This window comes from Rhinopithecus roxellana, chromosome 18, assembly GCF_007565055.1.
Source record: "Rhinopithecus roxellana isolate Shanxi Qingling chromosome 18, ASM756505v1, whole genome shotgun sequence".
Classification (NCBI taxonomy): domain Eukaryota; kingdom Metazoa; phylum Chordata; class Mammalia; order Primates; family Cercopithecidae; genus Rhinopithecus; species Rhinopithecus roxellana.
This window is the reverse complement of record NC_044566.1, coordinates 71,646,163-71,718,251: the sequence shown is the minus strand read 5'-3', so window position 1 is coordinate 71,718,251 and position 72,089 is coordinate 71,646,163. Positions and strand designations below refer to the sequence as shown.

At 42.1% G+C, this 72,089-nt stretch overlaps 1 protein-coding gene and 1 non-coding gene across 4 annotated transcripts; both read left to right on the top strand.

Moving 5' to 3' along the window:
- Positions 1–44,030: 44,030 nt before the first annotated feature.
- Positions 44,031–63,574, top strand: SLC46A3 (solute carrier family 46 member 3). 3 transcript variants are annotated; one of them, XM_010362296.2, is made up of 6 exons: positions 44,031–44,547; positions 45,344–45,556; positions 50,299–51,169; positions 53,011–53,094; positions 59,613–59,769; positions 62,440–63,574. In XM_010362296.2, the coding sequence occupies exons 2-6, from the start codon at positions 45,368–45,370 to the stop codon at positions 62,519–62,521; spliced, it is 1,383 nt and encodes a 460-aa protein (XP_010360598.1). In that variant the 5' UTR covers positions 44,031–44,547; positions 45,344–45,367; the 3' UTR covers positions 62,522–63,574. The 3 variants fall into 3 exon arrangements, with proteins under 3 accessions (XP_010360598.1, XP_030778143.1, XP_010360607.1); XM_030922283.1 differs by having other exon boundaries at positions 44,062–44,288; XM_010362305.2 differs by having other exon boundaries at positions 44,129–44,268.
- On the top strand, positions 59,906–60,011 carry LOC115894690. The gene has a single exon (XR_004054821.1). It is a non-coding gene; the product is annotated as a U6 spliceosomal RNA (small nuclear RNA).
- Positions 63,575–72,089: the final 8,515 nt, after the last annotated feature.

Sequence of the window (72,089 nt, the reverse complement as noted above, 5' to 3'; positions counted from 1 at the left end):
ATATGAGACTATGTGAAAAGAGTAAACCTATATTTGATTGGTGTACCTGAAAGTAACAGGGAGAATGGAACCAAGTTGGAAAACACTCTTCAGGATATTATCCAGAACTTCCCCAACCTAGCAAGACAGGCAAACATTCAACGTCAGGAAATACAGAGAACACCACCAAGATACTCCAAAGAAGAGCAATTCCAAGACACATAATCATCAGATTCATCAAGGTTGAAATGAAGGGGAAAATGTTAAGGGCAGCCAGAAAGAAAGGTCAGATTATGCACGAAGGGAAGAGCATCAGACCAACAGCAGATCTCTCTTCAGAAACCCTACAAGCCAGAAGAGAGTGGGAGCCAATATTCAACACTCTTTTTTTTTTTTTTTTGGAAATGGAGTCTCGCTGTGTTGCCCAGGCTGGAGTGCAGTGGTGCAGTCTTGGCTCACTGCAACCTCCATCTCCCGGGTTCAAGCGATTTTCCTGCCTCAGCCTCCCACATAGCTCGGACTACAGGTGCATGCCACCATGCCCAGCTAATTTTTGTATTTTTAGTAGAGATAGAGTTTCACCATTCTGGCCAGGATAGTCTCAATCTCTTGACCTTGGAATCCGCCCACCTCAACCTCACAAAGTGCTAGGATTACAGGTGTGAGCCACTGCACCCAGCCTCAACATTCTTAAAGAAAAGAATTTTCAACCCAGAATTTCGTATGCAGCCAAACTAAGCTTCATAAGCAAAGGAGAAATAAAATCCTTTACAGACAAGCAAATGCAGAGAGATATTGTCACTACCAGACCTGTCTTACAAGACCTCCTGAAGGAAGCACTAAATATGGAAAGGAAAATCTGGCACCAGCCACTGCAAAAATATACCAAATTGTAAAGACCATCAATGCCATGAAGAAACTGCATCAACTAACAGGCAAAATAACCAGCTAGTGTCATAATGACAAGATCAACTTCACACATAACAATATGAACATTAAATGCAAATGGGCTAAATGTCATCTATCCATCTGACAAAGGGCTAATATCCAGAATCTATAAGAAACTTAAATTTACAAGAAAAAAAGCAACCCCATCAAAAACAGGGTGAAGGATATGAACAGATGCTTCTCAAAAAAAAAAAAAAAAAAAAAGACATTTGTGCAGCCAACAAACATATGAAAAAAATGCTCGTCATCACTGATCATTAAAGAAATGCAAATCAAAACCACAATGAGATACCATCTCACGCCAGTTAGAATGATGATCATTAAAAAGTCAGGAAACAACAGATGTTGGAGAGGATGTGGAGAAATAGGAATGCTTTTACACTGTTGGTGGGAGTGTAAATTAGTTCAACCGTTGTGGAAGACAGTGTGGCCATTTCTCAAGGATCTAGAATCAGAAATACCATTTGACCCAGCAATACCATTACTGGGTATATACCCAAAGGATTATAAATCATTCTACTATAGACACATGCACATGTATGTTTATTGCAGCACTATTTACAATAGCAAAGACTTGGAACCAACCCAAATGCCCATCAATGATAGACTGGATAAAGAAAATTTGGCACATATACACCATGAAATACTATGCAGTCATAAAAAAGGATGAGTTCATGTCCTTTGCAGGGATATAGATGAAGCTGGAAACCATCATCCTCAGCAAACTAACACAGAAACAGAAAACCAAACACTGAATATTCTCACTCATAAGTGGGAGTTGAACAATGAGAACACATGGACACAGGGAGGGGAATATCACACACTAGGGCCTGTCAGGGTCTGGGGGCCAAGGGGAGGGAAAGCATTAGGACAAATACCTACTGCATGCCAGTCTTAAAACCTAGATGATGGGTTGATAGGTGCAGCAAACCACCATGGCACATGCATACCTATGTAACAAACCTGCACGTTCTGCACATGTATCCCAGAACTTGAAGTAAAATAAAATAAAAAGTTAGAAAAAATAAATTTTGTGTTTTCTGACCTAATTAATCTTTTAGGTATTAGGTCCCCTAAAGTACAAATATGACATATTTGGCTTATTTGGCATAAAATCATACAGGAAACATTGTCAAATATGAAATGGTGTTAGGCTTTCTTTGGGCTTTATTTGTATACACATGTTATTGGTATGTGTTCCAAAATTACGGGAAACTCCTATAATTCTGATATGACTTAGTGTATGTTATTAATAGTTATGATTGTTATGTAAAATTGTTGTATGCCACAGAAGTAACCAAAATTTCCTTGTCATTTATGGCTTTAATATTGGCTGTCGTAACTAAGATGTTGTGTCATCCATAATCGTTGTCTTGTTTTAATCCTCTTTAAAAGGTGGTTTAAAGACAGCTACAGGACTTTAACAGGTGTTCTTGAATGCAGGTTTCTGATAACTTTGGAGATTGTGACATTAGAATGGAGAAAAAACTTTGAGGACTCTCATGGACAGCTGGAATACTCATGAATGTCAAGCAGAACAGGAGTTAACTGTATGGACTGAACTAATGGAAAACTGAAGTAATCTTTTTGACTTTTTGCTTTAAACATTGCTAATCCTTCATATTGCTTTTCAGAGTCAATGAAACTTTTTTTTGAGCTACTGACAGCTTTTAACAATTGAGTGAACAAAATTTGGAGCATATTTGTTTCTCTCTACCTGATTTCTTCAGAATTTAAAAGCCATTTGTGAGTATTCTTAACTTATGGCAATATAGTTAATTATATAAATGCATTAAGAATCTGTTTTCTTTTGCAATAGGACACAATGGAGAAACTGGTTATTTTAGCAAGGCTTTGCCTGTAATGATATGCTTTCCTTTAAGGAATCATATTTGACTTATAGAGCCAATAAAAGCCCCTTGGGAAACCTGGCCTCATACCTATCTACACAGTCTCTGCACAGGCTTTCTGACCTGTGATAATTAAAGAATGTCACTTTCTGAAAGTCCCAGTTATCTTGGGACCTCAAGGGCAGAGGAATTTATGGTACAAACCCATGGCGGGCTTAGCTTTAAAAAAAAGTCTTTGGCTAGGCGCAGTGGCTCATACCTGTAATCCCAGCATTTTGGGAGGCTGAGGCGGGCAGATCACCTGAGGTAAGGAGCCTGAGACCAACCTGCCCAACACTGGGCAAACCACATCTCTACTGAAAATACAAAAAAGTAGCCAGGCATGGTGGTGGGTGCCTGTAATCCCAGCTACAGGGGGCTGAGGCAGGAGAATTGCTTGAACCCAGAAGCCAGAGGTTGCAGTGAGCCAAGATTGCACCTCTCAAAAAAAAAAGTCTTTACTTGTGATTTGCCTATGGAACAAAGTTTCATCAAGCCCATTTTTAAAGCCTATGTGAAAAATAATTATTTTTGCTGCACTTTATGCAAATAATCAGGCCAAGAATAATCAAGCAAACTGATCTTACCATGGTTTGTCTTTAGTAAAAGTGGAAGATTGAAAAGAGGAAAAATACATTTCAAAAACCATGGTACACTCTGTTATTAGGATATAGTCCAATTAGTTGTTTTTCAGTTTTTTCCTGCAATTTAGACTGACCCTGCTTATTCCTGTGAACCAATCAGTGATCTCTGACTGCAGCTCAGAATAAATCAGAGGGATTGGTAATGTAACAATTTGGATTAGTGTTCTAATTCTGGGCACATATTGGAATCAGCAAACCCATATCAGCTTGGTTCCAGCAGTTGCCCAATTCATGGAAAGCCTTCTTATTTAGTTTATTTGGGATAGTTTTACTTATTTTGTTTTACTCTTGTAAAATATATTGCTGCTGTACTCTATGTGTAGGAATGCATGATAAGCTTACTCAATGTTCTCTTAAATTGAACCCTTATTAATCTTCCAGATATCACCTTTTATCAGGACTCAAGAGTTATGAGTGGTCCTCGACATATCCATGCTTTCTGACTGAGCTCCTCTCTACCCTGAATACAAGAGACCCTAATAGTTAGGCAGGAATATCATCACCCCATTCAGCCTGAAGAAGTTACAGAAGATGGATCTTTGTCTCTCTACAACCCTTAGGATTAAGGGTTCCCTTGTAAAAGGGAAGGGGGAAATACATCAGAGTGATGCCATCTTGAAAAGGGTAAAATGAGGCTGAGACCTACTGGGCTGCATTCCCAGGAGGTTAGGCATTCTAAATCACAGGATGAGATAGGCTGGCACAAGTTAAAGCTCACAAAGGCCATGCTGATAAAAATATTGTGGTAAAGAAGCTGGCCAAAACCCATCAAAACCAAGATGGTGATGAAAGACCTCTGGTTGGCTGGGCACGGTGGCTCACACCTGTAATCCTAGCACTTTGGGAGGCTGAGACAGGTGGATAATGAGGTCAGGAGACTGAGACCATCCTGGCTAACACAGTGAAACCCCATCTCTACTGAAAAAAAAAAAAAAAAAAAAACTTAACCGGGCATGGTGGCAGGTGCCTGTAGTCCCAGCTACTCGGGAGGCTGAGGCAGGACAATGGCGTGAACCCAGGAGGCGGAGCTTGCAGTGAGCCGAGATTGCGCCACTGCACTCCAGCCTAGGTGACAGAGCGAGACTCCATCTCAGAAAAAAAAAAAAAAAAAAAAAAACCTCTGGTCATCCTCACTGCTCATTATACGCTAATTATAATGCATTAGCACACTAAAAGACACTCCCTCCAGTGCCATAACAGCTTACAACTGCCATGGCAACATCAGAAAGTTACCCAATATGGGAATAGGAACAGCTCCAGTCTCCAACTCCCAGCGCAAGCGACACAGAAGACCGGTGATTTCTGCATTTTCAACTGAGACTCCACCTCTGGGGACAGCGCACAGCTGAAGACCAACAGGGGAAGCAGCAGGGGCCTGTGCAGACGCGAATGACTCTGTCTGACAGCTTTGGGGAGAGCCGTGGATCTCCCAACGCGGAGGTTGAGATCTGAGAACGGACAGACTGCCTGCTCAGGTGGGTCCCTGACCCCTGAGTAGCCTAGCTGGGAGACATCCCCCACTAGGGGCAGTCTAACACCCCACACCTCACAGGGTGGAGTACACCCCTGAGAGGAAACTTCCAAAGGAAGAATCAGACAGGTACACTTGCTGTTCAGCAATATTCTATCTTCTGCAACCTCTGCTGCTGATACCCAGGCAAACAGGGTCGGGAGTGGACCTCAAGCAATCTCCAACAGACCTATAGCTGAGGGTCCTGACTGTCAGAAGGAAAACTATCAAACAGGAAGGACACCTACACCAAAACCCCATCAGTACGTCACCATCATCAAAGACCATAGACAGATAAAATCACAAAGATGGGGAAAAAGCAGGGCAGAAAAGCTGGAAATTCAAAAAATAAGAGCGCATCTCCCCCTGCAAAGGAGCGCAGCCCATCGCCAGCAACGGATCAAAGCTGGTCAGAGAATGACTTTGACGAGATGAGAGAAGAAGGCTTCAGTCCATCAAACTTCTCAGAGCTAAAGGAGGAATTACGTACCCAGCGCAAAGAAACTAAAAATCTTGAAAAAAGAGTGGAAGAATTAACAGCTAGACTAATTAATGCAGAGAAGGTCATAAATGAAATGACAGAGATGAAAACCATGACACCAGAAATACGTGACAAATACACAAGCTTCAGTAACTGACTCGATCAACTGGAAGAAAGAGTATCAGCGATTGAGGATCAAATGAATGAAATGAAGCGAGAAGAGAAACCAAAAGAAAAAAGAAGAAAAAGAAATGAACAAAGCGTGCAAGTAGTATGGGATTATGTAAAAAGACCAAATCTACGTCTGATTGGGGTGCCTGAAAGTGAGGGGGAAAATGGAACCAACTTGGAAAACACTCTTCAGGATATCATCCAGAAGAACTTCCCCAACCTAGTAGGGCAGGCCAACATTCAAGTTCAGGAAATACAGAGAACGCCACAAAGATACTCCTCCAGAAGAGCAGCTCCAAGACACATAATTGCCAGATTCACCAAAGTTGAAATGAAGGAAAAAATCTTAAGGGCAGCCAGAGAGAAAGGTCAGGTTACCCACAAAGGGAAGCCCATCAGACTAACAGCAGATCTCTCGGCAGAAACTCTACAAGCCAGAAGAGAGTGGGGGCCAATATTCAACGTTCTTAAAGAAAAGAATTTTAAACCCAGAATTTCATATCCAGCCAAACTAAGTTTCATAAGTGAAGGAGAAATAAAATCCTTTACAGATAAGCAAATGCTTAGAGATTTTGTCACCACCAGGCCTACCTTACAAGAGACCCTGAAGGAAGCCCTAAACATGGAAAGGAACAACCGGTACCAGCCATTGCAAAAACATGCCAAAATGTAAAGACCATCGAGGCTAGGAAGAAACTGCATCAACTAACGAGCAAAATAACCAGTTAATATCATAATGACAGGATCAAGTTCACACATAACAATATTAACCTTAAAGGTAAATGGACTAAATGCTCCAATTAAAAGACACAGACTGGCAAACTGGATAAAGAGTCAAGACCCATCAGTCTGCTGTATTCAGGAGACCCATCTCACATGCAGAGACATACATAGGCTCAAAATAAAGGGATGGAGGAAGATCTACCAAGCAAATGGAGAACAAAAAAAAGCAGGGGTTGCAATCCTAGTCTCTGATAAAACAGACTTTAAACCATCAAAGATCAAAAGAGACAAAGAAGGCCATTACATAATGGTAAAGGGATCAATTCAACAGGAAGAGCTAACTATCCTAAATATATATGCACCCAATACAGGAGCACCCAGATTCATAAAGCAAGTCCTCAGAGACTTACAAAGAGACTTAGACTCCCATACAATAATAATGGGAGACTTCAACACTCCACTGTCAACATTAGACAGATCAACGAGACAGAAAGTTAACAAGGATATCCAGGAATTGAACTCATCTCTGCACCAAGTGGACCTAATAGACATCTACAGAACTCTCCACCCCAAATCAACAGAATATACATTCTTCTCAGCACCACATCGTACTTATTCCAAAATTGACCACATAATTGGAAGTAAAGCACTCCTCAGCAAATGTACAAGAACAGAAATTATAACAAACTGTCTCTCAGACCACAGTGCAATCAAACTAGAACTCAGGACTAAGAAACTCAATCAAAACTGCTCAACTACATGGAGACTGAACAACCTGCTCCGGAATGACTACTGGGTACATAATGAAATGAAAGCAGAAATAAAGATGTTCTTTGAAACCAATGAGAACAAAGATACAACATACCAGAATCTCTGGGACACATTTAAAGCAGTGTGTAGAGGGAAATTTATAGCACTAAATGCCCACAAGAGAAAGCAGGAAAGATCTAAAATTGACACTCTAACATCACAATTAAAAGAACTAGAGAGGCAAGAGCAAACACATTCAAAAGCTAGCAGAAGGCAAGAAATAACTAAGATCAGAGCAGAACTGAAGGAGATAGAGACATAAAAAACCCTCCAAAAAATCAATGAATCCAGGAGTTGGTTTTTTGAAAAGATCAACAAAATTGACAGACCGCTAGCAAGACTAATAAAGAATAAAAGAGAGAGGAATCAAATAGACGCAATAAAAAATGATAAAGGGGATATCACCACCGACCCCACAGAAATACAAACAACCATCAGAGAATACTATAAACGCCTCTATGCAAATCAACTAGAACATCTAGAAGAAATGGATAATTTCCTGGACACTTACACTCTCCCAAGACTAAACCAGGAAGAAGTTGAATTCCTGAATAGACCAATAGCAGGCTCTGAAATTGAGGCAACAATTAATAGCCTACACACCAAAAAAAAGTCCAGGACCAGATGGATTCACAGCTGAATTCTACCAGAGGTACAAGGAGGAGCTGGTACCATTCCTTCTGAAACTATTCCAATCAATAGAAAAAGAGGGAATCCTCCCTAACTCATTTTATGAGGCCAACATCATCCTGATACCAAAGCCTGGCAGAGACACAACAAAAAAAGAGAATTTTAGACCAATATCCCTGATGAACATCGATGCAAAAATTCTCAATAAAATACTGGCAAACCGGATTCAGCAGCACATCAAAAAGCTTATCCACCATGATCAAGTGGGCTTCATCCCTGGGATGCAAGGCTGGTTCAACATTCGCAAATCAATAAACGTAATCCAGCATATAAACAGAACCAAAGACAAGAACCACATGATTATCTCAATAGATGCAGAAAAGGCTTTTGACAAAATTCAACAGCCCTTCATGCTAAAAACGCTCAATAAATTCGGTACTGATGGAACGTACCTCAAAATAATAAGAGCTATTTATGACAAACCCACAGCCAATATCATACTGAATGGGCAAAAACTGGAAAAATTCCCTTTGAAAACTGGCACAAGACAGGGATGCCCTCTCTCACCACTCCTATTCAACATAGTGTTGGAACTTCTGGCTAGGGCAATCAGGCAAGAGAAAGAAATCAAGGGTATCCAGTTAGGAAAAGAAGAAGTCAAATTGTCCCTGTTTGCAGATGACATGATTGTATATTTAGAAAACCCCATCGTCTCAGCCCAAAATCTCCTTAAGCTGATAAGCAACTTCAGCAAAGTCTCAGGATACAAAATTAATGTGCAAAAATCACAAGCATTCTTATACACCAGTAACAGACAAGCAGAGAGCCAAATCAGGAATGAACTTCCATTCACAATTGCTTCAAAGAGAATAAAATACCTAGTAATCCAACTTACAAGGGATGTCAAGGACCTCTTCAAGGAGAACTACAAACCACTGCTTAGTGAAATCAAAGAGGACACAAACAAATGGAAGAACATACCATGCTCATGGATAGGAAGAATCAATATCGTGAAAATGGCCATACTGCCCAAGGTTATTTATAGATTCAATGCCATCCCCATCAAGCTACCAATGAGTTTCTTCACAGAATTGGAAAAAACGGCTTTAAAGTTCATATGGAAACAAAAAAGAGCCCGCATTGCCAAGACAATCCTAAGTCAAAAGGACAAAGCTGGAGGCGTCATGCTACCTGACTTCAAACTATACTACAAGGCTACAGTAACCAAAACAGCATGGTACTGGTACCAAAACAGAGCTATAGACCAATGGAACAGAACAGAGTCCTCAGAAATAATACCACACATCTACAGCCATCTGATCTTTGACAAACCTGAGAGAAACAAGAAATGGGGAAAGGATTCCCTATTTAATAAATGGTACTGGGAAAATTGGCTAGCCATAAGTAGAAAGCTGAAACTGGATCCTTTCCTTACCCCTTATATGAAGATTAATTCAAGATGGATTAGAGACTTAAATGTTAGACCTAATACCATAAAAACCCTAGAAGAAAATCTAGGTAGTACCATTCAGGACATAGGCATGGGCAAGGACTTCATGTCTAAAACACCAAAAGCAACGGCAGCAAAAGCCAAAATTGACAAATGGGATCTCATTAAACTAAAGAGCTTCTGCACAGCAAAAGAAACTACCATCAGAGTGAACAGGCAACCTACAGAATGGGAGAAAATTTTTGCAACCTACTCATCTGACAAAGGGCTAATATCCAGAATCTACAAAGAACTCAAACAAATATACAAGAAAAAAACAAACAACCCCATCAGAAAGTGGGCAAAGGATATGAACAGACATTTCTCAAAAGAAGACATTCATACAGCCAACAGACACATGAAAAAATGCTCATCATCACTGGCCATCAGAGAAATCCAAATCAAAACCACAATGAGATACCATCTCACACCAGTTAGAATGGCAATCATTAAGAAGTCAGGAAACAACAGGTGTTGGAGAGGATGTGGAGAAATAGGAACACTTTTACACTGTTGGTGGGACTGTAAACTAGTTCAACCATTATGGAAAACAGTACGGCAATTCCTCAAGGATCTAGAACTAAATGTACCATATGACCCAGCCATCCCACTACTGGGTATATACCCAAAGGATTATAAATTATTCTACTACAAAGACACATGCACACGTATGTTTATTGTGGCACTATTCACAATAGCAAAGACTTGGAATCAACCCAAATGTCCATCTGTGACAGACTGGATTAAGAAAATGTGGCACATATACACCATGGAATACTATGCAGCCATAAAAAAGGATGAGTTTGCGTCCTTTGTAGGGACATGGATGCAGCTGGAAACCATCATTCTTAGCAAACTATCACAAGAAGAGAAAACCAAACACCGCATGTTCTCACTCATAGGTGGGAACTGAACAATGAGATCACTTGGACTCGGGAAGGGGAACATCACACACTGGGGCCTATCATGGGGAGGGGGGAGGAGGGAGGGATTGCAGTGGGGAGTTATACATCATATAAATGATGAATTGATGGGTGCTGACGAGTTGATGGGTGCAGCACACCAACATGGCATAAGTATACATATGTAACAAACCTGCACGTTATGCACATGTACCCTAGAACTTAAAGTATAATAAAATAAATTAATTAATTAATTAAAAAAAAGAACACCGAAAAAAAAAAAAAAGAAAAGGAAAAAAAAAGAAAGAAAGTTACCCAATATGGTCTAAAAGGTTGGTGGGAACCCTTAGCTCCAGAAATTGCCCACCCCTTTCTGAGAACACTCATGAATAATCCACTCCTTGTTTAGCATATAATCAAGAAATAACCATAAAAATAGCCAACCAGCAGCCCCCAAGGCTGCTCTGCCTGTGGTGTAGCCTTTCTTTTAGTCCTTTAATTTCTTAATATACTTGTTTTCACTTTAAAATAATAATAATAGAATAATAATAATAAATGTAATAATAATAATAATAATAAATGTAAGCTTCTTGAGGACAGCATCTTCAGCACCTTGGACAGGATCTGCTACAAAAACTATTCCCAAAACTATTTGTTAAATGAATTTACCACTCATCCTCTTAAAATCCTCTCTTCCTTGGTTTCCATGATATTACACTGTCCTGATTTCCATCTGCATCAGTTTCCTAGGGGCGCTGTAACAAATTGCCACAAACTAAGTGGCTTAGAACAACAGATATTTATTATCTTACAGTTCTGGAGGCCAAAAGTTTGAAATTGAGGTGTCCAACAGGACCATCTTCCCTCTGAAGGCTCTAGGGACAACCTGTTCTATGATTCTTCCCACGTCTGGTAGCTCCAGGCATTTTTTGACTTGTGGCTACATCACTTTACTCTGTCCCTATCTTCACATCGCCTTCTCCTCTGTGCATATCTAATCTCCCTCTTGCCTCTCTTTTATAAGGATATTTGTCATGGCATTTAGGGTCTATCCATAAATCCAGGATAGTTTCCTCATCTTCAGATCCTTACCTTAATCACATCTACAAACACCCATTTTCAAATAAGGTAACATGCTAGGAATTTGGACCTATCTTTGGAAGCTATTATCAACCTACCACATTCTTCTACCTCATTGACCTCTCATCAGCCTCCTTTATAGACTCCTTTCCCTGGACTTTAAATATTGGTGCTCCCCAGAGTTCTGTTTATCCTCATTTCTTTTCTCATTCTACACTCTATCCATGGTGAATTTCATTTTCTCCCAACATCTCAATTACCAACTCTAAATTAATGATTTTAAAATCAATATCTCTAGATCAGAAATTTTTTCTGAACACTAAACCCATATAACCAATGATTAGAAAACTATTCTTGGATGTCTCACAGAAACTCAAATGTCAAATGTTCACAATTGAGCCCTCTGTCTTCTCCCAGATCTGCCCTACTCCTGTGTGCCTGTGTTGGTTAAAGGCACCAGTTGCCAGCTGCTTAATCCTGAACCTTGACTCCTCCTCTCCCTCAAACCTCTCATTTACTTCGTCCTAAGTCCTGGTGATTCCACCTGCAAATTATCTCTCCAGGCTGTCCAGATGCAACACCTACCATCTTTACTGAGGCCAGCCTCCTACCACATCTCCCCACCTACAGTCTTTGACCATTCCAACTAGTTCTCAAACTACAGCCATTATTATTTTTCTAAAAGCACAGTCTAAACTTATTCCTCTTGCCTAAAACCTTTCAGTCACCCCCGAAGGCATATGGGATTTTCAAAAGATGGCTGCCACATCTCCCATCCACGCGCTCATCTACAATGTCATCTTGCTCTCCCGCTTCAAGAGATGGAGGCTAATTCACCTTCTCTTGGATCTGGACTGCCTCTGAGTGGCTTCCATATAACCAAGAGGATGCATCAGAACCCAAATGGTGCTCTGTGGCTTCCAAGGCTAGGGTGGAAGGAGCCTTGCAGCTTCAGCCTGGGCCTCTTGATATGACCAGTCTCCAGGCACTTGCTCTCAGAACCCAGCAGCACACTGTAAGGAGGCCAAGACAACCTCATGGAGAGGCTATATGGTGGTCTCCAGTCCACAGCCCAGTTGATCCCAATCTTCAGGCCATCCCAGTCCAGGCGCCAGACAGGTGAGTAAAGAAGTCTTCAATGACCCTGTCCCCAGCCACTTGAGCCATGTTCAGGCATTCAGTCTTTGAGCTAAGGCTCCACATACCATATAGCAGGGACAAGCCATCCCTGCTGTGCCTGTCAGAATTCCTGACTCACAGAATCTGCACATAACAAAATGGTCATTGTTTGGTGCCACTACATTTGGGGTAGTTTGTTACATGGCAGTAGACAACTGGGACATCCTCTGATGTCTTCAAGGTTTTGAAGACTTGTTAATCTTCATCCAGACTTGTTAATCTCTCCTTCATGACCCCATCCCTGCACTTGCCACTTCCCCCACTCGAGTCCATCCTCTGACTCTACTAACCACTGTCAGTTCACTAAACAAGGCTTTTTCCTTCACAGTCAGCCCTTTCAATGCTTATGGCCACCCTGATGGACTGATACATTCACTCTCAGCTTCCGTCTCCCTTCCACTTCCACAACAGTGGTTGAGATGGCAAAACACTCCTGCTCTCAGTCTTCTTTGAAGCTAAGGGAGCCATTTGTGATGCTGTCTAACCTATGGAAGTTAAGTCATGGTGGCCTGGAAGCTTCCAGGACAGGTTTTGCTTTTCTGATTAAAAGGATAGACATTGCTAATAACTTTTCCTCATTTTTTGTGCCTTGAACTCAGAAATGATAATCAGGCAGGAATAGTTATCTTGTGACTGTAAGGGACATGCCAAGAGAATCACAGGGGTGCCACCTGACATCAGTCTGCTGAACCAAGGCCAGCAGTTTCCTATGCCACCTCCTTAGGATGTGATGAAAATAGACTCCAACTGCTTCAAGTCACTTTTAATCAATGCAATACACTTTTACTTGAATCCAAAATCATTCCTAACTGACAGGATGTTATTCCTTTTGCCTGGACACTTGGTCCCTTCCCTTTTCATCCTGTTAGCTGTTTCTGATGCTTCATGTCCAACCTTAGATTTCAGCTCCTCCAGGAAGGCTAAAGTCTGGATCTGACCCTGACCTGAGTCTGGATCTGACCACCCTCCCAGGAACTTGCCCAAGGCATCTTGTATTTTCCTGACTATTGCATTTACCACACATTTTCTTTTCTCATATATCCCACATCACACTGTGTTATGGGATGAATTAGGTTCCCCCAACATTCATATGTTGAAGTCCTAACCCTCAGTACCTCAGAATGTGGCTGTATTTGGAGATAGGACCTCTGGAGAGGTGATTTAGGTTAAATGAAGCCATATGGGTTTGCCCTAACCCAATGTGACTGGTGTCCTTATAAGAAAAAGGGATTCAGGCTGTGCACAGTGGCTCATGCCTGTAATCCCAGCACTTCGGGAAGCCAAGGACGGTGGATCACTTGAGGTCAGGAGTTTGAGACCAGCCTAGCCAACATGGCAAAACCCCATCTCTACTAAAAATACAAAAATTAGCTGGACTTTGTGGTGGGCACCTGTAATCCCAGCTACTCAAGAGGCTGAGGCAGACTTGCTTGAACCTAGGGGTCAGAGGTTGCAGTGAGCTGATACCATGCCACTGCACTGCAGTATAGGCGACAGAGCAAGACTGCATCTCAAAAAAAAAAAAAGGAAAAAGAAAAAGGGATTCAGACTCAGACACACACACAGAGGGTGACCATGTGACGACACAGGAAAAAGGTGGCCCACTGCAAGTCACGGAGAGAACCTCAGGAGAAACTAACTTTGCCAACACATTGATCTTAGACTTCTAGCCTCTAGAAGTGTGAGAAAATAAATGTCCTTTGTGTAAGCCCCCCAGTCTGTGTTACTTTATCATGGCAGCCCTGGCCAACTAATACACAGCCAATATGGCCAAGCTGATGTGCCATCACTCCCTTGATTAGGTTATGTTACATAAGACCCTGTCTTAGCTGCCTGTATAGTGAGAAATTCTCCTGCTGGTCTCAGATGCAAACAGCCATGGTGTGGACTGTTTATGGAGAGGACATGTGGCTGGTAACTACAGGCACCTCTAGAATCTGTTGGTGGCTTCCAGCCAAAACCAAGTAAGAAGCTGAGACCCTCCATTCTGTAACCACAAGGAAGTGAGATCTGCCTACAATCATGAAAGCTTGGAAGAGATTTCTGAGCTCCAGATGAGAAAACAGCCTGGCTAATACCTTGATTGCAGCCTGTGGTACAGAGCCCCAGCTAAGCTGTGCCTGGACTCCTGAGCCATGAAAATGGTGAGATGATAAATGGGTGGGAGCATTAAGCTGCTAAGTTTGTGGTAATCTGCTACACAGTGTAGAAAACTAATGCATGCTTGATGATGAAGTTTCTGTTTCCTGGTGGGAGACCTCTCTCCCACCAGGAAAGGGAGGTGGGGCAGGTGATATCCATGACTCCAAGCTAGGAATTCTCACTGGAAATTCAGGAATTGCACTGAGTCTGAGAAGGAAAAAGGAAATGAGAAACATTATGCAACTCTCTACATCCTCAGACATATTTTTCTCTCAAGGTTTGATGGAGTAAACAACTAATATAGTGTAACTTGAGGAACACTGAAAAGCTTGGTCAAAAAATATCTGCCCCACCTTCCTGTCTTGACATCTAAGATATCTATCTGCAGGGGGAGTCTTTATGCAAAAAGAAGCATTTGGAGTCCATGTTTAAAGTGCGCATGCTTGAGCCCCACCCTACACCCTCAAAATCAAAGTAGACATTTTAATCGGGGTTATCTGGGTGCTTCTGATGCTTGCATCTGGGGGCTGTCCGTTGAAGAACACCACCTTAAGCACCTTCTGGGGGCATGTACATTGCAACTGGAATGATGTAGTCAAGAATTTGGAAACTTATAAATTATCTTGAATAGAAAGAGGCCCTCTCTCCCGTCTCCCCTCTCATCCCGGCCCAGGTCTCAGGGCCTGTCCTGGAGCTGCATCTGGACTTGTTCCCCATCAGGACTTGTTGCCAGGCTCTCAGGCTGCTGCCCAGCCTGTTGCAAACCTCTGCCCACCCTGGGCAGAGTGGGTATGCTGACCTCACTCTGGAGCTCGTCTCAGCCAATGCCTAGTCTTCTAACTGGATTCCTTGTACCTGTGAGTACCAGGCCCCTACACACACATGCGTGCACACACACACACGCGCGCGCATGTGCGCGCACACACACACACACACCCACCAGTAGAAGGTTTGAGCTCAAAGCTGCTATACTCCTGGTTCTAGAACCTTTGCCCCATGGAAGGCTGTGGGTGTCTAGGCCAGCATGGACAGAGGAGTGGGCACGGGGGCAAGCTCCTGACTTCTCAGTTTGCTTCTACAGCCCTTACCCTCCCCTCCCAGCTCCTCCTCAGAGACCTGTGGCATTATTTACAGCACTGAGGGCCTGGGAGACCCCAGGCAGCTATTGCTGCCCTCACAGGGATGTCCCAGGTTGCTAAGGATGTCAGAGTGAGTGAGTCACTAGCATGACCCATCCCTCTAACACCACCTCATGCCGCATCATCTTTCCTGTTGCATCTGCATTCCAGGTGTCAGCCTCTGTTCCCTCGGCAGCAGTTCCTAATGACAACCGTCTTCATTGCATCAAACACACCAGAAATACCATCGGCGCCCTCTAGCGAACCATAGCAGACAGGGCTGAGGACCATATCTGGCACTTGCTAATGATTTTGTTCCAGAAAACTTGGAACACTCCCTCCAAGTGCCAAGACTCAGGATTAATTAGAATTTAGGGTAGAGTTCAAAATGCTTACTGAAAGCTTTGTGCTTGGTTTGAGCTATTTTATGTAATAGCATGCATGGAGTCTTAGGAAAAAACAGCATTGGAAAGATGACCATTGTTTTTATCATCACTACAGAACACTTTATAGGATCTGCTACTGCAATGGCCATTCTACACTTTTGTTCTTTTTCTTTTCTTTTCTTTTCTTTCTTTCTTTTTTTTTTTTTTTTTTTTTTTTTTTTTTTTTTTTTTTTTTTTTTTTTGTTGAGGCGGAGTCTCGCTCTGTCGCCCAGGCTGGAGTGCGGCTCACCGCAAGCTCCGCCTCCCGGGTTCACGCCATTCTCCTGCCTCAGCCTCTCGAGAAGCTGGGACTACAGGCGCCCGCCACCTCGCCTGGCTAATTTTTTGAATTTTTAGTAGAGACGGGGTTTCACCGTGTTAGCCAGGATGGTCTCACTCTCCTGACCTCGTGATCCACCCGCCTCGGCCTCCCAAAGTGCTGGGATTACAGGCGTGAGCCACCGCATCCGGCACTTTTGTTCTATTTTACGGTTCACAATCCCATATTATGTATTCTCACAATTCTCCCGTGAGGAAGCTAATATTTGACAACAAAGAATTGAGCCAGTGGGTCCCCCAGGCCACACAGCTAGTTAGTAGAGAAGAGCTTAAAACCCAGACCTCTCTCCTAGTTCTGTGTGCTGCCATGCTTGTGCATCGATTTTTAGGCTCCCGGATGACCTTGAGATAGTTTCATTGGCACTACCTTCACTTTGTTGTTGTTGCAGGAAGGAACAACAATTTTGAGACAAATCATCACATTTCCCTTCAGAAACAGAATTATTATCATTCATCTTCCTCCAAAAGGTCATACAATTTGTGACAAAGCTGCCCTGTGTACGTTGTTGCTGTTTTGGTTTGCACTGGTCTCTTTTCCCGCTTCTGAGCCTCCTCAAAGGCTTCCATCCGAGATGCTCTGGAATGGAGTGAGTCACTGAGACACAGATGTAGGGCCACCTGTGAGCAGCTTGAGTCAATTATTCTAAAACTTATGAAACTGACTCATCAGTGGGGGTTTTCCGTATGTCTTGTCTTCAAGTATCTAAAAATATCAGTGCTTGCCCAGTTCAGGCACTCATGGCTCATACAGATTGCCTGATACCTGGCTATGTTCATCCAGATTGAGAGCTGCTTATGGGCAGGGCCCATGTCTTAGTCAACCTTTGATTCCAAGGCCTAGTACAGTGCCTGGTACACAGTAGGCACTCAATAAATGTGTGATTAATCTGGTTGGGTTGGATTGCAAACCCCTGTGCCCTGCCAATCCAAGAAGAAGCAGGGAAACCAGATGACGTCTGATGTACTGCCAAGTCAACCAAGCATCCCTGGCTGGTGCCCCAGCTTCTGCTGCTCCTCTTCATGGACCCCAGTCAGTGCCTTTGCCTGTCGACCCCCACAACTGCACTGCCCTCTTACTCCCCCTGACCAGACTGCGAGGAAATGGGAGGCCAAAGTGGAGATAGAGAGGCCTCCACCAAACTAAAATGGTTCACCTGACCTGTTTGTGTTCCCTTCTGGTATCCAGAATTTAATATTCTTACACTGGTTGTCTGTCATTTATAAATGTTCATGTGCACATAACTACTTTACAGAAAAAAATCTACTTAACTAAAATATTTCTCATCCTGGTCTATATTCAAACATGAATTTTTATAGCATTAGAATCAATGATTTTACTATAAATGATTCTGTGTGCTTATTTTGTGTGTGTGTGTGTGTGTGCTTATTTTTAAAATATCATCTGTAGACTTCCATATTCATGGTTACCTAATGTTTTATTATACTGATGTACTATTGTCTGCATGACATTTGCTATTCATTGCTTACTTGGATTGCTTCATTTTTTCACTATTGTGAATTGTGCTGTGATAAACACATGTGTTTGAATTTCCTTTTGGTCTTTTAGTATTCCTTAGAATCTGTTTCTTAGACTATATGCCTAGTAATAAGATAACCAGGGCAAAAGAATGAATGAACACACACACACACTCACACACATACATGAGCCATGTGGCATTACAGAAAGATGAGAACAAATTGCTAGTTTCTATTTGACAACACTTTTTAGGCAAGGGTTTTTTTAATCTTACTTTTATTTATTTATGGGTTTTTTGTTTGTTTTTGTTTTTGTTTTTGTTTTTTTTTTAAGATGGAGTTTCACTCTTGTTGCCCAGGCTGGAGTGCAATGGCATGACCTTGACTCACTGCAACCTCCACCTCCCGGTTCAAATGATTCTCCTGTCTCAGCCTCCTGAGTAGCTGGGATTACAGGCATGCACCACCATGCCTGGCTAATTTTATATTTTTAGTAGAGATGGGGTTTCATCATGTTGGCCAGGGTGGTCTTGAACTCCTGACCTCAGATGATCCACCCACCTCAGCCTTCCAAAGTGCTGAGATTACAGGCATGAGCCACTGCTCCTGGCCTTAAATCTTACTTTTAAAAAGTTAAAGTCTTGGAATTCAGGATTGAAATTGAGTTTTTTTAGAGTCAATTTGTACCAATACCCTAAGCAGTGCAAAAATGCCTTCTTCAACATTACAATACCTTGTTTTCACAATCAGTTATAATCTGTTGTTCAGGTTAAAGTACATGAAGAAAATCCAGCCTCACACAGATAGGTGATTGTGAAAGAATAAGTCTGTAATAGTCTTTTCAGATAAATCTGGGTATTCTTTTTTGATACTACTTTTTTTATACTACACTATATATTAAAGCAAGCAAGGTAGAAGCTAAAAAAGAAGAAAAAGAAACTATATGAGTGAACTTTTTACACCCTGTTACATTAAAATTCATTGGTCTATCTTGTACTTTGAATGACTCTTTCGCCCATGCGTGATTTTATAACATCACTCATTGGTCAGTTGGAAAATTTAGTTCAATAGTATAGACAGACCTTATAAATGTAGACACATTGCATTATACAATATCAAATAATTACATTGGCCCAGGACTAGATGTCTTCACTGGAGAATTCTACAAAATATTTCAGAAAGAAATAACACCAATTCTTCTTAAACTTTTCTTTTAAAAAATGAAGAGGAAGGAACATTTCCAAAATCATTTTTTCAGGACCCCACTACTCTGATAACAAAATCAGACAAAGATACTATAAGAAAATAAAACTGGCCAGGCATAGTGGCTCACACCTGTTATCCCAGCACTTTGGGAGGCTAAGGTGGGTGGATCACCTGAGGTCAGGAGTTTGTGACTAGCCTGGCCAATGTGATGAAACCCCATCTTTCCTAAAAATACAAAATTAGCAGGGCGTGGTGTTGCATGCCTGTAATCCCAGCTACTTGGGAGGCTGAGGCAGGAGAATTGCTTGAACCCAGGAGGTGGAGGTTGCAGTGAGCTGAGATCATGCCATTGCACTCCAGCCTGGGCTAAAGAGCAAACTCAAAAAAAAAAAAAAAAAAAAAAAAAATTAAAAGAAAGAAAGAAAAGAAAAAAAAAATTACAGACCAATATCCCTGATGAATATTGATGCAAAAATTCTCAACAAAAAACTATCAAACCAAATTCAACAACGTATTAAAAAAAAAAGATTGTGCATCATAACCAAGTGAGATTTATTTGTGGAATGTAAGGATGGTTCAATATATGATAATCAATCAGTATAACACAACATATTAAAAGAATGAAGAAAAAAAAACATGCTCATCTCAATTTATACAGAAAAAAGCATTTTACAAAATTAAATACCCTTCATGATAAAACACCCAACAAACTAGAAAGAGAAGGAAATTATCTCAACATAATAAAGCCCATATGTAAACAGCCCACAACTAACACCATAGAAATTGTGAAAAACTGCCTCTAAGATCAGGAACAAGGCAATGATTTCCACTCTCATCACTTCTATTCAACATAGTACTGGAATTCCTAGCCAGTGCAATTTGGCAAGAAAAATAAATAAAATGTATCCAAGTGGGAAAGAAGGAAGTAAAAATCTCTCTGTTTGCAGATGATATAATTTAATATGTATAAAATCCTAAAGATTCCACCAAAAACTATTAGAAGTAATTTTAAAATACAGCAAAGTTGCAGGATACAAAAATCAATTGTGTTTCTATATACTAAACAATAATTAATTCAAAAAGGAAAGTGAGAAAACAATCCCATTTACAATAGCATCAAAAAGAAAAAAATACAAATAAACTTAAAAATACAAAGGATTTGTACACTGAAAACTACAAAAGATTGCTGAAAGAAAGAAGACACAAATAAATGGAAAGATATCCTGTGTCCATGGATTGGAAAAATTAATATTATTAAAATGCTCACACTACCCAAACTGATCCACAGATTTAATACAATCCCTATCAAAATCCCAATGGCCTCTTTTGCAAAAATGGGAAAACAAAAAAAGTCCTCAAATGCATATGGAATATCAAAGCATCCTGAATAGCCAAAACAATCTTGAAGAAAAACAAAGCTGGAGGCCTCACACTTCCTGATTTCAAAACAGAATACAAAGCTACAGTAATCAAAAGAGTGTGGTTTTGGCATAAAGACAGACATATAGACCAAAGGAACAGAAAAATGCAGAAATAAGCCTTCACATATCTGCTCAAATGATCTTTGACAAGGGTGCTGAAATCACGCAATGGAGAAGAGATTGTCTTTTCAACAAATGGTCCTGGAAAAACTGGATATCCATATGTAAAAGAATGAAGTTGGACCCTTACTTTAAAACATAAACAAAAATTAACCTAAAATGTATTAGAGACCTAAATATAACACCTGAAACTATAAAACTTCTACAACAAAAAATAGAGGAAAAGTTTTATGACATTAGATTTTATAAGGATCTTAGACATGATGCCAAAGCACAGGTAACAAAAGCAAAAATAGACAAATGGGACTACATCAAACTTAAATATTTCTGCACAGCAAGGGAAATAATTGACAGCATGAAAAGGCAACTTACAGAATGGAAAAAAAAATATTTTCAAACCATGTATCTGACGGACTAATATCCAGAATATATAAAGAATCCCTACAATTCAATAATAACAACAAAAAGCAAATAACCTGATGTAAAATGAGCAAGAGACTTGAATAGACATTTCTCCAAACAAGAACTACAAATGGCCCACAAGCACATGAAAATATACTTAACATCTTAATTGTTAGGGAAATGCAAATCAAACATTAAGTTATTACCTTATGCCTATTAGAATGGCCACTATCAGGAAAACAGAAAGTAACAGATGTTGGTGGGGACTTGGAGAAATTGGAGCCCTTGTGGACTGTTAGTAGGCATGTAAAATGGCGTAGTCAGTATGGAAAACAGTATCAAGGTTTCCTAAAAAATTAAAAATAGAATTACCATATGATCCAGCAATTCCACTACTGGATATATCTCCAAAAGAATTGAAAACAGGATCTCGAATAGTTTCACACTCATATTCATTGCAGCATTATTCACAATAGCCAAGATACAGAAGTAACCTAAATGTCTATAAATGAACAGACAGACAAGGAAAGTGTTGTACATACATACAAGGGAGTATTATTGAGCCTCAAAAAGGAAATTATGTTATATGCTACAACATGGATGAAACTTGTTGGGATGTTACGGTAAGAGAAATAAACCAGTTATGAAAAGACAAATGCTGCATGATTCTCCTTATATGTGTATCTAAAGTAGTCAAACTCTTAGAAATTAAAAATAGAATGGTGGTTGCCAGATGCTGGTGTGAGGGGGAGAAGCATTGTTGTCTAGTGGGTGTAGAGTTTTAGAGTTGCAAGATAAAAACATTTCAGAAGTCTGTTGCACAACAGGGTGCATGTAGTTAGCACTGCCGTACTGTACACTTAAATGGTTGGGATGGTATCTTTCATGTTCTGTGTTTTTTAAAACAGTAACCGAAAAATTAGCGAGAGTAGAGAGAAGGAAGGGAGGAATGAATAGGTGGAATATAGGCATAGCGGAAGAAAAATATCTTTCTCTACCCATTCTAGGTTCATGGCTGAGTCCCCTGTAACAAAAGACAGATTAACAAGAGAAAAGCATATAAATGTATTTAAGTTTTACATGACATAGGAGGCTTCATAAGGAAATGAAGACCCCACAGAAATTGTTAAACTTGGTTATTCTTTTGTGTGTGTGTGTGTGTGTGTGTTTTTTTTTTTTTTTTTTTTGAGGCAAGTTCTCACTCTATTGCCCAGGCTGGAGTGCAGTGACATGATCATGGTTCACTACAGCTTCAGTCTCATGGGCTCAAGCAATTCTCCCACCTCAGCCTCCCAAGTAGCTGGGACCACAAGTGTGTGCCACCATGCCCAGCTAATTTTTTGATTTTTTGTAGAGACACCGTCTCTATGTTATGTTTCTCAGGCTGGTCTAGAACTCCCAGGCTCATTCCTCTCCAGCCTCCTCTTTCCTCTGCTGCTGTTAAAACCATAACAGCCTTGACCTTTGGTCAGTGCATGCAAGTTTGATGAAGTGCTTTCCCATTCATCATCTCCTCTGGCTTTTGATCTTCAACCTTTGTGAGACAGACATCCTTCCCACTTTTCCATAGGAAAATGAGGCAGGAACCTGCCCAGGTGTATAAAGGTCACCGTTCTCATGTCTCTTTTCAAGATCTTTCCAATCTCCAAAAGACTGATTTATAATGAGGTTTACCTGATGGCTAGTTCCTTCGCATGTTCCCTCCAAGAAAGATTCACTTTATAAAATGGAATTAAAACAAACAAACAAACAAACAAACAAAAAATTTGTATCTAAGAAGTGATTCCCTAATTTTGAGACTCTTTTTTTTTTTTTTTTTTTTTTTTTTTTGAGAGAGTCTTACTCCGTCGCCCAAGCTGGTGTGCAATAGCACAATCTAAGCTCACTGCAACCTCTGCCTCCCGGGTTCAAGCAATTCTCCTGTATCAGCCTCCCAAGTAGCTGGGAATACAGGCACACGCCTCCACACCAGCTGATTTTCTTTTGTATTTTTAGCAGAGTCGGGGTTTTGCCATGTTGGCCAGCCTGGTCATATTGAGACTCTTATGTGCCTTTATGGTTTTTGCCTCTCAAGGAGAATAACTACAAGGAGAAATAGAAAATAGCATAATTTTACAAGTAAAGTGTAATGGGTATGCATTTTGCAAATTTTAATAAATAAATATAAATATTTACATTTACAAGTGACCCCAGCATCCACTGTGTGCCTTTTGCCCCAGTGACATCTGGACATAGCATGCGTTCCCCTCTGCATGACATAATATATGCATCAAGATTGGATACGTACAAGAGTTTTAGCGGAATTGACGAGGATTTCATAACCTTGCTCCTTTAATAGCCACAAACCATTTAGTAGGACAACTAAAAGCTCAATTAAAGTAAACCCCAAAGAGTTAAAAGGAAAAAGCCTAGAGTCCAAACCTAGCCAGCTGAGCCTTTGAAGTACTTTTACAAGGCTCTGGCCAGATGGGGGAGTGCTTTAAACGGAGGAAACAGGAAGTACCTAGATTAAAAGTTTGTTTTGTTTCTTAGGAGGGGGTGGTCTTTCTAGAAGTGCTCTTCCAGGAAACCTGCCCTTTCCCACCTAGATGTTGAGGTTTCCTGAGAAAAAATAAATAGCCTCTCCTTAGCACAGTGTAGAGGCTCAGTTAGGCGGTAACAAGCCCAGAAACGGAGCCGGCTCTGCTCGATGTTATCAGCGCAAAGGAAGGGGAGGAGGACTTTGAAGCAAGGGCCTGGGGAGAGGAGGCGGCAGGAAGAAGAGGCGGAGTGAAGGCGGCCATCCGAAGACCTCAGGCCACCGCAGCAGCAGCAGCGGGCAGAAATGGCACGCAGGAGCCAGGGCGTTTGTTCCTGCGGCTGTGCTTCAGGGCCGGGCTCTGTTCCCCCGGGGAACAGCATCACTGCAGAAGGTGGCCGGCTGGCTCTGGGATGCAGGGGCATCCAGTTAAGGCACCGAACACCGCAGAAAAGAGACCCAGAAATGAAACCCTTCTCAAACCGTCCCGTTTTGCTCAGGGCTCCACAGGAAGAACCTCCCTATGGCTAGAATGGCCTGATCCTCGTGGACCGCACTGCCCACTGGTGGAGGTGTACTCGAAGCACCACCCACGGGGGCAGTTCGGGGCTGTGGGCCTGAGCAAGGAGGTAGTATACCTCGACTGGACGCGCAGAGTTGTGGCATCCTGGACACGTACACTCTATCTTCCCAAATATCAGACTGCTTCTCAAAATATGCTAGCTACAGCTGTGTCTCAACACATCCTTCTGAAAGTTACTGTCTCCCAGGCCATCACGTCCAACTTCCCATGGCCTTTAGCCGGCTCTGCCCTTTCCCTGGCATGTCTTTCTTCTTTCATATTTTACCCAGAGACTCCTTAGTTAGATAACCAGCTTCATCTTTGCTCTTAGATGCCCAGCACGCTGCTTCTATTCCTAATCCCAGTGAACCCAGCCGCCCTGGTACTTCCCCTTTCTCCTGAGCTCCCTTCTAAGGAGTCTGGCCAGTGTCAGAGGCCATGTGATGTAGTCACTGTTACAGAAAAAAATGACCCAATGATACTTGTTAAAGCATGGTGTGGCCGACTTTCTTCAGGACCATCGCAATAGGTATAGGGACCACCAAGCAATGAGATTTTGCAGTGGGAGACAGAGATTGGGCTCAACTCTGAATACAGCATGAGCAAGTAGGAATGTATAGCCAAGGAGCAGGGTGGGGGTCGGTGGAGGGAAAATCACTAAGAGGGAACTTCAGGACTGAGGGAGATTTTAGCTAAAGGGACAACAGGATTCTTGCTGAAGACAGGCCAGGAAACCAGCCATCGCCTGGGGGCTAGTGGAGGGAGAAGAAACCAATCAGACATGAAGGTGATCAGATAGTGTAGGTAGAGGATTCTTGCTTACCTGACTTAGCAGGTTTCTTTGCTAAAACTGGATTTTACAAGGAAGTGCACAAGGCCTTAGGAGAAGATTCCAGAACCTGACTAAAGTTTGCTCAAGCAAATAATTTTTGTCGCAACCTGCCAAGCTTTCTTAGTAATTTTTATATTATTTGTCAAAAGCTTCAAAAAATTATTTCAACCAAGTGAGCCATTGCTAGTAACTGCTAAGGAGCTCTGCCCTGTCACAAGCAAGGCTGGTGGGGAGCAAGAGGTCCACATGGCCCACTGGTTCTACACTGACTTTGCCAGCATGTGGCTGGTCACATGGCCCACTGGTTCTATACTGACTCTGCCAGCGTGTGGCTGGTTTATAAACTACAGGCAAATGAGTACGCCAGACAGTGACTCAGCACTTTCCTAACAGTAAAAGCCCAGAGAGAATATGCATTTCAATGTAGGAGTGTCTGTGTCAATATCTAACATTCAGCATTTCTTTCTGTTTTCCCCTTCCCTCCCCTCCCCTCCCCTCCCCTCCCCTCCCCTCCCCTTCCTTTCCTTTCTTTCTCCCTCCCTCTCTCTCTCTTTCTTTTCTTTCTTTTTCTTTCTTTCTTCCTTTTTTTCTCTTTCTTCTTTTTTCTTTCTTCTTTCTTTTTTTAGATAGGGTCTCTCTCTCTGTGGCCATCAATATCTGTAACATTCAGCTTTTCTTTCTTTCTTTCTCTTTCTTTCTTTCTTTTTTTCTTTCTTCTTTCTCTTTCCTTCCTTCCTTCCTTCCTTCCTTCCTTCCTTCCTTCCTTCCTTCCTTCCTTCCCCCCTTCCTTCCTTCCTTCTTTCCTCTTTTTCTTTTTTTCTTTTTTTAGACAGGGTCTCTCTCTGTGTGGCCCAGGGGCTGGAGTGCAGTGGCACCATTGTAGCTCACTGCAGCCTCAAACTCCTGGACTCAAACAGTCCTCTGGCCTGAGCCTCCCAAGTAGCTGGAAACCACAGGTGTGCACCAACACACCCAGCTAACTTAAAAAAAAAAAGTTTTTGGCCGGGTGTGGTGGCTCATGCCTGTAATCCTAGAACTTTGGGAGGCCAAGGTGGGTGGATCACCTGAGGTCAGGAGTTCGAGACCAGCCTGACCAACATGGTGAAACCCCATCTCTACTAAAAATACAAAAAATTAGCTGGGCATGGTGGTGGGCACCTGTAAGGCCAGCTACTCGGGAGGCTGGGGCAGGAGAATCGCTTGAATCGGGGAGACAGAGGTTGTAGTGAGCTGAGATCGCACTATTGCACTCCAGCCTGGGCGACAGAACGAGACTCTGTCTCAAAAAGAAAAAATAGAAATTTTAAAGATGGGGTCTTGCCTTGTTGTCTCGGCTTAGCATTATTTCTGAAGAAATATAGTGCTCATATTTTGAGAGAAGTACAATTAGTACTTGCCTTGAACCAAGAAATGTGATTAAATGTTATAATAGTTAAGAGATAAATAGAAATGCTGATTCCTCATAATAAGTAAATGTCCATATACTTTTATTCAGAGACTTTTTCAATACAGGGAACTGAGATGAATGCAGAGTTTCTTGGAGAGTGAAAGAACAGTTAATAATGTGTGTTGAATTCTGAAACATTTGGCAGTTTCACAAAAGAGACTTTGTAGTGCCCTTGTGATAATTGTAAAATAAAGTAGGAAACAAACCTGAATAAATATATAGAAGAGAAAAACAAGTTACGGTAGTCTAAATATAAGATACAAGGTAATTCCTTTAAACTTTCAGTACAAAATATACCTCAGAACAAATAGAATGTACTGAGTACACCCAAACAATTCTCATTTTAGATGTCAGAGCCATATGATTTCTGGCACCAGGTCAGAATGTGCAGGAAAATTTTAGCATCTGAGAGATGGGTTATAAAGTGTTTGCAAGAACTAATGGAAGTCTCAAATTTATTTTGTTCCCAAAGAAGTTTGTTTTTTAGAGAATTTCTGGAAAATGACGTTAGATCATTAGAAAAATAATAATTCCTGGGCGTTGCCCTGTTGACAGCCAATGTAAATGCTGCATCTCCCTGGATCAAAGAAACTAGCCCTTCAAAGAAAAACTGGACAACATCATGAATTAAGTATTTCAAACGATGAGAGAAATGCTTCCAAAAGAAGAAGAAAGTATAGGGTGTTTGGAAAGGAGGTGGCAGATTTCTTTAAATGCAGAGAATTTTTAAAATCATAATAATAAAATAACTGGCATCAGTGGAGCATTTTGTATGTGCCAACACCACTTGCTAAGAGCTTTACACATGCAATTTCATTTTAGCCTCACAAAACTCCTCTGAAGGAAGTACGGGCATTGTCCCCATTGCCAGATGAGGACACAGAAGCATAGAGAGGACATTGCCTTGCCTGAGGCCACAGATGTAGTCAGACACCATGGCCTGTACCGTCGGCTCTGCTCTAGTGCCTTCCTTCTGGCCTATGTAGTGTATAATGCTGTTAACACTTGCAATGACCCAAGCACCTTTCCAAGGACTTTACAGGTACTAATTCTAATGCACACAGCAATAACCAATGAAAGACACACAATCAGCACCCCATTTTACAGATGAAGAAACCAAGACCTAGAGAGGCTGAGAGAGCTGTCCAAGATCACCCAGCTATGTGCCAGAGTGGGATTTGGACCTAGGCAACCTGAGCTCAGAGGCCGAAATCTGAATCCTTTCACAATACCGTATCTCATGCAGCAAAAAACTTTTCAGTCTTACATATATCATTATGTTGTTTCCTTTCTTCCTTTTTTCCATTTTTTCCCTGTCTTTTTCTTTTTGGAGGCGGGGTCTCACTATGTCACCCAGACTGGAATGCAGTGGCACAATCGATCTTGGATCACTGCAGCTTCATCTCCCTGGCTCAAGAGATCCTCCCACCTCAGCCTCCTGAGTAGCTAAGACCACAGTTGCACACCACCATGCCCAATTTTTGTATTGATTGTAGAAACAGGGTTTTTCCATGTTGCCCAGGCTGGTCCCAAACTGCACCCAGCCGTGCATCGTTTCTGAATTGCACTCTAGGCAAATAAGTCAACAATTTTAAACAATAGGGAATATTAGTAAATGAGTATTTTCTTTATTCACATTAATTTCAAATTCAGGAAGGACTGAAGAAAGACATGGGAGAAAATGCCCATGTGGCCCAGATTTGTCACTACCAGCTCCTGGTCATGGCAGTAGAAGTGCGATGTGATGAGTAGAAAATGTGGGGGAGGATTCTGGTGAGAAAGTTAAGAACTGGAAGAACTGGCAGGGCCATGACAAGAAAAAAGCTAAACAATGCCTGAGCTTCTGTAACAGCCTGGGATCCAGATTAGTGACCGAGTGGAACAGAAGCGATAAAACACCGCATTGTCGAGCACCTGATTCTTCCCACAAAACAAACCGACAAACAAAACACCGCCCTGCGCACTTGAGTTTATCGTCCTTTTACAGAAGGGTGTTATCTGACTCTGTGCTTAGCTATACTTGTCAGTCTTTTACCAGCTCTCATTGAAGATTGGCTAGGTCTCTATCCAGTATCTACATTACCTTGAGGGAGGTGTTGGAAGAATGAGCAGTAATGCATTGTGGACAGGACAGTTAATGTTAATTTTTTTAATAAACAAATATTTATAGAGTCCTTACCATGCACAAGAATTCATTCCAGCTCTTGACTGAACTGCCAGCCATTTGAGAAGATGAGGAAATGATGCCTCCTGGTGGTTATGATCATTGTTTCCTTAACCTGAACAAACTCACCCCCTCCTAAACACTGCCCACACTACAATGGAAAATAAAGCCTATGCCAGTGGGTAGTTTCCTGGCAGTTCTGTACTCACAGATGGTTGATTACACCTCCAGCTGGATGCCAGTGGATTTGCTGGAGTAAAATAGTTTAGGCTGCTGTAACACCGCCACATACACACACACACACACCTCAGTGAACACAAGGCCTTCTTCGAGGCTCACGGACCACATGCAGTGTGAATTACAAGTTTCATGGGTGATGGGAGTGCTCTGCTCATTGCAACCATCCAAGGACTCTGATAGGCTGACAGAGGATCCCTTTAGGTAAATGCTTCCACGATGCTGGAAGAATGAGAACAGAATTGTTCACCGGCTCTTCATCTTGCCTCCTGGAAGTCTCATATAATTTCTACCCACATTTAATTGGCCAAAGCAAGTGGCATGATATGCTTATTTTTTAAAAAGACAACAAAATGCAAACTTAGTTTATGTCTAAGCCCATGAGGCTGGGTAATTTATTTTAAAAAGAGGTTTATTTGACTCACAGTTCTGGTGACTGGAAGGTTCAAGACTGTGCAGCTGCATCTGGTGAGGCCCGCAGGCTGCTTCTGCTTATGGCAGAAAGTAGAACGGGGCAGGTGTGTGCAAAAACATCACATGGCAAGAGAGGAAGCAAGAGAGAGAAACTGAGGAAGCCAGACTTTTTTTAACAACCCACTCTCACAGGGTGTACACCTGTAGTCCCAGCTACTCAGAAGGCTGAGGTGGGAGGATCACTTGTGCCCAGGAATTAAAGACCAGGTTGGGCATCACAGTGAGACTGTCTCATTAAAAAACAACCAAACAAACAAACACCACTCTGGTGGGAACTAATTCATTCCCTGGAGAGAGAAAACTTACTCGCTTCTTTGGTAAGGCATTAATCTATTCAAGGGAGAACCTATTAGGCCCTGCCTCCAACACGACCACGTTGGGGATCAAATTTCAACATGAGTTTTGGTGGGGATAAACCACATCCAAGCCAGAGTAGTATGTGCCCAGGAAGAAGGAAGACTGCACTGTTCACTTATGTGTGGCCCTAGTGACTATGACATTGAGTAAATGGCATTGAGTAAAGGAAATTGGATGTTAGAACACGGAAGCATGGGGTCACCAAAAACGGCCCCTTTTAATCTTGTGCATCTCAGACTAAAGACCTGCATAAAGTGGACTCAAGAATGATGACAGGTGTTAAAAATAATTAATTAGGGCCAAGCACAGTGGCTCTTTGGGAGGCCTAGCACTTTGGGAGGCCGAGGCAGGTGGATCACTTGAGGTCAGGAGTTCGAGACCATCCTGGCCAACATGGTGAAACCCCGTTTCTACTATAAATACAAAAATCAGCTGGGTGTGGTGGTGCACCCCTGTAATCCCAGCTATTCTGGTGGCTGAGGCAGGAGAATCACTTGAACCTGGGAGGCTGAGGTTGCAGTGAGCTGAGATTGCGACATTGCACTCCAGCCTGAGCAACAAGAGTGAAACTCCATCTCAAAAATAATAATAATAATAATAATTAATTAGGATGGCCTTTAAGTTGGGGTTGCTCCCACGCCCTGGGTTCCTAGGTGAGCAATCCAGAACCCAACTCAATGTCAATGGTTGGGTTAACCAATCAGAAACCACCAACCAACCTCTAACCAGGGACTTTTCACTGGAATAATCCAAATGAGGCTATTACTGTACTTTAACAAATCAAGTATTTTTTTTTTTTGTCTTGCTTCTGAGTGAACTGGTCTTGTAAAAGACTTCTCCCCCACCCCTGACCCCCACCCCTTTGCCAGAGCCCCCAATCGCCTGAGGTCTGGCGCTCCCTGTTTATGAATAAGGTGAATAAACCCTTTAAGATTTTAAAGCACCTCAATATATCTTTTCACATTGGTAATGTTTTAGTAGGTATATGTGCACGTGGGGAAAGGGTCAGATGGAGCTGGCAGTGAGTGGCCAATGACTACAGAGACAAGGACAACAGACACCTACCGTGCCGTTACCAGTTTAAGAACTTGCAACTGGATCCTAAAGTTGCCAGATGTCTGTGGGTCCCGAGGTCACAGAGAGGGTGGTATGTTTGAATTTTAGGAAGAGAAAATATTTGAGACTATTTTGCCCACAGCCCTGTGACTGTTTATGAACATCCAGTAATAAAGAAAATGATCTTATGCAAAGATGAAAGCTCAGCACTGGCAGATTTTGAGATTTGGTTGCAACCTCTCTACACAGGACTTCATGGCTTTTGGCCTTGATCTTTGACTCACTGAATGCCCACAGTCCCTGGTGTTCTCCATGCCAAGCCACTGGCACAAAATGACCTTTCATTCCTGACAAAATTTAACTAATGCTTCTTGTGAAATAAAGCAGCAGGCAGGACCGGAAATATGGGAAGGAAAATGAGAGGGAAGTATTTATGGCATTGTCCCCCAGGGCTTTTCCCAAAAACAGGATGCTGTCTGGAGGGACTGGGTTTCTCTATAAAATGGAAGCACTGGCCAGGTGTGGTGGCTCATGCCTATAATCCTAACAGTTGGGGGGGCCGAGGCAGGTGGGTGACCCGAGGTCAGGAGTTCGAGACCAGCCTGACCAATATGGTGAAATCCCGTCTCTTCTGAAAATACAAAAATTAGCCAGGCATGGTGGTGTCACCTGTAATCCCAGCTACTTGGGAGGCTGAGACGAGAGAATTGCTTGAACCTGGGATGTAGAGGTTGCAGTGAGCCGAGATCGTGCCACTGCACTCCAGCTTGTGTGACAGAGTGCTACTCTGTCTCAAAAAAAAAAAAAAAAAAAAAAAATTGGGAACACGAATGTGTCTGAGAAGCTGTTGAATCATCAGCCATCCACACCAAGCCTCGTTTGCACTCTGCAACCTCACTGGAAAGTATAAAGTACACTTTTAAGTCTCAAACCAAACAAGGACTCCAATTAATTGCTAAGAGAGCCAAGCAGGTGAACAGCCCAGAAGGCCTGGTCTTCCTTTCTTTCGGGGCTTTCTGCTCTGCAGTTCTAAGAGGAGGCAAAGCACCTGTTTGCTTCTTAGCACAAGTGTCATTTTAATGAGGTTCAGGGCTTTCTGCTCTGTAGCTCTAAGAGGATAAAAAGCACCTGTTTGCTTCTTAGCACAAGCGTCATTTTAATGAGGTGCAAATTCAACTTGTTCAGCAATGCTACACCAAGACAGCACAGCGCAAAGTGTGGTCCGTCCACCAAGCAATAGCAGCGATGCCCGATCTTGTTTGAAATGCAGAATCTCAGGCCCCATCCTGACCTGCTAAATGAGAACCTTGAGAACCTGCATTTGACAGTGTCCCCAGGCGATATGCAGCCACATTAAAATCTGAGGGACCCTGTTCTCCAGAGTTTTAGATCCTCCGTGAAAGAAGTCATTGCTTCTGCCCTCTATTGAACAGAACAAAGGCGAATCCGGGCTCCTCCCAGCCTGCCTTCTCTCTCTTGTTAAACAGTAAAATTAGCACCAAACACCCCAGTATTAATTCATCTGCCTCCAAGCCTTTATAAAACAATGTGTTTACATGAATGAAACTGTACTTTAAAAGAATAAGTCTATTTCAGTATGTCCCCATAGCTCCTAAAAGTACATTTTAAAAAAAAATCAGTTTTAAATGCTTACGTCCATAAACAGCATACTTATGTCTCCCAGACTATCAATTTGGCTTGATCTTTGACTCACTGAATGTCCGCAGTCCCTGATATTCTCCATGCCAGGCCACCAGTACAAAATGACCTTTCATTCCTGACAAAATGTAATTAATGCTTTTTGTGAAATAAAGCAGCAGACAGGACCGGAAATATGGGAAGAAAAATGAGAGGGAAGTGTTTATGACATTGTCCCCCAGGGCTTTTCCCAAAAACAGGATGCTGTTTGTAGGGACTGGGTTTCTCTATAAAATGATCATTTTATTTCTAACTCTCTTTTCTTTCTCCATCACCATTGTGTCAGAGGCATGCGAACCAGAGCAACTCTGTCTTGAATAGGAGTCGGGTAAAAAGGCTGAAACCTACTGGGTTGCATTCCTAGATGGTGAAGGCATCCCAAGTCACAGGATAAGACAGGAGGTCACACAAAATACAGGTCATTAAGACCTTGCTGATAAAACAGGTTGCAGCAAAGAAAGCAGCTAAAACCCACCAAAACCAAGATGGCCATAAGAATGACCTCTGGTCGTCCTCACTGCTATACTCCCACCCGCGCCATGACAGTTTACAGATGCCATGGCAATGTCAGGAAGTTACCCTATATGGTCTAAAAAGGGGAGGCATGAATAATCCACCCCTTGATTAGCATATACTCAAGAAATAACCATGAAAATGGGCAACCAGCGGCCCTCGGGGCTGCTCTGTCTATGGAGTAGCCATTCTTTTATTCCTTTACTTTCCTAATAAACTTGCTTTACTTTACTCTATGGACTCACCCTGAATTCTTTCTTGCATGAGATACAAGAACCCTCTCTTGCCGTCTGGATCCGGACCCCTTTCCTGTAACAACTGGCCAAGTACCAAACAGGTTGGATGGCCATTTGCATAACATTATGTCTGCTTACAGGAATTCCATGGGATGTTGTGGCTTTTATTCTGCTCTGTTCTGTTTGAGACTAGCTGGGAAGTCTGGACTATGTCCTGCTTGAGTACGTTCATCTGGGCTAGTCTAGTGCCTGTGTCTGAGGAATTCAGTAGAATGCTGAGAGATGCCACCGGGGAAGAAAGCTGATGTGACCCATTATCTATTTTTTTTAAAAGGTATGAACCATCATGCTTTACCTTAAAAATGCTAATGTTCAATAGCAGAGTGGCTTAATTTGAAAGTTAAGTTTTATTGTGCTATGGGAAATGTCATCATGATATATGTATTAATTACAGCTCATCTGCTTTGAGAATTTAAACGAAGCAAGTAAATAGATGTTGTACTGAAACTCAAGGAGGCTGCATTTAAAAAGATACTTTGGGGCCAGGCACAGTGACTCAGTCTGTAATCCCAGCACTTTGGAAGGCTGAGGCAGGGGGACTGCTTGAGCCCAGGAGTTGGGAGACTAGTCTGGGCAACATAGCAAGACCTCATCTCTACAAAAAAATTTAAAAATTAGCTGGGCATAGCACCACATGCCTGTATTCCCAGATACTTGGGAGGCTGAGACAGTAGGATCACCTGAGCCTGGGAGATAGCGGCTGTAGTGAGCTGTGATCATGCCACTGCACTCCAGCCTGGGCCACAGAGCGAGAACCTGCCAAAAAAAAAAAAGATACTTTGCTTTTCATTAGCACTTACTTCTTAACCTCAAGAATCTCCTCTCGGCACTCAAAAGATAAAACTGGTAATGATGGGGTTCATGACACACGACCCCAAAACATGGGGTAGTCCTTCTCACCTTCCTCTCACTCTTCTCCCCTGAAGCAAGCTGTAGCACCAGGGAAAGCATCTCCTACCTTTCCCTGAAGACAGACCTAAGACTGTTTTTCAAGAGGTGCCCTCCCTCTACCAAGGCAAAGGAACATCCTTATCTCTGAAGACACAGGACGACAGAGAAGAATCTGAACAGGACCTGCTGAGCTCCCCTCGCATTGCGTTACCACCCGACCATACTTGTTTTTTATTCAATTGTACTTCTCCACAACTATCTACTTCTTCATCAAAATGAACATAAAAAATACACAAGTCTACCAATTTCTTTGGATCTTCATTTCCTTATAAAGTGTCTTGTATCGTGTAAAACTTATATCAAATACACTTGGATGCTTTTCTCTTATTAATCTGTCTTTTTTTCTTATAAGGGCCTCAGCCATAATGGGAAGGAAAAATATCCCTTTTCCTCTACAGTACAGTTGACGTGAATGTGTGTTTCAATATTACTGAAGGCATCCCAGAAACTGTATTCTCTGGAGAGTTCCCAACAGCCTTTAAATAATCCCTGGTAAAACAGTGGAAAGAACATTTCCAGGTGGCAATGGAGCTGGAAGTGATATGACGTTTGTACGTGATGAAATACTCATTTTCTGAAATAAAGAATCTGTGAAGAGAGGAATTATGACTAGTATTTACATCAACTTTTCATAAACATCCCCAAATTCCAGGCACAAGACAAAAGGCATGACTCATCTCACAGTAGGCGCTGTGGCCGGGGAAGTGGCCCTCATGGAGGTTGCTTCCCTAATGCCTGAGAATGGCTCTGGTGAGATCTGTAGGAAGCTGATAATCAGGTATTTCACATGAGTATCGCCTGTCAAAACCTGGTTTTTGATCAAGAGCATTTCCTCAGCTAAAAATGTCATGCTTCCAGACCTCGATTTGATGTTTTTGGTAGATCATGACTGAAAAGACTGAAAACTTGAAAAACAATATGGATGATTGCAATGTTTAATTTCTGTGGTCTTTTGAATACACATGAGATTATGCTGATGACTGTGACTTGAGTTCTCCTATGTGCTGTAGCTTTAGGGGGCCAGGAAGTTCCTCTCCCCTTCCTATCCCTCTTCCCCTCCTCTAATAATGTCCAGAACCCCACTTGCAGGAGGCCTTCCTGTAGGTGAAGGAGGTAGTGCCTATAGGAACTTGTTTAAAAGCCACACTTCAGGCCGTGCACAGTGGCTCATGCTTGTAATCCTAGCACTTTGGGAAGCCAAGGCGGGAGGATCACTTGAAGCCAGGATTCGAGACCAGCCTGGGCAACAAAGTGAGACCCAATCTCTACAAAAAATTTAAAAATTAGCTGGGCATGGTGGCACACACCAGTAGTCCCAGCTACTCAGGAGACTGAGGCAGGAGGATTGTTTGCACCTGGGAGCTGGAGGCTACAGTGAGAAGTCATGGCACCACTGCACTCCAGCCTGGGCAACAGAGTGAGACCCTATATCTCACACTCACACACACACACACACATACACAAAGTCACACTTTGTGACCCCAGTCTCAGGGGTCCTACTTGGTCTGAGATGGAGTTAGAAGTCTGCATTTTTATAAGCATCCCCCCCCCCCAGATGATTCTGAGAAGTGATCTTCAGAATAAGTTTAGAGAAACACTGACTAAACCTAGTTAATTCCTCATGTTTAAAAAATTTATATTAAAAACAGAAAATAAGTGTAAGATGAGGAGAAAGGGGAACTCTTGTACATTGCTGGTGTGAATGTAAAATAGTGCAGCCCCTATGGAAATCAGTATGGCAATTCCTCAAAAAGTTAAATATACAATTACCATATGATCCAGAAATTCCACTTCTGGGTGTACATCCAAAAGACTTGAAAGCAGGGACTCAAAGAGACAGGTGCACACTCATGTTCCTATTCATTATTCACGACAGCCAAGAGGAGGAAACAACCCAGTGCCACTGACAGGATGAGTAGAGAAACAAAATGTGGTCCATCCGTACAATGGAACATGATTCAACCTTCAAAAGGAAGGAAAGCTTGGGCGGTGTGGTGACTCATGGCTGTAATCCCAGCACTTTGGGAAGCTAAGGCGGGTCGACCTCCTCACCTGAGGTCAGGAGTTCGAGACAAGCCTGATTCAGACACGTGGTGACACTCTGTGTCTACCAAAAATACAAAAATTAGCCAGGTGTGGTGGCGGGTGCTTGTAATCCCAGCTACTCGGGAGGCTGAGGCAGGAGAATCACTTGAACCCAGGAGGCGGAGGTTGCAGTGAGCCAAGATCGCGCCACTGCACTCCAGCCCGGGCGATAAGAGCGAAACTCCATCTCAACAACAACAACAAAAAAAAAAAAAAAAAAAAGAAAGAAACAAAGAAAGGAAATAATTCTGGCACATGCTACAACATGCATGACCCTTGAGGACATTATGCTAAGTGTAATAAGCCAGTCACGAAAGGACAAATACTGTATGATTCCACTTATATGAGGTACCTAGAATGGTGAACTTTACACATAGAGAAAGTAGAATGGTGGTTGCCAGGGGCTTTGGGGAGGAGACAATAGGGAGCTGTTCAGTGGGTACAGAGTTTCAGTGTGAGTAAATATAAAGAGTTCTGGAGATGGCTGGTGATGGTTGCACAAGAATGTGAATGTATTCAATGCCACTGAACTGTCCACTTAAAAAACGTTTAAGACGATAAACTGTGTTATGTGGGTTTCACCATGATTCAAAAAAAAATAATTTAAAAAACTATTCAATACGCCTTAAAGGGAAAAGACATTACACAAAAAATAAATCATTATCTCTGTGACTATTTTCCAGGTAGGAGATGGAAAAATACTAGTTAAAACTCACTTTTAAGGCTGGGTACAGTGGTTCAAGCCTATCATTTCAGCACTTTGAGAGGCTAAGGCAGGCAGATTGCTTGAGCACAAGAGTTCAAGACCATCCTGCACAACGTGGTGAAATTCCATCTCTACAAAAAAATACAAAAATTAGCTGGGCATGGTAGGTGCGCCTGTAGTCCCAGCTACTCAGGAGGCTGAGGCGGGAGGATCACTTGAGCCTGGGAGGCCAAGGCTGCAGTGAGCCAAGATCGCATCACTGCACTCCAGCCTGGGCCTGGGCAACAGAGTGAGACCCTGCCTATTTAAAACAAACAAACAAACAAACAAACAAACAAAAACTCTAGGATTCATAGACGTTAAAAAGACTTTCTCAAGGTCAGACATGGTATAGCCAGGATCTGACTCCAGTCAGCTGACTCCATGGCTCCTCCACAACTGCGCCCTCTGCCCACTGTGGTTCATTTCTGTTTGGGTGTAAGGACTAATAGAAAGAAAGTGTGATGCAGAATCTGATGTTTCAGGTTTGGGTTCCTGGAAGACAGGGTTTCAGTTTACAAAAGTGAGACATTCATGGGAGGATGCTGCTGTGAAGTGGGAGGGGAAGAGATAGAAGGTTCCATTTTTGAATTTATTCATCTGACTGACAGAAGACAGCAGTCTGTTGGAAATGCTGGCCTGGCATTCATGGGAGGGGTGGATGTGGGAGCTGTTGCTGGGCTAATTAGTAAGAGCAATAAGTGGGTAAGCTCAGCAGGGAGAGAAAGGAGGAAAAGAGGCAGAAAAGGGAGAAGTGAGAGGAGCCCAGAGCCAATGCCAGAAGCTGGGGAAATGCCCACGCTGTGTTCAGTAAGCAGACAGAGAGAGGAGCCAACCTGGAAGACAGAAGCAACAGGTGCACCCTGAATGCCCAAGACGAGCCTGAGAGGCTCTTACTGTGGCAAATTGCAATGTCATGGGCTGAGTACAGATTAGCATATGTAGATCATGTTTCAGGCCCATAGTTCTGGAATCTCCGTGACAGCTATGTGAGATCAACAGAGCTGTGTTATGATTTCCATTTTACTAATAAGTCAGCAACCACAATACTAGTCCATTTCTCAAGGTCATACACCAGCACTACATCCATATCTTCCAAGTCCAGATTCCCGCTCCCTGAGGAAGAAAGTAAGCAGTGGGAGAGGGAGCCATGTGTAGACAACAGGGGATGCATCACAAGTAGAGACAAAAAAAAAAAAAGCATAAAACCAATGGTATTAGCGATTCTACACAAAATGCATCTTCCTGAGAAATCTTTCTGTGGTGTAAGTTCTCAACAATTGCTGCAGTTACTGGTGAGTTTTACTAGTACATATGTAAGTTTCCAATTAACACACTTGAATTACTTACTCTCTCATAAGCATCATCTTATACTTACCGAAGTTACTCTGGAGAATCCTCAGTGATTCTGGCTTACCAGGACTCATCCACAGAAAGGTGTTTTGAGAATAAATTGGTAACACTTTAGAATCACTCAAGTTTGCTTCTGGCCCATTACCTGGCTCCAACCCTGTGGTACCATCTGCTACTGTGTTTAAAAGGCTGGGTGTGGTGGCTCACAGCTGTAATCCCAGCACTTTGAGAAGCCGAGGCAGGTGGATCACTTGAGGTCAGGAGTTCGAGACCTGCCTGGCCAACATGGTGGAAGCTCGTCTCTACTAAAAATACAAAAATTAGCCAGACATGGTGGCAAGTGCCTGTAATCCCAGCTACTCGGGAGGCTGAGACACGAGAATTGCTTGAACCCGGGAGGTGGAGGTTGCAGTGAGCCGACGTGGTGCCCCTGCACTCCAGCCTGGGCCATAGAGTGAGACTAAGGCAGACTTGAAATAAATGAGGAGAGCACAGTGATTGCGAAGATGAAGAAGCAGAACTTGTAATACTTCGATTTTGTCATTTTATGTGATGACTTATGTGATGGTTAATATTGAGTGTCAACTTGATTGGATTGAAGGATGCAAAGTATTGATCCTGGGTGTGTCTGTGGGAGTGCTGTCAAAGGAGGTTAACATTTGCGTCAGTCAGCTGGGAAAGGCAGACCCCAGTCTGGATGGGCACAGAGTGTGTCTGAGGTGTGTCTGATTAAGCATAAGTGAGATTCAAATCCACGCATTATTGAATACCCACCAATTACCATCCCCTGTTCTAGGAGCTTTTACCTGCTGCTATAGGAAATAAGCCAAAAAAAAATTTTTTTTTTTTTTTTTTTTGTGAGACAAAGTCTGGCTCTGTCACCCAGGCTGGAGTGCAGTGGTGCGATCTCAGCTCACTGCAACCTCCGCCTCCTGGGTTCACGCCATTCTTCTGCCTCAGTCTCCTGAGTAGCTGGGACTACAGGCGCCCGCCACCATGCCCAGCTAATTTTTTGTATTTTTAGTAGAGACGGGGTTTCACTGTGTTAGCCAGGGTGGTCTCGCTCTCCTGACCTTGTGATCCGCCTGCCTCGGCCTCCCAAAGTGCTGGGATTACAGGCATGAGCCACTGCGCCCGGCCGAAAATAAGCCAAATTTAAATCACTACACAGACCAATCAAATTTGAGCTTCCATCCTACTGCTTGTAAGAAGTACGTTCTTCATTCTCTGAGCTCTTCCTTCCTTGAAAAGTAAAATCCTCCAGGAGCTTACTTAGTGCAAATGAGGTAGTCCTGTTTACTATGATTGTGCAGAAAAGAAACTGAGAAGCTAGTCCCTCTGCCTAAGGTTCCAACCACTGCTCTGGTGAGGCTGGTACCAGAAACAAGATGTTCAGCTCCCAGGCATAAAGGTCGTAGCAATGGGTACTCCACACCATGGGACACTGGATTCCTGGTTACAACTCTAGTGACAGATAGTTGCATTTACAGTTAATCAGCCATTTCTCTCAACGAACCCCAGGGTCCAAGGTGGTAGATCAGGTTGTGGTGCAATCACGTGACTCTGTTCCTCACTGACCCTCCCTCAGGATAAGACTCCACCACCACCGTCACCACCAACGTGGTGGATTTCTCCCCGAGGGCTGTTATTGTACATTTCTGACAACTGAGCCTTCTTAGGACCATCCCAGGCCATCAGAAGTGTTGTAATAACTGGAGACCTTAGAGGGAAAGGGTCAGGAGTTCTGATTTACAAGGGAACTCCTTGATCGCTTTGCATTTTGTTCACCTCTCCAGCAACTTTCTTTTTTTGAGGCGGAGTCTCGCTCTGTCGCCCGGACTGGAGCGCAGTGGCCGGATCTCAGCTCACTGCAAGCTCCGCCTCCCGGGTTTACGCCATTCTCCTGCCTCAGCCTCCGGAGTAGCTGGGACTACAGGCGCCCGCCACCTCGCCCGGCTAGTTTTTGTATTTTTAGTAGAGACGGGGTTTCACCGTGTTAGCCAGGATGGTCTGGATCTCCTGACCTCGTGATCCGCCCGTCTCGGCCTCCCAAAGTGCTGGGATTACAGGCTTGAGCCACCGCGCCTGGCCTCCAGCAACTTTCAAATGCCACTCAGCAATAGGCCAATAGCAAGACAGAGCCCATCACCTTAGCCAAGCCAAAAAAGAGATGTTCAGTCTGAATGCTACTAAACCAGGGACCTACTTTCCTTACAGCCACACACCTGAAAAAGGTATAGATCGTATTAATTCTATTTATGATGTAAAATATTTGCAATGCATTTAATGATCAAAAAGTCAGGGATGAGTCCTAAGTCTCCCTATCTGTTAACTGGACAGGTGATGTTACTGACTGGAACAAAGATTATAAAAGGGTATCAGATGTATGAGGAAAATGATATCTGCTTTATACATTGAAAGTGTACAGTTTTGTGGGGTTTGGGTTTTTTTGTTTTTGTTTTTTGCTTTTGTTTTTAATACAAATAAAAGGAAGTTCTGGGTGTTAAGTTCAAGAGAAGAGGGTGGGCTTGAGATAAGAGATTTGGAAATGTTCAGCATAATTGTGGTAGCTGATCATAAGTGCATACGAAATTGACTGGGAAGAGGTCAGAGCTGAGATAGGGCCTGAGGCACAGCACCATCCTAGAAGCAAGCTCGCAGAGGAAACCGAGGCGGAGCTCTCAGGGAAGCAGGAAGACAGTCAGGTTATGGAACCCAAGGGGGGAAAATATTTCCAGAAGGAGGAATCTATTTCACAATGTCCAAAGCAACGGAGGTCAAGAAAGACAAGGCTGACATCAGGTTATGAAATTCTCAAGTAGATAAGACCTACTGAGGCCTATTTTGGAAACTTATTGACCAAGTCATATGATTAGATCACATGTCCCTTCAACAATTTGTGCTTGGAGTTGTATCACATTACTCTTATCAGAGCCATTTTGACGATCATCTACTAAGCAGTAATTGGTATAACTGAAGTCTTTTCATCACATCTTACTTTGCTGATTTGATCAGAAGTAAACAAGTCACTTTCTTCTTGAAACCAACAAAATCTCACAGCTACTCTATTCCATTTTGGCTTTTGCCACTTGACCATGGCACTGCCCAGCACAGTATGTGTTCTTCTGAGTTCAGTATGTCTATTTGTGTGTAAGGAGATGACTTAAGTCTCCCATCCATACCTCTTATTGGAATACTATGGAAACTTCTCTTGAACAGCATGATACGACATTGTTTGGACTTCACTTAGTTTGGGCATATCATTTACATATTTAGTCCACTTATTTTCTCATTAGTCGGACATCATTTAGGTATGGCTGCTTGGAGCCAATGTGACCATAAGCAGAAATACAAATATAGACACTGAAATAAAATGTCAGTACTTGATTACAAGACAATTCATAATATGCTAACATTAAAATTTCTAGGTCATTTAAATGAACACATAAGATTTCAAAATCCTGGAGACTCCTTTCCCAAAGAATACACCTCTTGATCTACATTTCAGAAACACAGCCAGGGAGATTATGTCTGGTGAATGGCCACTGCTCCTTGCACACTTGCTTTTATTTTTTATTTCTTCTCTCAGAGTCTTTGAAGGAAGAAGGCTGGAGTGGGAGTCTGTGAGGAGCAACCATAGCTGTGGAGAAATGGGAGTGACAGGTCTTGATGGTTTCCCTATACTTGGTTTTAGAATTTTACTCCACTGTGCCCAATAGAGTGACAAAAGAGTATGTATTCTTTAATACATACTGAAGCACTTAATATTACTTGAAAAAAAAAAAAAAAAGGCTTCCATAATGACTGTTGTCACCATAGAGATCAGCAGCAGAACTCATTAAGAAGACCTGGCTTTCTTCTTCATGTGGAAGAGTAGGAATGCAAAGCATGGAAGTATATTGGACGCTAATTATTTTTGCCCCATAAGAAAGGACATCTTCAGCCAGGTGCAGTGGCGCATGCCTGTAATCCGAGCACTTTGGGAGGCTGAGGCGAGCAGGTCACCTGTGGTCAGGAGTTCAAGATCATCCTGGTCAACATGGTGAAACCCTGCCTCTACTAAAAATGCAAAAATTAGCCGGGCGTGGTGACGCATGCCTGTAACCCCAGCTACTCAGGAGGCCGAGGCAGGATAATTGCTTGAACCCGGAAGGCGGAGGTTGCAGTGAGCCAAGATCCTGTCACTGCACTCCGGCCTGGGAGACACAGCGAGACTCCACCTCAAAAAAAAAAAGACATCTTCTAAGTGCCATTTAAAATAATCTTGTTCTTAGCACAAAGTACTGCAATTTAAAATATTACGTCTTCCTTGCAAACTATATCTTACTCGTGTTTGTATATCTTCTTTCCAATATTCATGCTCCATTGTTTGAAACTCATAACAAGTGCTTCATAAATGCTGATTTGAAGAAGCTGAGAAGATTAAGTGGCAAGTCCAAGTCTACCAGCTACTAAGTAGCAATTAGGACTCAAACCAAAGACGTTTAACTCTACATTCAGTGACATAACTGTCATTTAAGGAGTGCTGAGGAAGAGAAAGCAGCTCTGACATCCAGGTCCTGGAACTATCAGCTGGGCCTTGGTGTTGCTAAGAACTTTTCTGGACCACGGTGTTCTGTCGAATGAAAACAATTTCACAGAACACCAAAGTCAGACAAGAGCATTCTGTAACCATGATCAAAACAAAAACAAGACCACGTCATAATTTTGTCTGAACACGGACAAAATTTGGGCATTGTCTAAACCACAAAAATGACAAATATGTGTGACTGCTGCTTCTTTATCATTCATGGCTTTAGCCTCTGTCTAGTCTTGACTCCTTCTAAATAAGACTTATTAAGATACCCAATCATAGAATTACTGCCACTTCCACATAGAATTACAGCAACCAATCCAGAGTAAGGCCTTGCTTTCTTGAGCTCTTCCCAAAATCACATAACACAAGCCCATAGTAAAATCTAACACCTTCTTACCGAGATGCCCCCACGGTTCCTCACGCATGCATTCCTCCTGGCTTCAAGAAGTAATAGCTCAATTCTTTCACTACAAGCGTGTTCCTGGTGGGTGTATTGGAGAGCACTGACAGCTCCTCCTATGTCCAGGGGCTATGTTGTGTATACATGCTGAGTGTTTAATTAGACAACCCTGTAAGACTGTTATTATCCTCACGTGGCAGATAAAGACATGGAGGTTCATGAAAATTTAACTATTTGCCCAAGAGCCCCCCCTTCCCCCCCTGCCCAGGAAGAGCCAGCGACCACATTCCAACCCTCCACTAACTCTGCATTGAACACTCTCTTTACTATGCCCTCCACCGGCGCCCCTTCCCCTCTTCTGCGGGCACCTGCCCGGCCGAGCGGGATCCTGCTGGGGGCTACAGCCCAAACATGTTACTTTTGCAACAGTTATTTTATGTGTTTATATGAGAAACGATATTCGGATTCAGAAACGCTTTGCAACTCCAGAGCCTTTGAGCCTGCGGCGCGGCCCAGCACCCAACAGCGGTGCTGAGTGGCTGCTCCGTCGCGCGGGATCCACTCCAGACCTCCGAGGGTGGGTGCACGATCCACTAGCCACTCTCCGGGGGAGAGTGACGTTGGGGTGGACCAATCGCCGCTGGGGCACCGGCTGTTGGGCCCAATCGCAGGAGACCCGGGTAGAACAGTGACAGCGCCGCCGCAGCCGACCCCGCCTCCTGGGCGGACAGCTATGCTCAGCTGGCTGCGGCAGAGTCACCGCCGAGCGCTGGCCAGGCCGCGGACCGACCGACAGAGGCACCGATCGGCCAAGTGTCCACTGCGCAGAAGGAGCAGCCGCCCCGTGCCCCGCTGCACCTCGCTGAGGCCAAGTCCGCAGAGCCGCGAGGAAGCCGAGGGCTGCGCGGGGAACCGTGCAGGTGTCACTCGGGACGCGGAAGTGCGCTTGCCGTGGTTTGCTTTACAATACGCTTGAGACTCCCCGACTAGCGTAATTTGGTCGAGTTCGACGGGAAAGTCCCTTCCCCACCCAGCGCCAGCCGCGCAGCCCGAGGTTACTGTCCCCGGAGCGTCCTCCGTTGCCCCAGTCCATAGGCTGCCCTTGAACCCGGGCGCGCGCGAGCGCAGGGCATCCGAGGCGACAGCCCCGGGCACGGCCCGACCTGAGCCCAGCCTGGCAGGAAGACTGTAATCGTGGGGTGAGTTAAAAATAAGGCCCTTCCGGCCGGGCGCGGTGGCTCAAGCCTGTAATCCCAGCACTTTGGGAGGCCGAGACGGGTGGATCACGAGGTCAGGAGATCGAGACCATCCTGGCTAACACGGTGAAACCCCGTCTCTACTAAAAAATACAAAAAACTAGCCGGGCGAGGTGGCGGGCGCCTGTAGTCCCAGCTACTCAGGAGGCTGAGCCAGGAGAATGGAGGGAACCCCGGAGGCGGAGCTTGCAGTGAGCTGAGATCCGGCCACTGCACTCCAGCCTGGGCGACAGAGCGAGACTCCGTCTCAGAAAAAAAAAAAAAAAAAAAAAAAAAAAAAAAAGCCCTTCCGATTGGGAGCTGCTTTTTAAAACGCCCCCTCCCTGTCCGTTGTTAATACGCAGCAAAATAACAATAACAGTTGTGCAACTGTGGCTTCCCAAAAGGAACCTCATTGTTGAACTTATGAAAAACCAGTTGGCAGTATACAGTGTGGGAACTGTACTGTGATCATTGGCTAACCAAGATGGTGACAATTTATTATTTCAAAGACTCAAAGGCGGCTTGAGTCCTACAATGTCGTAATCATAAAAATGGAAAGCACTGCAGCCTCAGGTTGCTACAGAGTACTCTACTCCAAAGTAAAAGTTATTCTCTGAGAAAGTGCTTACTGCCTTTTCTGTTCTCTAGTTTGCTTGTTTAAACATTTACTCCACGAAATTTCTCAAACTTCCCCATCTTTGAATATCTAGCCTCTGGGATGAGACAGATGATCTTTCTCCGTTTTCACTTTTTATAGAATACGGCTACCTACCCAGGCAATATGAAGATTTTATTTGTAGAACCTGCCATTTTCCTTAGTGCATTTGCTATGACTTTGACTGGTCCGCTGACAACGCAATATGTTTATCGGAGAATATGGGAAGAAACTGGCAACTACACGTTTTCATCTGATAGCAATATTTCTGAGTGTGAAAAAAACAAAAGCAGTCCAATTTTTGCATTCCAGGAGGTAAGAAATTACAATATCCATAGTATTTTTTTAAAAAGGGAATGTGTACAGGGCTTTTGAGTCGGAGGACCCTGAACTCGTCATCCATTGCTCTCTCTAGGGCAGCCATCAAAGTCCTAAATCCCAAACCTAATGGCCTTTACTGGGATCTCACCCCATTTGAAGTTTCCTGACACCTTTCAAATCTGCCTCTTCTTAGAAGACCCTCCTCCTCTGCGACACTCGCTCTTCTCCTTTCTCTTGGAAAATGTCACCACAGTGTCATCTCCTCTGTGGCTGTCTCCTTCCTTTGTCCAAAAAAAAAAAAAAAAAGTCTGAAAATTGGGGGCAGGGCAGGTTGGAATGGGCTACTTGGTGGACAGGGGTGGCTGAAACAAGGGAGAGAGAGAAACATCTCTCTCTCCCTTGCTCTCTTCTTCCCCAATCCTTTTACTGTTTCTGCATGTCCCAGTTTTCAGGGACTCTAGAAAGTGGCCCATCACTGAGATTGTGGGACAGTGTCTGTCATAGGGTAGGGTGAAGGAGCGTTTATTGTTTGGTGGTGGTGTCGTGTCAAATCAGCTTTGGCTGTCACATGTTAAGGAGCAGCTGTGTGGGGACATCTGGAGTGCGGAGTATCCCCCTCTTGACACCAAAAGTGTTTAGCCAGATATTAAGGAGGCTTTCTTCTTCCCTCTCCAGCCACCTCCCCAATTTTTGGTGTGTAGAACAGGATGCACTTCACCATTCTCCTGGTCCCTTGGGCAGTTTTTGACAAAAGTCTACCATTTCAAAATGCAAAGAGATAGTATCCAGGGTTGAAAATGTTTTTTTTTTTTTTTTTTTTTCTTACAATGCCTCAAAAACAAATCACACCTGTAAACTCTAAACTCTTCTTCTTGGGGATATTTTGTGATTGTAAAGGAGTGGTGCTGCCTTCCCAGTGAAAGAGAATGAGTTAAAAGGAATTGAGTCACCTCCTGCTGGCTCTGTGAGTCTCTGTGACTGGGAGAAGAGCCTGAGAAGGAGGAAATGGCAAATCGCCCTAGAGGCAAGATTCTAGCACTTCCCGAGGTGTCAGGTGGAACCTTGCTGGGGTGAGGCTAGGCAATTTGGCACAACCCCTAATCTTACTCATTTCCTCATTCCCATGGGAAATGTTTTCTTGGAAGTGATTATTTCTGAACAGCCTGGAAGACATCAAGGTTCTGGCACAGAACACATTATCCTGTGGTGACAAGGATAGGCAAAATGGCTCTGAACCTGAGAAGCCCAGAGTCTCTCTAGGTTGAGAAAAACACATAAACAGAAAAGAGTTTAACAAATCCTCTTAGTTTCAAAGTTGGGGTCCTGCGGTAGGGATGCTCTTCAGATTTCGGCTTTGGAGACGTTTGTTAGTATACATACTTGAATCCCATCCTGGAACCTCTCACACAGTGTTTTTTAACCTTGACTGGACGTTGGAATCACCTGAAGTGTTTTTTGTTTATTATGTATTTATGCATGTATGGTACTTTTTGAGACAGGGTCTCATTCTGCTGCCCACGCTGGAGTGGAGTGGTGTGGTGATAGCTCTCTGCAACTTTGAACTCTAGGCTCAACTGATCCTCTCACCTCAGCCTCTTGAGTAGCTGGGACTATAGGCCCTTGCCACTACACTCAGCTAATTTTAAATTTTTTTTTTTTTTTTTGTAGAGACAGGGTCTTGCTCTGTTTCCCAGGCTGGCCTTGAACTCCTGGCCTCAAGTGAGCCTCCTGCCTGGGCCTTTCAAAGTGTTGGGATTACAGGCGTGAGCCACCGTGCCCGGCATTATTTTTTTTTTTTAATTGACAAATAATCATTGTACGTATTCATGGAGCATACAGTAGTGTTTTGATGCATACAATGTATAGTGATCAGATCAGGCTAATTAGCATATCCATCAGCTCAAACATCTCTCATTTCTTTGTGTTGGGAACATTCAGTATCCTCCTTCTTGCTCTTTGAAACTACATAATGTATTACTGTTAACTGCAGTCACCCTGTGGTGCTACAGAACACTGTAACTTACTCCTCCTGTCTAGCTTAATTTTGTATCTTTTTTTTTTTTTTTTTTTTTTTTGAGATGGAGTCTCGCTCTGTCGCCCAAGCTGGAGTGCAGTGGCGCTATCTTGGCTCACTGCAAGCTCCGCCTCCCGGGTTCACGCCATTCTCCTGCCTCAGCCTCCCAAGTAGCTGGGACTACAGACGCTGCCACCTCGCCCAGCTAGTTTTTTGTATTTTTTAGTAGAGACGGGGTTTCACCGTGTTAGCCAGGATGGTCTCGATCTCCTGACCTCGTGATCCGCCCGTCTCGGCCTCCCAAAGTGCTGGGATTACAGGCTTGAGCCACCGCGCCCAGCCTTAATTTTGTATCTTTTAACAAATCTCTTCTTATAGGCTTTTCAACTTCTGTGTTTGATTCTGTGCTTTCTTTCAGCTGACCCCTAGGAGCAGGCCCCCTGGTTGCAGTGGGAGGGACCTGGGAGGAGAGGATTAGAATGTCTGGGAAAGTCTGCTGCTCTTGCCCTCTTGGAGTGAGGGAAGACAGGCCTTGGTCCAGCCAGCTTGGTGGCTTCTGCAACCGTACAGGTGGCAAGTGTTGGCCCACCTCCAGCCTGGCCCAGCTGCTGACAGCCCTCTATTGCCCAGAGCAGTGGTCTCATGTCAAAGATTTTAGCCAAATTTTCAAATGGACTTTTTCATTTATTGTTTCTTAATTGGATTAATATTCAAGAGAACCTGCTACTCTGGATCCCTTCCCTTAAAGTTGGTGCTCTTAGACCTCCGGGAACCAGAAACCACCCCTACCCTCACCCTGCCACCCATGCTGGAGTGGTGGCCTACACTCCATTTGCTCCTTAGGACAAAGGAACATTTTTATTTCCCAGAAGGCACCACCATTGCCTTCAGTGATTCATTCAACGACTAAAAACGGTTTAAATCTGTGTTTTTAAATCAGCTTAGCATTTCCCAGTGTACAAATGGTACACACTTTATATTGACTTTGGAAAATACAGAGAAATGGCAAGCAAAAAATGTTTTAAGATCATGCAAAATTCCTTCCATCAAATAACTAGTGTAATGATTGATACATCTTCCAATCTGTGTGTGTATGTCATCTGTCATTGTCATTTTGGTCCTTGGAAGTTGAGTTTATCTTACTCCTCAGGTCATGACATACTACCACCTTTATTTACTTTTTATTTTTATTTATTTGAGATGGAGTCTCACTCTGTCACCCAGGCTGGAGTGCAATGGCACAATCTCAGCTCACTGCAAGCTCCGCCTCTGGGTTCAAGCAATTCTTCTGCCTTAGCCTCCCGAGTAGCTGAGACTACAGGCACCTACTACCACACCCGGCTAATTTTTGTATTTTCAATAGAGATGGGGTTTTGCCCTGTTGGCCAGGCTGGTCTCAAACTCCTGACCTCAAGTGATCCGCCCACCTCGGCCTCCCAAAGTGCTGGGATTACAGACGTGAACCACCGCGCCTGGTCTATTTTTTTTTTTTTTTTTTTTTTTTTTAGAGACAGGGTCTCACTATGTTGCCCAGGCTGGTCTCAAATTCCTGGGCACAAGCGATGCTCCCACCTCGGCCTCCCACAGTGCTGGGATTATAAGCATAAGCCACCACACTCAGCCATGGCACGCTACCATCTGTAGACAGTGTAAGGCTCCTCTTTCAATTTTATCTTATTTTAAATGTTCTTTTATTTATTTATTTATTTATTTATTTATTTATTTATTTATTTATTTTTTTTTTTGAGGCGGAGTCTCGCTCTGTCGCCCGGACTGGAGTGCAGTGGCCAGATCTCAGCTCACTGCAAACTCCGCCTCCCGGGTTTACGCCATTCTCCTGCCTCAGCCTCCCGAGTAGCTGGGACTACAGGCGCCCGCCACCTCGCCCGGCTAGTTTTTGTATTTTTAGTAGAGACGGGGTTTCACCGTGTTAGCCAGGATGGTCTCGATCTCCTGACCTCGTGATCCACCCGTCTCGGCCTCCCAAAGTGCTGGGATTACAGGCTTGAGCCACCGCGCCCGGCTGTTCTTTTATTTAGTAAATGAAGGAATATGTTTCTCATTAATCTATCTGTGAAGACATAGGTTTAAAAAAAAGGGCAACAGCCAAGCTCTCCCTAAATAAAGGTTAATTTTTTTTTAATTTTGTTGTATTTTTTGGTACAGACAAGAGTTTTACCATGTTGGCCAAGCTCGTCTCAAACTCCTGACCTCAAGTGATCCTCCTGCCTCGGTCTCCCAAAATATGAGAATTACAGGCATGAGCCACCACGCCCAGCCAAAATCTGAAACTTTTTGATCACCACATTTTACCAGAGTGTAAAATTCCACACACAAGTACTCAGTGGCAACTGTTTTATGCACAAATTGTTTAAAATATTGTATAAAATTACCTTCAGGCTATATGTATGAGGTACCTATGAAACATAAATGAACTTTCTGTTTAAATGTGAGTCCCATCCACAAGGTATCTCCTTATATCCCAAAGTCTGAAAAAATCCAAAATCCGAAACACTTCTGGTGTCAAGCATTTCAGATAAGGGATACTCAGTCTGTATTGCTTTGTAAACTGGATGAAAATGTAAGCTGTATTAGTCCTGCCCATGCACTAGAGATTCCTCATCCATAACCTATTGGCCACAGGGCAAAAAGCATGCACCATGATACTTGTATGCACATTGTGTAAACTACTGTAAACACATTTCTTTTTATTTCTTTGCAGGAAGTTCAGAAAAAAGTGTCACATTTTAATCTGCAGATGGACATAAGTGGATTAATTCCTGGTCTGGTGTCTACATTCATACTTCTGTCTATTAGTGATCACTACGGGCGAAAATTCCCTATGATTTTGTCTTCCGTTGGTGCTCTTGCAACCAGTGTTTGGCTCTGTTTGCTTTGCTATTTTGCCTTTCCATTCCAGCTTTTGATTGCATCTACCTTCGTTGGTGCATTTTGTGGCAATTATACCACATTTTGGGGAGCCTGCTTTGCTTATATAGTTGATCAGTGTAAAGAACACAAACAAAAAACAATTCGAATAGCTATCATTGACTTTCTAGTTGGACTTGTTACTGGACTAACAGGGCTGCTATCTGGCTATTTTATTAGAGGGCTAGGTTTTGGGTGGTCGTTTCTAATTATTGCTGTTTCTCTTGCTGTTAATTTGATCTATATTTTATTTTTTCTTGGTGATCCAGTGAAAGAGTTTTCATCTCAGAATGTTACTATGTCATGTAGTGAAGGCTTCAAAAACCTATTTTACCGAACTTACATGCTTTTTAAAAATGCTTCCAGTAAGAGACGATTTTTACTCTGTTTGTTACTTTTTACAATGATCACTTATTTTTTTGTGGTAATTGGCATTTCCCCAATTTTTATCCTTTATGAATTGGATTCACCACTCTGCTGGAATGAAGTTTTTATAGGTTATGGATCAGCTTTGAATAGTGCCTCTTTTTTGACTAGTTTTCTAGGAATATGGCTTTTTTCTTATTGTATGGAGGATATTCATATGGCCTTCATTGGGATTTTTACCACGATGACAGGAATGGCTATGACCGCCTTTGCCAAGACAACACTGATGATGTTTTTAGGTGAGTTCCAAGTGTAGCTTTAGAACTATGTATTTGATATTCATATAAAATGATTATTGTCTACTGGGGGAGAAACTTTAATATAAAGCCCTCTATTTAAGCCATTCTAGTGCAATTAAAGGGCAATAGCTAGTTTGCCAGGCGTCAATAAGCTGAAAGCCAAATTTGCTTTTAAAAATTTAATTCACTGAATAACCACATTTCCCAAATTTGTATATTTGCCACAAAATTGTTTTCAGGAACGTTCTTGTTATGAGTCAATTCTTCAATATAGCTTTCACTAAAGTGAACATTTCTTAAAATGCTACTAAGAAGACTACTTTCCATAAAAATATTTAGGACAATGATATAAGGTATACTAAAAATACAAGACAAAAAATTATGTCAATTTAATATATTCAAGAAGAAATTTTTTAAAGGCAGGTTTTGCAAATTGATCTTTCAGCAAATTGGCCATTTCATAAATTGATTTTTGATGAATTGCTGGTTGGCAAATTAGCCTGCTTCCTTAACTACCTACCTCATAACGGTTTTTGCAGGATTCGAGTGAGACACTGCATTGGAAAAGGCTATGGAACTATAAAATGAGACTCTGGGAAAGGTCCAGTTTACTCTTTCCTCTAATGAAGGTGTTAACCCCTGATTATCTTGCAGGGAAGCAGTGTCACCAAACAGAATTGGGCCTAGCTTCCATCTATAGTCCTAGATGGTCTTGGACAAGTTACTGAACTACTCTCAGCCCTAATTTTCTCATCTGTAAAATGGGCACGGTACTACCTAATTTAGAGGATTACAGTGAATATTAGGTAGCTGTCAAGCACTCGCTTAGCACAATCCCTACCATTCAATAATGGCCAGTTTTTCTCCCTGTCCCCCTAAGAGCTGCCAAGGCCAAGTAAGTTAACCTATGTGAAAACGCTTTGAGAACTGTAAAGTGATCTGCTAATGTCATATTTTCATATTTTACTATTTTATGATGTAATTAAAATTACTGACTATTAAGGGTCATAACTGAAGACCAGAGGTAATTTGTGTTTATGAAGTTATTCTGCCACAAAGATGAACAGGCAAGATGATAAAGAACCAGTTTACCAATAAATGAATCAATATAATAAAGACATGCTAACACTGAGAGTGCCAAGTCTGAAAAAAGCACAAACAAAAACGAATTCGCAGTCACAATTTGCTAAATAAGAGGTTAATACATAATCAGGAAAATAAGCAGACCCGTCTTTTTTTTTTTTTTTTTTTTTTTTTTGAGACAGAGTCTCACTCTGTCACGAGGCTGAAGTGCAGTGGTGCGATCTGGGCTCACTGCAACCTCTGCCTCCCAGGTTCAAGCGATCCTCCTGCCTCAGCCTCCCAAGTAGCTGGGATTACAGACATGTGCCACCACGCCTGGCTAATTTGGTATTTTCAGTAGAGACAGGGTTTCTCCATGTTAGTGAGGCTGGTCTCGAATTCCCGAACTCAGGTGATCCAACTGCCGCGGCCTCCCAAAGTGCTGGGATTACAGGCATGAGCCACTGAGCCCGGCCAGCAGATCAGTCTTAATCGGCAGATTATATAAATAGATCTAGACCTAAAAACTACATGGTCTCTTGTTCTTTGTACTGGAATAGGAATTCTCAAGTAAATTAACCTTAAACTGACCTGTCCATAGTCTACTTTAATTCATCAAACAGAGTTCTACAATTAATTCATTCAATTTTTAGATACAATGAGTTAGGATGCTTGTAGAAAAGGAAATATTTAGACAGAGTGAAAGTGAGTGTTTCCTGTTTTAAATTGGCCGTTAGCTTTCAGAATCAGCCAGTGATTTTGAGTCTTTTCTCTCACAGCCAGGGTGCCCTTCCTTTTCACTGCTGTGCCATTCTCTGTTCTCCGGTCCATGTTGTCAAAAGTGGTTCATTCGACTGAACAAGGTGAGTTTAATTTGCTTAAGAAATATGAATCTACCATCTTTACAAACTCAAATCTGTGTACAGTGTTTAATGCTTCAGAATATTCTACAACCCTTTTTATGCACGGATCTCCTTTTGAATCAAGTGGTAAGCTCTGTGAGGAAAAGGCTTACAGTCTTGTAAGGGAGCCCCTGCCTAGGGTCTTGTACTTCAGAGAGCTCGCCGGGCTCTGGGCCGTGCCCCGCCCTAAGAAGAAAGGAGACCTCAGCGCCAGGTGGGAGGTGCCCACTGGGAGCTCACCCCATCTCCTTCCTTCTAGACTGAACTCTGCCCCACCTGGATCCCTGCAATTCCCAGCCCAGACAGTTCTGGGCTCATGTCCAGTAAGGGCCTAGATGATCCTCTTCCTCAGCCACCTTCTCCTGAGGGTGGACGGTGCCCAGTGTGCTCACCTGTAGACCAAGCAAGGAGCCAAGGGGCGACTCCTTATAGAGGGTCTGGCTGGACCTTGGAATCGCAGGATGGGGGTGCTCTACACCCACATGTAAATGACCCTTTCTGAGTAGGGTGGTGCAAGAGGTAGAGCAGAATGGGGGTGGGCTCCAGCTGGGCACCAAGGGCTGAGGGCCGGTTCACCCTGGGCCACCCTGTTCCTACATGGAACTCTGAAAACGTCTGAGAAGCCTAAGTGTGTGCTGGTCTTCTAGATCATTCATTACAAAGGGATATTTTTCACAGTACAAAGGCATAATATATTTTAGTGAACAGTTTGTTAGCCAGATTTCAAATAACTTTAAAATCCTTGGAATATAATATAGAGGCCTCTAGTCATGTTCTTACACTGGCCCCTACAAATGTCACAGCTGGGCCTGACTCAGAGTCCTGGCAGAAAACGTGGTCCCACTCAGCTGGTTCAATCAAGCGACTTTCATGAAGGCCATCATAAAGAGTGGGCACTGTCAGGGCAGCCAGAGAGATGCCCCAGATAGGAAGCAGAGAATAGGCCGGGCGCGGTGGCTCAAGCCTGTAATCCCAGCACTTTGGGAGGCCGAGACGGGCGGATCATGAGGTCAGGAGATCGAGACCATCCTGGCTAACACGGTGAAACCCCGTCTCTACTAAAAAATACAAAAAACTAGCCGGGCGACGAGGCGGGCGCCTGTGGTCCCAGCTACTCGGGAGGCTGAGACAGGAGAATGGCGTGAACCCAGGAGGCAGAGCTTGCAGTGAGCTGAGAGCCGGCCACTGCACTCCAGCCTGGGCAGCAGAGCAAGACTCCGTCTCAAAAAAAAAAAAAAAAAAAAAAAAAAAAGGAAGCAGAGAATAAACACCTTAACCTTTCCCCCGTTTCACCCTTTTAACCAAGTGCAGTGGGAACTCAGGCCAGCAAGAAAGTCCAAGTCATACAATCTGTGGGGTCAGCCTCCCAAGCACAGAGCAGGGCACACAAAGTCAAACAGTTGAAGGGGTGGGCAGAGAATAACCAGGATGCAGCAAAGACAAAAATTAAATTTTCAGTGAGAACTAGTTACTAGTTAGATATCAAGCATATGGGGTTGTCCTCCTTCCCTTTTGTATCGTATGAATCTTATTAGACATTGGCACTTTCTTTAATGTCATATCTTAGCCTGGTACTGTGAATGTACTTATTTGATTTATGAATAATTCATAATTATGCTACTGTATTTCTACCCATTTAGTCAACACTGGAGAAGACTACATAATTCAATAAATTAAAAATACTCTCTCTTTCTTTCTTTTTTTTTTTGAGACGGAGTTTTGCTCTTGTTGTCTAGGCTGAGGTGCAATGGTGCGATCTCGGCTCACTGTGACCTCCACCTCCTGGGTTCAAGCAATTCTCCTGCCTCAGCCTCCTGAGTAGCTGGGATTACAGGTTCCTACCACCAGGCTTGGCTAATTTTTGTGTTTTTAGTAGATACGGGGTTTCACCATGTTGGCCAGGCTGGTCTTGAACTCCTGACCTCAGGTGATCAGCCCACCTTAGCCTCCCAAAGTGCTGGGATTACAGGCATGAGCCACCATGCCCGGCCTCTTATTTTACACTCATAAGATGAAGCTTTATATTCACGCATTTGTTTATAGATGATGTGATGATGATTACTTTGAAAACCACTAAAGAATGGGAAAATTTATATAAACTATGTAAAAATCTATCTGCTTCTTTGGATTATGCAATAGTTTCTTAGATATGACACCAAAAGCACAACAACAAAGGAAAACATTGATAGATTAGACTTCATCCAAAAATTTCATTCAGAGTTTGTCCTTTGAAAAATTCTTATGTTTCAAAAGACAACATCAAGAAAGTGAGGCCGGGCGCAGTGGCTCACACCTGTAATCCCAGCAGTTTGGAAGGGCAAGGTGGGTTCATCACCCGAGGTCAGGAGTTCGAGACTAGTCTGACCAACATGGTGAAACCCCGTCTCTACTAAAAATATGGAAAGGAAAGGAAAGGAAAAAGGAAAAAGGGAAAAGGGAAAAGGAAAAGAGAGGAGAGGGGTGGGGAGGGGAGGGGAGAGGAGAGGAGAGAGGAGAGGAGAGAAGGAAGGAACGAGAGAAAGGGCAACCAAGAACCCACAGAATGGGAGAAGATACTTGCAAATTATATTTGTCTGATCAGGAACTCGTATGCAGCATATTTAAGAACTGTTAAAATTCAACAACAAAAAGACAGCTCAATTTAAAAATGGGCAAAGGATTTGAATAGAAGATATACAAATGACCGATAAGCACATGAAAATGTTGGATATCATTAGCCATCAGGGAAATGCAAAGCAAAACCACAGAGTGAGACCCACTGGGGTGGCAAAATAAAATAGGCCATAGCAAGTGTTGATGAGGATGTGGAGAAATTGGAGCCCTCATACACGGCAAGTGGGAACGTAAAATGGTGCAGCAGCTGTGCAAAGCAGTTTGGCGGTTCCTCAGAAAGTTGGTTGCCTTATGATTCAGCAGTCCCTCCGCTACTTACATACCACGAGAAGTGAAAGCATATGTCCACACAAAATCTTGTTCATGGCAGCAGTATTCATAATAGCCAAAAAGTGAAACCTAGCAAATGTTCATGAACTGATAAATGGATAAACAAAATGTGGTTTATCCATCCAGCAAACTGCTCTTCTGCAATAAAAAGAAATATCATTCTGTTACATGCCATAACATGGATGAACTATGAAATGATTATGCAAAATTTAAGAAGCCAGTCACAAAAGGCCACATATTGTCATTTAAATACGATTCTGTTTACGTGAAATGTGCAGATTAGGCAAATCCATAGAGACAGAAATTCGATTAGGGCTTGACTGGGGCTGGGGAAGGGGAATGACTACTTATGGGTATACAGTTTCTCTTTTTTTTTTTTTTTTTTTTGAGACGGAGTCTGGCTCTGTCACCCAGGCTGGAGTGCAGTGGCTGGATCTCAGCTCACTGCAAACTCCACCTCCCAGGTTTACACCATTCTCCTGCCTCAGCCTCCCGAGTAGCTGGGACTACAGGCGCCCGCCACCTCACCCGGCTAGTTTTTTGTATCTTTTAGTAGAGACGGGGTTTCACTGTGTTAGCCAGGATGGTCTCAATCTCCTGACATCGTGATCCACCCGTCTCGGCCTCCCAAAGTGCTAGGATTTCAGGCTTGAGCCACCGCGCCCGGCTTGGGTATACGGTTTCTTTTGGGGCTGATGAAAATGTTCCACAGATCGTGGTGATGGTTGCACAACTCTGTAACATACTAAGAACCACTGAATTGCAGACTTTAAAAGGGTGAGTTTTGTGGGATGTTAATTATATCTCAATAAAGCTGTTGGGAAAAAAAATTTACCTGCTTTGATTTAGAGCTAAAATAGAGGTGTCAAGTGTAAAGTTTATTTTGTTTATATTTGGTTTAGTTTACAAAGGCTTTTAAAAAGTCATCTCCGCCAGGTGCAGTGGCTCACACCTATAATCCCAGCACTTTAGGAGGCCGAGGTGGGAGGATCACTTGAGGCCAGGAGTTCAAGAGCAGCGTGGGCAACAGAGGGAGACTCTATCTCTATGAAAAATAAAAATAAAAAAGTCATATCATACTGTTAAATACAGTAATATTTTAAAATGTTTACATTTTGGCATTTCTTATTCTGAATTCCGGTAACTGTGAATTGTGACTTCATTATTCTGGGATACTTATTTTGTTCTTAACTGCAAACTAAACAATCTTTTGGATGATGCCAACATTTCTATAACTAAATGTATTCCCATCCTTCATTATTATTTACATTGGCCATTTTTGTGAAAATATTAGGCACTTTAAATAATGAGAGGAGTGGGGAAATACTGCCGAAGTTTTCAGGAGCCTCTCATTGTTTCTATTATCTTAAATAAGAAAGATAAGAAAATGGAATTCCGGTAATTATTTTGAAATCTATCTCTGCACCACTGTGAACTCATAGCTGAAGCTGCCTTGGACTATTTTACCTGGGTATCACCCATATACTCCTTGTGATTATAAATTGGGATACAGTAAAACAGACTTGATTTTTGAGGTCTATTCCATTTAAAACAAAAAAAACAAAAAAAAAAAACAGAATTTAGAAGATGAACTCAGTTGGACTTATCCTTTAATCCTGTTTTGTCTCTGGCAACTATTAAACAAGTTGAACTGCTCAGAGAAGTTGGGCAATAAGCTAACGCTACTTCATAATAGTGTGGTTCCATCAGAACAGATGGTGCAGTGTCTGACCTATTTCCCATCAAGAATAGATTAAAACCCTTACATAATAGAACTAGTGCTGTGCAGTCTGTTTTCCATAGCACTATTCCTGGCTGCAGCAAGAGATCAGAAATAAAAGAAAATAATGTAGTTAGACAAGTAGAAGAGCATCCTTCCAATTAAACTGACTTAATGTATTATCATAAATCATGGAGGCAGTAAGTCTGCGTGCTACTTGACTGGTAAGTGGGATCCTGAATTAAGCTTTTATTCATTCATTTGACAAATATTTATTAAATGCCTGCCATGCACCAGAACAGCTGAGCCCTAGGGATACAGCTGTGAGCAAGGCAGATCAACAAAGCTTTCATTTTAGTCAAAAGAAGACACGTAAGTGATCACATGATATTTCGCAGAGATAGATGCATGTTTTATGAAGGTATGTCTTATCACTCAGTGAATAATTTGAAGCAACATATGAGAATATGTACAATAAAATGAAAAAGTTTAAATAGATAAAAATCAATACACAGTCTAAAAAATCAAGACCATGGGGAAAATTAGAATATAGACATAAACCATATCTAATTTTGAAAGATAACCCTCAAGCTTCGCCTTTTCCTTCCTATCAGTCCAAGCAAACACAATTATTTACATGATGTATATTGTCAATAAGAAAAATGCATTGCAGTTTATCATGGAAAAGTAAACTTGGCAAAGTGGAGAACAAGCATAGTGGCTTGTTGACAAAATCTGCAGAAAGCAGAAGATACATATATAGGAACTGAGACCAAGAAAGCCAGATCAAGCTGACTGAAAGTGGTCATGAAATTTTATATCTGGTGATGAGCAATTTGACAAAGAGGAAGAAAAGCACATGAAGATGGTCAGGCTGTGTTTGGGAGGTTTAACTCTTCAGTTGACATGGTCTTGGATTCCAGACAGAACTAAACCTAGGTAGAACACTGTTTCTGATTGTGAGCTTGTACTGACCATGCAGACTTCATGAACAATGCTGAGTGACCTACCCTTGACCAGCTTTGGTGTATAGCAAGTGTGACCGTGGCAGAATCCCCATTCTTCATCTTGTAAGGCACCTTAGGGCAGAGGCAGTTGCAAGCAATAAGGTGGAAACATGCGTTTTCAAGAATCACTTAACATTAAACTGTGGCATAAACCTTCACTAGAGCACAGGATGGTTAATTTGATGAGTCAAACATGTGAATCTAGTGGTGATGGAATTTTTTGGTCACATTGAAGAGAGGGATAAAATTCCAATTGCAGAATGTATGATAAGAATCTCCTCTCTTTGCCTGCAGCTGTCACTTTTGCCAGACTGAGGAGCAGATAAGGTTTTCTTTACCTTTCAAAAGGCTCTTGCAGGAAGCATTGCTTGTTAGGAGCCATCCTGCGCTTTCAGGCATCACAGATTAGCATGGGGACAGGGACCAAGGGTGGGAGACAGCATCCTGAAGAGTCGGGGTAGGTGTGGCTTTGCCTGGGGCTGTGGCAGAGAGGAGAGACCTGCAGTTTTCAAAAGAGTCAGCTGCATTGTCTTTTTAGCTTTGCCCTGTGGTCACTGGAACTCAGCTATCTGGAGTTTTCAACATCTCTCGCATCAGGTCCAAGGAGAACCTTTGCCTTAGTCTCCTTAGCTGCAGAATAGGCTGCTGACTTCCTAGGGGCTTTGAGGGAATAACGTGCATTTCATTCACCAAGCAGTGCCCTCATGTTTACTGTTTTCAATGAATAACAGTTGTCTTCGTTAGTTTGTGTTCGTTGTTTTGTAATTCTGCCTTTTCTTTTTCTCCCTCTATACCCCTACCCCAAACAGGTACCCTGTTTGCTTGTATTGCTTTCTTAGAAACACTTGGAGGAGTCACTGCAGTTTCTACTTTTAATGGAATTTACTCAGTCACTGTTGCTTGGTATCCTGGCTTCACTTTCCTGCTGTCTGCTGGTCTGTTACTACTTCCAGCCATCAGTCTATGGTACGTCATTATTTTTAATCATTTTATCAAAGGGTATATGGATTAAGTGAATTCCCTAACCTCACCAGTAAAATTACATAGATCTGTTGAAATTTTGCCTCAGAATGTGCTTTTCTCAAGAACTTTTAGACATGAAGTGCTCGCTTCAGCAGCACATATACAAAATTGGAATGATACAGTGAAGATTAGCATGCTCCCTGTGCAAGGAAGGCATGAAAATTCATGAAGTGTTTCATATTTTAATAAAATAAATTGTTTTAATTAAAAAAAGAGAGCCGGTCATGGTGGTGCATGCCTGAAGTCCCAGCTACTCAGGAGACTGAGGCGGGAAGATGATTTTGAGCCCAGGTGTTTGAGACCAGCCTGGACAACATAGCAAGACCCCCATGTCATTAAAATAAATAAAAATATGTGAAAGCATGTCAACAATTTTGGGAGACTTAGGAAGAAAAAGAGAGTGACATGCGTAAAGAACTCAAAGAAAGACTGTGTTCATTATAACTCCCTGCCTTTAAACCATTGATTAAATTAGCATCTAAGATTAGAGATGTATACCTTAAACTATGATTCCCAGAGTACAGTATCCCCTGATGGTCAAATATTGCTGTAATTAGATTGACTTTCACGTGGATTCTTATATAAATGACAAAAGCAGATAGGATGTGCTGACTATTGAGTTCTCTTTCCAGAGGTGGCTTGTTTAATGACTTTGTCTGTTTTAATGACTTGTTTAAACTTCTGTTTAAATGTTTTTAAATTTAAATATTCAAATTAAAGAAGCACAAAATTCCATTTATGAATAGTACATATAATGGATAGATCAGAAGCATAAATATAAAAGCAATATTTATGCCTTCTTTTTGCTTTCTATTTAACAAAAAGTGTGAGCTGGCTAGATGAATGATTGCTGAAATGTCCAAGCAAATTTATTTGACACATTAATGAAGAGCTCATTAATCTGTTTGTGCTGAGCCCTGTGCATTTCATGTGACTGATAACATAGCACAGTGATGCGAATCAAGGCAGTGGGGGCACAAGAAGCCAGGCCTTCTCTGCTTTCTCCTAAGCACTTCGGGGTGAGGCTCTGAGTTAGGGAGGAAAGTAGCTATAAGCACAGGTGTTAAGCATCCTGCCAAGATGGCAAACTCCTGAACTGGCCGGCTCATGTCTTACTCATAGTAGGAGCTTAGTACTTAATGTTTCTTTCTTTTTTTTTTTTTTTTGAGACGGAGTCTCGCTCTGTGGCCGGGGCGGGAGTGCAGTGGCCGGATCTCAGCTCACTGCGAGCTCCGCCTCCCGGGTTTACGCCATTCTCCTGCCTCAGCCTCCCGAGTAGCTGGGACTACAGGCGCCCGCCACCTCGCCCGGCTAGTTTTTTGTATTTTTTAGTAGAGACGGGGTTTCACCGTGTTAGCCAGGATGGTCTCGATCTCCTGACCTCGTGATCCGCCCGTCTCGGCCTCCCAAAGTGCTGGGATTACAGGCTTGAGCCACCGCGCCCGGCCCACTTATTGTTTCTACTGAATTCTGATACCTAGATCTGTGTCAGACAGAGAACAACAGTATTTGCAGTTCCTCTAATTTTGATGAAAAGTTATTTATACTAGTTATCTTTTTTAAAAAGAGACTATTCATCTATTGAATTAACAAAATTACCAATACATACTGCGCTGGTGAGCACATGAGACAACTGATCTTACACATTGTTGATAATAGTGCTATTCAGCTGTATCATAAAGCAATTCATGAATGTATCAAAAGCTCTTTTTTCAAAGTTCATAGTGATTGATCCAGCAATTCCTTTTGGAAACATACTCTAAAGAAGTAATCGGTAATGTTGTCAAAAATTAATATATAAAAACGTTAATTATAGCAAAAAAAATTTAAATGACCAAACTGTCAAACAGTGGGAGAATGTTTAAGTAAATGATGGTACAGCCATTTCATGAAAAATAACTAATAAGAATTGTAGCAGGCACCGTGGCTAATGCCTGTAACCCCAGCACTTTGGGAGGTTGAGGCAGGAGGACTACTTGAGGCCAGGAGTTCAAGACCAATCTGGGCAACATAGTGAGACTCCCATCTTTACCCAAAAAAAAGATTTTTTTTAAAAGTAGGAAAATAAAATTTAAATTAAAGAAAAGAATTGCATACATGGTGAGTAGAATAATAGGTAATTCTAATTTTAGTCTTCATATATTTATAAATTCTGTTATAACAAATAGATAAAATGCAGTTGTCCTTTTAATAATAAGGTAAATGTAGATGGGCTTCTGAGATTTTTTTTTAACCCTACACTGCTCAATATTTTAAAAATCAAAATTACATGCTGTCTTACCTCCAAAGTTTCTGGGCTTCAGTTACAGCTATCGAACAGGAACTTCCTTAATAGCTTTAGTTATAACTAGTTTATGGGGACTACACAGAGTTAACAATGGGACAGATGGGATATCTTAGGGGTCTAGAAGATTAAAAAAAATCATGTAGTTTTTAAATTATTTTAAGAACACCATGCATGAATCAGCTGGATTCAAAATACCAGGGTGCTCCTCCTAATCATCTGCATAGTTTATTAAAAGCTTTATAACTGGGAAAAAAAGTTGGAAAACAGATTACTTATTTATGTATTGTCTTAATCTCAACTCTAAAATGTCTTGTTTCCTTTTATAGTGTTGTCAAGTGTATCAGCTGGAATGAGGGAAGCTATGAACTTCTTATACAAGAAGAATCCAGTGAAGACAATAGAAGTTAATTCAATCCAGTTAATTCAATAGAAGAATCCAGTGAAGAATGCTTCAGACAGATGACTGTGATTTAAACAAACAAACAAAAATCTATGAATGCACATATCACATACTGTGACTTCTGAAGACTATAAATGAATTCCACAATCAGTGCTTCACTGAGAACCCATTTGACGTATCTTTTCTCCTAAACTGGACAGTCAGAGAGACAGCTCCGGGCTTTAGCTTCTTGCGGTACCACACACTTTGAGCACTTTGTGTGTATCATGCAATATACTTGCAATACACAGAACAAATCTCAAATATGCCTCACTTTTGGATACAGAAGAGAAACATTAAAACTTAAGGGTGTAAAGTGGGATCAAGAAACTTGATAAGGTCAAAAGCAATAATCTCCCTGACATATTCCAGGCTCTTACACTGAGACCAAAGAGAAATCTTTACCTTAGTTTCTTCATCAGCAGAATGGGTTTCTGGCCTCTCTCAGGGATTTTTGAAGGCATAATGAAAATTACAATGAATCACTCATTGGGAGGAAAATAATGATATAAGTTTCAAATATGTGTAATTTTACCTATACTTGGTAATGCTTGGTTTGCTAGAGCCTGTTAAGCTGCTATTGATAGTCAGAGCTTATATACTGTGACTTCTGAAGACTGTACACGAATTCCACAATCAGTGCTTCACTGATACAAAATCCTTAAAAGGGAGGCACTTTAAAGAATATGTATTTTTCTCTTTTCTTAATATGTTTCATCAGTGACAGGCATGATAATGTTTCTAATGTAATGGGTAGTTGGGAAAAATAGATTATAAATAAAATTGCTCTAAAGAAGTTAAGAAACTGAATGAACATTGCTGCTTCTGCATAGCAGCCTTCTTGACATCCCTTCTTACTCCCCAGTCCCTACAGGGCTTCCATAGCTCTTTGTGCATACTTCAATCCCAGCGTTTTCCATCAACTTGTAATTGTTTCTGCTACCTGACAGTCATCGCCTTGAGTACTGGGACAACCTTTGATTACTCATATCCTCAATAAATGTTTGTTGAACTAAACTAAATGACTACAAAATTTTATTTTTACTTGTAAAAATCATTTAAATCTATATATGTAACGCCTTATGAGAGTAACCACTGTTATCATGCCAATCGTTAAGCCAGCCTTGCAAACAAATTGAAAAATACGCCAGCTTATACACTTTTAAAATTGATTTACAGTATTTTCATAGGTCCTTTAATACCTCCTGTTTTCTAAGTTACCATAAATAATAACACAAATGCCCTAAAGTGCAACTAAATGATTAACTTCACTGTAATCTCTTGAAAGCAGATACGATCTTTTGTTTTATAGTATTGCTTAGGACTTTAAGGAAATCAGTGATTGCTTGACTAGTGAATAGCACATTTAATATACTAGAAATACTTATTTCCAAGATCATTCCTTTTAGGTTAAGCTAGTATCTTCTGGGCTTGGGGGCCCATGTAATAACTAAGTGATTCTCAGATTGACTGATACATTTTTGTTTTCCTTCCTGTCCAAGGTTCTTCCCAAATCAAAAGAAAAAGCATCTTACAGTTTATAAAGTAGATATTCATTCTCCTCATTTTACGGAAGAGGAAGGTAAGTCTCACAGAGATTTGGCTTGACCGCGGTTATTCACTGCCTATCAGTATTACCCATGAATGGACTTGACCCTACTGACGCTCTTCATAGCTAGGGTTTGCAGTAACAGATTATAAACCCCAAAGGAAGAATTGCCTATGTGGAGCATGATGTATCCATCAAAAACACATTACCAAAAATCTGTACCCAACTAACTGCCTATAATTATCTTTTCTGAGTTTAGACAAGATGGTCTATAAAGTCTCTTCCAGCTCAACACCCCATGGTTTTACACATCTCATCTGAACTGAAGAGGTACTGTGTAATACAGTTGAAGGGTTAACAGATGGTTTCTCAGTTGAGCAAAAACTCGATTTGAGAGGTAGCAAGTATATCAGGAGATTAGATTGAGGTGGCCAAGGGCAAAAATGTAGCACAGATGAACCTAGCTATCTCCAAAGTGTCTAGCCTAAGAGACAATTAGTAAATGTGGTGCTGAAGAGATGAGAGAAGCATGCAAGCTGATGGCATGGGGAACTATAGATTCAAAACAGAAATGAAAAAAAAAAAAATCTAATTTCCCATCATGTAACCCAATTATCTGAAGAAAGAATGTTAATGGAAGGACTTGTCTTTATGGAGCCCATTTAAAGATAAACCAAAGAGGAAAAAAACATGTTCCATGTTATCCAGCAGTGTACAAAGGACTTGTATCTACTAGAAATAAAGATTCTCATTATTACACAGGACTAGTCAATGAGATTGTCCACAGCCTGCATTGCATGGCCTCAAACATCTAAATCCCTTTTCTCTACTTCCATACTCACTAAATAATTGTGTCTGGAGTTGGTTCCTTCTGGTGGGTTCACAGTCTCACTGACTTCAATAATAGAGCCACAGACCTTCACAGTGAGTGTTACAGCTCTTAAAGATGGCACGGACCCAAGGAGTGAGCAGCAGCAGGATTTACTGTGAAGACCGAAAGAACAAAGCTTCCACAGCAGGTAAGGGGACCCGAGTGGGTTGTGGCTGCTGGCTTGGGGGTGGCCAGCTTTTATGTTCTTATTTGTCCCCACCCATATCCTGCTGATTGGTCCATTTTACAGAGTGCTGATTTGTCCATTTTACAGTGTGCTGGTTGGTCCATTTTTCAGAGTGCTGATTGGTCCATTTTACAAACCTCTAGCTAGCTACAGAGCACTGATTGGTGCCTTTTCACAGAGCACTGATTGGTGCATTTTACAATCCTCTCGTAAGACAGAAAAGTTCTGTAAGTCCCCACCTGACCCAGAAAGTCCAGCTGGCTTCACCTCTCATAATCCTCTAATTACTCATTCAATGCCCAAGAATCTTGACAATAGAATAGTGTGCCCTGGGTTCAGTACTCTTTTAAAGAAATCCCTGCATATATGAGAACTATCTGAAGAATTAAAAAATAAAAATAAAATAAATTAATTAATTGGTAAAAATAAAAATCTCTGGCCTCATGTACTGGAGATTCTGCTTCAGTAGCTCTGCAGTGAGGTCTTGTAATGTATTTCTAAAACCTCCCTGGGTGACTGATACACATCCAGACATGGAAACTACTGTCCTAGATGAGTGATTTTCAACCCTAAATGCACATTAGAATAATCAGTGTTGCGGTGGGAAGAAAAATGAATACAAACACAAAGTCTTATTCTCATCCAGCAGTTCTCAACCTGCCGAGTCAAATCACCTGGGGAGCTTTTGAAACTTCCAGTGGCCTAGTCTCAGCTCAAACACATTAAATTAGAATTTCTAGGTATGAGATCCAGACAGTATTTTTTTTCAGACATTCTCCAGGTGATTCCAATAGGTGGCTAGAGTTAAGAATCACTACTCTAGGTCAAGGGCTAGAAAACATTTTCTGTAAAGGGCCTGAGAGTAAACAGTTTAGGCTTTGTGGATTATACAGTCTGTCGCACTACTTAACTTTGCCAATGTAGCACAAAGTAACCAAAGACCATACAAAAATAAATGGGCACAGCTGTGTATGATCAAGATGGGGCCTGGCCCAAATGGTTTCATTGTTAAACATTTAAGGAATAAACATATTAGTATTACCTACAGCTTTTCTAGAAAATAGAAGCAAGGAACACTTCCCAACTCATTTTATGAAGTCAGCATTACCTTCATGTAAAACCAAAGAAGTTACAAGAAAAGTAAATTATGAATTTGTATCCCTCGTAAACACAAATAAAAAATTCACAACAAAATATTAACAAATCAAGCAATATATAAAAAAGATTATCTATACTGACCAAGCGAGGTTTATCCTGTGAATGCAAGGCTGGCTCAACATTTAAAAATTACTTAATCACTATATTAACAGAATAAAGGGGAAAAAACCCACACGATCATATCAATAGATGCAGAAAAGATATTTATCAAAGTTCAACATCCATTTATGATAAAAATTCTCAAGAAACTAGGGATCAAACTGATAAAGGGCATCTATTTTATTTTTTTAAAACCTTACAGCTAATGAAACTTTATGGTAAAAGGCCTGGCTGCTTTCCTTCTAAGATTGGGAATAAGACAAGTGTATCCAGTCTAACAACTCCTATTCAACAGCATGCTGGAAACCCTAGACATAAGGCAAGAGAAGGCGATAAAAAGGATATAGATTGGGAAGGAAAAAGTAAAACTGTTTATCTGCAAATAACATGACATAGAAAATTCTAAAGAACCTTCACTGAGATAAAGATACTACTAGAACTAATAAATGAATTTAGCAAGGCTGTGAAATATAAAGTCGATATGTATGAATCGTTGTATTTCTGTAAACTAGCAACAAACAACTGAAAAAATTAAGGTTAAAACAAACCATTTAATAAAAGCATCAAAAAACATAAAATACCTAGGAATAAATTTAACAAAATATGTGCAACACCTGTATGCTGAAAACTACAAAACACTGCTGAAATTAAAGAAGACCTAAATAAATGGAAAGAAATTCAAGTTGATGGATTAGAAGACTCAACATTAAGATATGAAAGTTAATACAAAATTTCTAGAAGAAAATAACAAGAACATCTTCATAATTTTGGGTTAGGCAAAGATTTTAGATAGGACCCCAAAGATGTAAAACACATACACATAGTTTAATTGGATTTCATCTAAATTAAAATGTTCTGCTTTGAAATACACAGTTAAGAAAATAAAAAGAAGTGGGTGCAGTGGCTCACACTTGTAATCCCAGCATCCTGGGAGGCTAATGCAGACAGATGGTTTGAGCCCAGGAGTTCAAGACTAGCCTGGGCAACATGATGAAACCCCATCTCTACAAAAAATACAAAAATTAGCAGAGCGTGGTGGTGTGCACCTGTAGTCCGAGCTATATGAGAGGCTGAGGTAAGAGGATCACTTGAACCCAGGAGATCAAGGCTGCAGTGAACCAGGAATGTGCCAACCTGGACAACAGAGTGAGAACCTGTCTCAAAACCAAACAAAGAAAAAGATAAGAAAAAAGAGAAAAAAGCAAGCTAAGACTCCAGAAGATATTATACCTGACAAATGCTTAATAACCAGAATATGTTAAAAACTTTTACAACTCAATGAGACAAACCAATTTAAAAAGAGTGTAGGGAACTGCACAAAAGATTGGAAAGGACCAAGTCACACAAAAACACAGTAATGTCCCAACACAATTAGTCATCAAGGAAACACAAATTAAAACCACAATGAGACACTATCACATATTCGCTACAGTGGCTAAAGTTTAAAAAGTGTGACAGGCCGGGCGCGGTGGCTCAAGCCTGTAATCCCAGCACTTTGGGAGGCCGAGACGGGCGGATCACGAGGTCAGGAGATCGAGACCATCCTGGCTAACACGGTGAAACCCCGTCTCTACTAAAAAATACAAAAATCTAGCCGGGCGAGGTGGCGGCGCCTGTAGTCCCAGCTACTCGGGAGGCTGAGGCAGGAGAATGGCGGGAACCCAGGAGGCGGAGCTTGCGGTGAGCTGAGATCCGGCCACTGCGCTCCAGCCTGCAAAAAAAAAAAAAAAAAAAAAAAAAAAAGTGTGACAATACCAAGAGCTGATGACAGTGTTAAGCAAGTGGAATGCACATACACTTACCATATGATGCAGCAGCTCTCTCCTATGTCATTTGCCCCAAGACAAATGAAAACACATGTCCATACAAAGGCTTGTCTATGAATGTTTATAGATGCTTCATCTATAATAGCCCCAAACTGGAAATGACTCAAATAAACTTCAATAGATGAATAAACAAAATATAAATATCCATACAATGGAATACTACTGAGCAATAAAAAAGACAAATTACTCATATATTCAACAACATGAATAAGTTTTTAAAACATTATACAAAGCAAAAGAAACCAAATACAAAACAATTACATACTGTATGATTCTATGTACATGAAATTCTTAAAAAAAACAAAACCACAAACTAATCTACAGTGTCAGAAATGAGATGAGGGGTTGCCTGGGGCTTGGGGCAGGAGACACAGGGATTAAAAAGTGATAGGAGAGAACTTTCCGGGATGATGGACATAGTTTTTGATTGTCCATCAAAATGATGGACAATCATTTTGATTATGTCGGTTAGACAGTTATATACATTTGTCAAAATATATGAATACACCGTGTTATGTAAATTATATCTCAATAAAGTTCAAAAGATTATATTGACCCTTTTGGGAAAGACAAGTAGCAAATGAAGAGGGGATTTACATAGGCAAAGCACTCCAACATTCCTGTCCTTCAAAGTTATTTGATTTCTTTCTTCTATACTAGTGACTTTCAAAGTATGGTCCTTAGTTTAGTAGAATTACCATAACCTACAAACTTGTCAGAAATGCAGATTCTCAGGCTTCAACTCAACCCTTCTGAATCACAAACTCCAGGAGTGGGGTTCAGCAATCAGTGTTTTTAAAAGCCCTCCCATGATTCTGGTGCACACAAAAGCTTGAGAACTGATGGTCTACTCTATATCAAGGACTTCTGGCATACCCATTTCACTTAGTGTGTGCCTGTGTTGAATCTAGTTCTACAGAGTATTAAGCCACATCCAGCTCCTTGAAATATTTGAGTCTAGAATTATTTTATTTTACATAAGGACACTATACAATATTCTAAAAGCACATTCAAAATCTATTCCTTCATTGAGTGGTGTTGAGTCAAAAAAAAAAAAATCTATTCCATCACACATACCTGAATTTCTTTTTTTTTAAATTTCTGTATCCAGCAAAACTAAACTTCATAAATGAAGGAGAAATAGTCTTTTGCTGACAAGCAAATGCTGAGGGAATTTGCCACTACCAAACCAGCACTACAAGGAATGCTAAAGGAGTTCTACATCTTGAAACAAAAGCTTGATATGCACCAAAATGGAACCTGCTGAAAGCATCAGACTCACAGGGTCTATAAAGCAGTAACACAATGAAAAAACAAAGAATCTAGGTAACAACTAATATGATAAACAGAATAGCACCTCACATCTCAATATTAACATTGAATGTAAATGGCCTAAATGCTCCACTTAAAAGATACAAAAAGGGATTTCCGGCAAGATGGCTGAATAGGAACAGCTCCAGTCTGCAGCTAACAGTGAGATCAACGCATAAGATGGGTGATTTATGCACTTCCAACTGAGGTACCTGGTTCATCTCACTGGGACTGGTTGGACAGTGGGAACAGCCCACAGAGGGCTAGCCCAAGCAGGGCGGGGCATCACCTCACCCAGGAAGCCCAAGGAGTTGGGGGATTTCCCTTTCCTAGCCAAGGGAAGCCGTGAGACACTGTATGGGGAGAAATGGTACACTTCTGCCCAGATACTGTGCTTTTCCCACGTTCTTTGGAACTGGCAGACCAGGAGATTCCCTCTAGTGCCTGGCTCGGTGGGTCCCACGCCCACGGAGCCCAGTGAGCTAAGATCCATTGGCTTGAAATTCTCGCTGCTAGCACAGAAGTCTGAGATCGACCTGAGATGCTGGAGCTTGGTGGTGGGGAGGGGTGTCCACCATTACTGAGGCTTGAGTAGGTGGTATTATGCTCACAGTGTAAACAAAGCTGCCAGGAAGTTCAAACTAGGCAGACCCCACTGCAGCTCAGCAAGGCCAACTGCCTCTCTGGATGCCACCTCTGTGGGTAGGGCATCTCTGAACAAAAGATAGCAGTCCCAGTCAGGGACTTATAGATAAAACCCCTATCTCCCTGGGACAGAGCACCTGGGGGAAGGGGCAGCTGTGGGCACAGCTTCAGCAGACTTAAACATCCCTGCCTGACAGCTCTGAAGAGAGCAGTGGTTCTCCCAGCACAGTGTTTGAGCTGTGATAACAGACAGACTGCCACATCAAGTGGGTCCATGACTCCCGTGTAGCCTGACTGGGAGATACCTCCCAATAGGGGCCAACAGACACCTCATACAGGAGAGCTCTGGCTGGCATCTGGCAGGTGTCCCTCTGGGATGAAGCTTCCAGAGGAAGGATGAGGCAGCAATATTTGCTGTTCTGCAGCCTCTGCTGGTGACGCCCAGGCAAACAGGGTTTGGAGTTGACCTCCAGCAAAATCCAACAGACCTGCAGTGAGGGACCTGTTAGAAGGAAAACTAACAAACAGGAAGGAATAGCATCAACATCAACAGAAAGGACATCCACACAAAACCCCACCTGTAGGTCACCAACATCAAAGACCAAAGGTAGATAAAACCACAAAGATGGGGAGAAACCAGTGCAGAAAGACTGAACATTGCAAAAACCAGAACACCTCTTCTCCTCCAAAGGATCACAACTCCTCACCAGCAAGAGAAAAAAAACTGGACGGAGAATAAGTTTGACGAATTGACAGGAGTAGGCTTCAGAAGGTGGGTAATAACAAACTCCTCCAAGCTAAAGGAGCATGTTCTAACCCAACTCAAGGAAGCTAAGAACCTTGAAAAAAGGTTAGATGAATTGCCAACTAGAATAACTTGTGTAGGGAACATAAATGACCTGATGGAGCTCAAAAACACAGCATGAGAACTTTGTAAAGCATACACAATCTTCAATAGCTGAATCAATCATGCAGAAGAAAGGATACCTGTGATTGAAGATCAACTTAATGAAATAAAGTGAGAAGACAAGATTAGAGAAAAAAGAGTGAAAAGAAACGAACAAAGCCTCTGAGAAATATGGGACTATGTGAAAAGACCTAATCTACATTTGATTGCTGCACCTGAAAGTGACAGGGAGCATGGAACCAAGTTAGAAAACACTCTTCAGGATATTATCCAGGAGAACGTTTCCAACCTAGCAAGGCAGGCCAACATTCAAATTCAGGAAATACAGAGAACACCACAAAGATATTCCTTGAGAAGAGCAACCCCAATACACAAAATCGTCAGATTCACCAAGATTGAAATGAAGGAAAAAATGTTAAGGGCAGCCAGAGAGAAAGGCCAAGTTACCCACAAAGGGAAGCCCATCAGACTAACAGTGGATCTCTTGGCAGAAACCCTCCAAGCCAGAAGACAGTGGGGGGCCAATATTCAACATTCTTAGGGAAAGGAATTTTCAACCCAGAATTTCATATCCAGCCAAACTAAGCTTCATAAGTGAAGGAGAAATAAAAGCCTTTACAGAAAAGCAAATGCTTAGAGATTTTGTCACCACCAGGCCTGCCTTAAAAGGGACCCTGAAGGAAGCCCTAAACATGGAAAGGAACACCTGGTACCAGCCACGACAAAAACATGCCAACAGTTTCAAACAGTTTCATTGATGCTATGAAGAAACTGCATCAACTAACAGGCAAAATAAATAGCTAACATCATAATGATAGGATCAAATTCACACATATAAACATTAACCTTAAATGTAAATGGGCTAAATGCCCCAATTAAAAGACACAGCCTGGCAAATTGGATAAAGAGTCAAGACCCATTGGTGTGCTGTATTCAGGAGATCCATCTCTCGTGCAAAGACACACATAGGCTCAAAATAAAGGG

Excerpts from the sequence above, each read along its gene's own strand:
- SLC46A3 (XM_030922283.1), top strand. The coding sequence starts at position 44,082 with ATGCTCAGCTGGCTGCGGCAGAGTCACCGCCGAGCGCTGGCCAGGCCG. Across the intron at positions 44,289-45,343 it reads GTGTCACTCGGGACGCGGAA|AATACGGCTACCTACCCAGG; the intron begins GTGCGCTTGCCG and ends CACTTTTTATAG. Across the intron at positions 53,095-59,612 it reads GGTTCATTCGACTGAACAAG|GTACCCTGTTTGCTTGTATT; the intron begins GTGAGTTTAATT and ends TACCCCAAACAG.